General features: G+C 41.1%; 1 protein-coding gene across 1 annotated transcript; it reads left to right on the plus strand.

The window, feature by feature from the left end:
- Positions 1 to 17,022: 17,022 nt before the first annotated feature.
- On the plus strand, positions 17,023 to 44,062 carry GRPR (gastrin releasing peptide receptor). Its single transcript, XM_009565564.2, has 4 exons — positions 17,023 to 17,116; positions 17,200 to 18,008; positions 35,798 to 36,149; positions 39,683 to 44,062. The coding sequence occupies exons 2-4, from the start codon at positions 17,590 to 17,592 to the stop codon at positions 40,073 to 40,075; spliced, it is 1,164 nt and encodes a 387-aa protein (XP_009563859.1). The 5' UTR covers positions 17,023 to 17,116; positions 17,200 to 17,589; the 3' UTR covers positions 40,076 to 44,062.
- Positions 44,063 to 72,089: the final 28,027 nt, after the last annotated feature.

Raw genomic sequence — 72,089 nt, forward strand, 5'->3', positions numbered from 1 at the left:
ACTCTTATTCCTTTCTTTGAATCCTTCAGACAATACTCATTTCTGCTCTAAGCAAGCATTTCTGCTAAAGCTTACATAACTTTGTAAAGGTATGATAGTTTTCTTGCAGGGAGACAGGTGAGATGTGCCTGTCTCTCAGTCCATTGTCATCGTCTGTTTCTCTCTTCAGTGAAAGAGAAGTGAGTCACCACATACTTCACAGGGCTTTGCTCCAACAGCCATGAAATTACTGGATGACTACACAGACAAGGAGTTGCTAATCTGGCTGAGGCTGGTATTTCTATAAATCATTAGTAGGTATCAGCAATACTAGAATTAAACATTTCTGCTTCTTTGTCTGATAAGAATTGCATTTATAAGAGAAGTTACTTAACTTTCAGGGCATAACCCATTAGCAAACAGATATTTACCTCTTTATTTATAGGCTGTGATGCCTGAATATAAAAGGAAGCATCAAACCATTTTAGAAAAAAAAAAGAACAAAAATACATAAAGGAACATACATCATATCCTGCATTTCTCTCCATGCTGTATGGGCAGCACCTGTGGCAATAATCTAAAAATCTGAACTACTTAGTGTGTTGCAATAAATAATGGACTTTGGGGAGGTGAAAAGAAGGGTAGTTTTTCAAATTCCGATATCTATTACAGAAAAGGTGGTAGTACTTAATCCTTGACAGGTATCTGCAGAGAGTTTGCCAGCATGCCAATTCCTCTTGATTAGGGCCATTTGGGCCACCTCCAGTGAAAATGTTAATGACCCTATTGAACCAGCTACAGGAAGGTTAAGATGAGGGAAATTATTATTGATGAGCTGGTTGGAGCAATGGCCACTGGGTTCAGGAAATGTGCAGAGCCTACGGTGTTAACAGAGAGGATAAGTCTCAAGAATGGGAAGAAGCAGCAAAACCAGGGTAAGAAACATAAGAGTGGCCAACCACAGGTCTGTGTGCGTGCTGCTCATTCTGGGAGTGAGGTGGGAGCCCCGCCACACTAACATATGCTTATCTTTCCCATATTTCCACTTGTTCACTCCTTTAGTGTCCTGCAGATGAACAAAACAAGCTTCAGAATTATCTTTGGGTATGGTCATCACGCAGTGTATTTCTCCTAAGGCCACAGTGGTGAAATCTGGACTGTGCTGAAATCAGTGTGCATTTTACTGTTGGTTTCCGTAGGCCCAAGTTCCTGCCAGCCATGCTTGTTTCCAAAATTTGGTGATTGTTCCTAATCATTTCCTGGGGAAGAAGGTGGGGAGACACATTTTTCAGAGTTGAAGAGGTTACAGTTAAGAAGGTCTCTCCGGAAGTACTGTGCCTCCATCGCTGCTGAGCTCGGTGGCATTTAGGGGTCCCACAGCTACTGCTGAGACCCATACCTGTTCTTGGCGCTTGGTCAGGTAGACCTGGACCTTCGGGAATTCTACATTTTTATGAAATTAATGTGCTGAAGTTAACACAGTTCATATGGAAATGTGTTTGGAAGCACTGACAGATATATACTCAAACTCAAAATAAATTTTCTGCAGAAATTACTAAGAGTCTTTGAACTCCATGGACAAGTTTATATGCGATTTCTCAGAGTCGAAGACTTTTGCCCAGAGCTTTTTATTCTGAGTTAATCTATCCTCATGAAACACTGAATAAGCACTGTCAGTAACCACTCTGAGTGGAAGAACAGCTTGGGTAGTGAAGTGCCTCCACTTATTGTGTTATCCCAGATAAAAAGACCACTTCAAATTTCCTTTACACATACAGAGATCACTGTCAAAACAAGGCATTTCCATCTCTCTACTCCATTACAGAGACTTCATAACAGCATTTTCTAGCTTTCCTGTTTCTTTAGTCTTGAATTAGAGCTGTTCAGATGGGGAATGTAGGATGTCTTTCTGTATAACTTGATACTTTTTAGTCTCCATTTTAGGCAAGGTTTTCATGGGAGGGAAAAGGCTGTGCTTAGACATTGGCAGAGAGTCTTCACAGTTCAGCCTGCCAGCGTTAATGGAAAACCTCCCATTTGAATAGTGAGAGTTCAAAAAAGAGCCAGTTTACAGATACAACTGAAACTTTACAGCTGTGCTGGGTTCAGTTTATCTGAAAATTGTTTTAGATGCTGCCATGGACATGTTTTCATTTCATCCCCATCTTATTTAACGCACTTGAAATGGTCCATTTGTGTTATACGTTAGAGAGAGCAGCCTATACTGTTACTGCTGTAAAAGTGTCTTCTCAGTACCACTAAATGTTTTTCATCTAGGGAACTGAATGATTTTTAGATTTGGATGGGAAAGCCTTTTAATATTTCTAGTCTTTCTTCTCCTAGCATTTTTCCTATTAGTATGATATCAGTATTGTGTCACACCAGAAGATCAGACAGGATTAGACTAGAAGTTTAACCTCACAGAAGGTGAGTGAAGGATGCTCTTGTTCTCAGTCATTGCTTAAGTTCCTAGGAAGTATTTGCAGTTTGACAGCATAACTAGTGTGTTACAAATGTTATAATATTTCAGGATCCTCTGACGGCTTTCATCTGTGTGTCAAATGCCCCATGAGAATAGTTATTTTTCTGAGAGTGGCTATGATCTTTTACTTTCCTTGACAATATCTTTGCAAAATAAATGCATACTGAAGTTCTTGTCTTTCCTGTCAGATTTGTTACAGGGAAGCTGAGGACCCATATGGTCTTCATGTACTTCACAAAATGTTTACATTGTGTAAGATCTTGACTCCTTTTTATGAAAAGAAGTGAATAACTTAGCTCCAGCTGCATATCAGCCAATTGAATACTGGAATTTAGTATGTTTCAGCCAAAAATTTCTGCTGTTAATTTAATTTTAACTAAAGACACACAATCGTTTTGGGATGAGTATTTACAGTTGATAGTGTGCCATGCATGAGTGTGCAAAATAATTTCTTGCTTTTCTAAGGTTATCTATATTGCTAAATGCTCCTCATCTGGGAAGTGCTTTCTGACTGCATGTTCACAGGGTCTCACACTCACTGTTCAGGCCTGCCCTGCACAGGTTGGCTGGTGCACCCACGCTGTACAGCACTTGATACAGGCCTCCTCTGATCCCAACTCACAGCTTACTACTCACATACTTTGTTACGTGTTTTCTCAGTTCATATTTGGGCTGAAGTCCACCAGAATGATATTTTTCCAATGGGACACCAAAACCATGTAGGATGTGCTTTGGGATGTGGTGGCGTAAGAACATTTGTAGAATATGAAAGGGTATCAGACCCAGAGAAGTACTATTAAAGGACTGTGTTTGGTTAAAGAAGGCAAACCTTATGTAGTCTACTCGCTCATTGAGTGTTGAGAGTGGTCCCTGGTTTTGTTTGGGAGAAAACTAGTTGGCTCAGCCTTGGTGTCATGTTTTACACATCATGGACAATCAGTATCTGGGAATGAACTGGGCGCTGCCTTTAGTTTAGATCTTTTTTGTGTAGTCTACTCACCTCTGACTTTTTGAAAGTATCATGGTTTAATCCTGGCCTACAACACAGCCCCACACAGCTGCTTGCTCACTTCCCTCCAGGGAAAAAGGAGAGAGAACCGGAAGACTGAAAGTGAGAAAACCTATGGGTTGAGATAAAGACTCTTTATTAGGTAAAGCAAAAGCCACACACGCAAGCAAAGCAAAATGAGTAATTCATTTACTACTTCCCATCAGCAAGCAAGTAATCAGCCATCTCCAGGAAAGCAGGGCTCCATCATTCATAATGGTTACTTGGGAAGACAAAACACCATCACTCTGAATGCCCCCCTTTCCTCCTACTTCCCAAGCATCCTGGTTTAACCTCCCACACCAACCATGTCAGCAGCTAAACTGGGCAGCTTTTAATACCAATTCCCATCCCACCACAGGAAGAGGAAAAGGGAAACGAGAGAGAGAATTGCAGGATGGAAACTGACATTAAACATTATAAGGGAAAAACCAAATATATACAAATATACAAAACCAATTCAGACTCCATGGATGATGATACTTCACCACTGATGCTGCAGAGCAGGTGCAGGGAAGGTACCAAACTGGACTTAGTGGCAGGTAGGAGTTGGACTCAGGAACTGGATTCTGGAACATGTGAATGGGTTCAGGGGCACACAGTCAGGCAAGGTCCTCCCTGAACATCACAGAAGAAGAGGGATCAAAGAGGGATGACTCTCATGAGCTCTAAACTTTTATACTGAGTATGACATGTATGGCACGGAATACTTGTTGGTCAGGTTTGCATCACCTGTCATGTCCAGCAGATGCGACCCCCCACTTCACCACCAGCTCTGGGACAGCCTCAATTTACATAGGAATAGATGTTGCACAGTGGCCTATCTGCACGCCAGTGGTTCATTACCTTGGTGGTAACTATCAAATTTAGATGAAAAGTCAGAGACTGTGCTCTGGTTTAGTCCAAACCAGAACACCCAGCTTTATATGCTGAACAGGACATTTGGTATGGGATATTCCTTTGGAGCTGTGTCCCCTCCCAGTCTCCTTTGCACCCCCAGCCTGCTCGCTAGTGGAGTGGTGTGAGAAGCAGAAAAGGCCTTGACTCGGTGTAAGCACAACAACATCCCTGGGTTATCAACACTGTTTCCAGAACAAACACAAAACACAGCTACTAAATTTCTTGGTAAAGGTTCCTCAAAACATTTGTCAAATGCTTTTGTCTGTGCTTTTATTCAAAGTTTCACTGAAATTCCAGAGTGATATGTTCACTTTCTACTTGAACTCCTGTCTCTTCTAATATTGCAGTCTGACAGATAATAAGATTACCTCTGTGAAATGCAGAAAACGCAAGAGTTATACTTCTTGTATTGTATCAGAAGCCACTTATTTGGAATTTCTATGAATAAGATGTTTGCTGAAGCACAGTGCTATGCTGAGGAAGTGGTTCAAAACCTGATTTATTTCCCACCCTCTTGTCTGTCTGCCCAGAAAAATAATAATTTGTTTATTCAGTTAAATAAAATGGGACACTGACTTGCCAAAATCTAGAAATGAGTTTTGAGAGCTGTCAATACATGAATACATATAATGTTCTATACTGACATTGATTTAATTTTAGCTAAGGGTTTATATATCTTTTGGAAAGATTTTTTTCCCTATAGCACTCACAGTGAGGCATTACAGCCACTGCTAGCACTGTAATCTCCAGGGATCTCCTATCTCTCATTTCAAATAGATAACATACAAAGTAGGAAGCAGTGGCCAAAGAGGAGGTATAGTTTAGTGGAGTGACATAACTTAATTGAGGTCTTGGTAAAACTAATCCATAGTCATATTCTCTACAAACATTTTGTGACCTGCTTTCTCAGTGAAGTTTAGGAATTTGGATATGAATGCATTCTCTGTAGATGGAGGGGGAGCTGCACACTGTGCCTTTCTTGTTCACAAAGGGTGGCAAGCGTTCTTCTGATTCAGGGCTGGCTTTTCCAGGTACATGCATAGATCAGCATCTCAATCTTGCCTCTCTCTGCAGTTGCTATAAATGTAGAATTGAGTTATCTGAACATAGTTATGCACATTTTTGTGGTAAATCAAGACAGTGAACCACTGAGTTCAGGGAATTTATGTCATTAGAAAAACAGTGTGATATCAGAATTGGTTTTCTGCCTCATTACAAGCAAAGCTATGCTCTGAATAAGAAAAAGCTTGACCAATTTCAGACTTCCAGGTTCCCTTCTGATGCAGTATCTATTCTAGGGATCAAAGCTCAGTTATTTTAGCCTTGTGATTCTATTTCAAAGCTTTCACCTTCCCTCTATCTTCATAGTAGCTAGTCTAATTGCTTATTACAAATGATTGATTTTCTCCCTTTTTTCTTCACTAGTTCATTGTAGGTTAGATGCTCAGAGATACCACAAGACTGTTCTGAGTATCTTCCAATCCATATGTTGAAAGGTGAAGATGAAAATAAATATTAATACCTTCCCATATGAATATCTTCCAGCATGGATAAGTGCTGCAGCAGAGATACTGGTGTGAGAAGGTTCCACCCTGGCCCAGGCCCTAGGTGGTTGCTCCCAGACCTACACCAGTGCATGTTGCCTCATGGCGATGGTGCATTTTTCTTGTCCACTTTTCTTTCTCCATGCGATGGTCATGGAAACTTTCTTGCTAGTGGAGAGCAGAGGGGAATTATTTAAATCTGTGCTGTCCTCAAAGTCTTCTCTCAAGGAGCTGCTGAATTTGGTCTTATGACAGAGAAAGCAAGCACAGATGGGTAAGATCATTTTACCCCCTAGCCTGCTGGCAACTCATCACCATACTGTGGCTACTGAACACCTCATTAGGTTGAAAGTCTGGTTCAGGATAGGTATCTAAGTCTTTGAATCAAGTTCACCTGACTGCAAACCCCAAGTTTTTCCTTTGTTTTGTTCCTAACCCTTCTACTTCTTCAAATTTAAATTGCAAAAAGTCCCAAATCCCCTATAATTTCCTGCCACTCTGTGGTCTTCATTTGTCAATGGAGCCCACTGAAGCCAGTAGATATTTAGCTGCAAATTTCTTGACAGTTTTCCTGTCAGATCCACTCATCTATATAATTATGATTTGTGACAGTCATCATGTATTTGCTTCAACTGTTCATAAACTGATAACTGATAAAACATTAGTTTGTTGCAAGCTACTTTTAAATAAGATGAAAAGCAATCCAGGAGTTTGCTCTTTTCCTTTGTACTAGGCAGTTTAATTTATTTCCAAAGGACCACATCTTAGCTTTATTTATGTGAGTCTGAAGCTTCTACCTCTTCAAGAACAGAATGAGGACTGTGCAGTTTACAGCAGGGCCAAGGACAGCACAGAATACATGGTGTCCTGCAGAGGCTCTTGTATTTTTTTTTGAATTACTTTCTGACTGATATTTCCAACTCAAATTAGGGAACTCCAGATTAGCCTTCAGATTTGGGTTGGCTCAATCTGGAATCCTCCATTTTCCTGAACAGATTACAAATGTCTCATTCAGCATCAATTATAAAAAAAAATTGTTAAATTACATACCATGTCAGTCTGTTCCTGCATAGAGCTGTAATTTATGGCACTATTGTCTTTCATGGATCCAGCTGTGTTTTCCAGAGTGCAAATGTGGTTTTTTCTTGAAAAGTCAGTGGTGTGGGGCATCACAGAGGATGTTGTAAAGTTTGGTTTACAAGAGAGAGCTATGACAGTTAGCTTCTTAAATAAAACTGTCACACAGCAATGTCACAAAATGGGAAATGCAATAACTGATTCAGCTGAATTGAAACCAATTAATTTTAATTTATTGGAGAACACTGAAATGAAACATTTCAGATGCATTGCCAGTTGTCCTCATTTGGGTTGAGAAAAAGACTGAGCTATATCAGTTTATGCTGGGAATCTGGAATTTCATTCAGGGGAACTGAATGTGAAACTAAAAGCATAGTCGCTATCACAGAAATCCATATTTGTCTGAAATTGTTGTTCCCTTTCATTGCCTTTCTGTCTAGCTAGTTATACAATCTAATAATAGTGACTGCAGATACTGACTTTTGATTTTATCTTTTTTTTAATGTTCTGACTTCTTAGGCTTATGACACCCCTAGCAGTAGATGTAAACTTCACTGATGAGCAGAGCAGTGGAGCTCTTTTAAGTGTCACTGAAGTGGTGATTAAATCAAATATCAGTTCTCTCCTCTGAGCCCAAGAACCAATAGACCGCAATCTTCATCTTGGCTTGCATTCTTGGGATATTCCTGACAGCGACACATCAGTTAGCACTTTGGCAGAGCTCATACCTTGTCTTTACTGATGAAATACAAGCGTCCATCAAAAATGTAAGCCTTGGATATGTCAATATGTTAATTAACGTAACAATGTTAAGAGCATCAATAACTCCCAGTGATCAGAATTGGACTTATATTCCTAAATGCTTTAGTGAATCTGAGTCAATGATGACTATTTGTCTTTATGACTAGCTTGCAGATGACTTCAGGAGGTATGGATGGTAATATCTATGGTTTTGGTAGCACATAACTAGTTTCTTAGCATAAGACAATGTAAGTACTTACATTCAAAAGCAGTAAAAACTGAAGATTGTCGGCCAATGCTTTAACATCGTCCAGTTTTCTGCTATATTGCAAATAAGCATGTCCCAGCAGCTTCAGACACTACTGTGCGATAACTGCTGGCAAATGCAGGTTAAGGCATTTCACGCCATGCCGAGCAGTTACCATTCTTTCAAGCAATTATCGTTACAGTTTGTAAGAGACGGGAAGCCCAGGCATTAAAATGAATGATTCTTTCCCTTATTATTCTTTCATTGTTCCTTCCTCATTGTTTACTTTTAGGTCTGTGTGTGCTGAGCTAATGTTTTCAGAGAATTAATCACAGCGATTCCAAGGTTGCTTTTCTGAATACAAACATGGTGTTTAGATCCTTCCAATATGGGTATGATTAGTCAAAGTCATTTATTCCTATGAGTATTGTGGGTTTTGTAATTTTTTGTCCATTCCAGTGAGCGAAAACCAACAATTTTTCTGCCAATCTTAGCAACCAGCTTTCCTCATTAATGCCTTGAGCAAGTCAGGACCATCAACAGTCTTCGGTCCCTCACAGCTCCCTCCCTTTTCCAGGTCACTTCTGAATATTTAGGCCTGCAGAGAGTGCATCGCTGCTTTCCAGAGTGCTCTTGGTTGCCTTTTACCTTGGCAAATAGTGATCATTCCTGCACTTGGTTTCTGATTTTGCAACTGTTGAACTGTAAGTTTCTTAAAGTTTTCAGGATATCTAAGCACAAGTATCATTTGATTATCCTTATTTACAATCTCGCTGATGAGTACTGTAAACAGTATGAGGTTTGTGATCTATGAATTCCCTCTATGAATATTTTGTTGAATTTTCACCAAAATTATGTGTTTCTCCACATAGCTCTTTTTGGACATCTGTGTGGCGTTTATGCTTTTCCTTCTGCTACCCTTTGCCAGAGCAAGCCCATTTCTTGGCACAAACCCCAGCACTGCCAAATTCATAGGATGTGTTTTAAGAAACTATACCACGCTGGTGGGAGGTTTTGCTTTCCGGAAAACTTCATTTTTCCCATGCTCCTCAGACGTGCTCGTATCAATTCATCTCAAGTTAAGCAATAAGGATGCAGTCAGTCAGATAGATGCTCTGTTGATACGCGGAGTCACTAAAATGAATCCCGCAAATGGGTTGTGGGAAAAAGTGATCACAGCCCATCAAATCAAACCCAGAGTTAAATTAAACTGAGACAAAAAGGGAGCTCTGTAAAATTTCTGCCTCTTCCTCTCACTGGTGTAGGAGAATCCTCCAAACCTGTCACCTATCAGCACAGCTCAGTGCAGTGGAGCAGTTTGCTGGCATCTCATTTTCCCAATTTATCTGTGTCCTCCCTAAGAGTCTAGTGACATCCTAGTAGTCATTTCTCTGTCTCAGAGGGTGGACTTGTTTTCACGTTCTCATGTGGGATGCTTTCCACCTTCACAGCTGGCTCTCCATGCTTCCTGCATGGTTTTATTTGTGACCTTATTAAAGATGCTTTTTTGTCCTTTGTGGTTTGTTCCCTGTTCCTTGCTGGCTCATCCCTCCTGACCAACTGACAGCAAAAAATGGGTACAATTTCTAATTACACACTCGTGCAGTCTCTCCCAAGACCTTGCTCCCTGCGATGATGCATTTTCCAGATGATATTAGGGTTGCTGTCACGATCGGGAAGGAGAAGTCCCCATGATTAATACCCAGCTCCACTCTTCTCCATCAGAAAATTCGTACCCTGCAAGGAGGCAATCCAGGGAGCAACGGGAGCCACCTCTACGTACCACCACCTCTAGCAAAGGGACCTTCAGCCGGGCTCAGCCAGGAGCGCATCTCAGCCCTGTCCTCTAGTGGCTGAGCTCACGCCTGGCCCAGGGAGAGCCTTGAGAGGTGTCTACGGAGAGCTTGGAAAGGAATAGAATATGCATAAGGTTTCTGGGAGAATTTATACACATGCATGTAAGCGGGAAATACGTTCTGTCCCAGCTCTGGTCTCAATTGATGGACACCTCTCCCTCGTGCTGCCCAGCCCTGATAAAGGATACCCACTATCGGATCAGCCTGAATTAATGGCAAAGGACTTTCTCAAGCAAAACTCCTGCCCTCACCGTTCCTGTAAGGGTTTCAGTGGGGTGTTTCCTTGGAAAGCCGCTGTGACACACCACTGGAACACAGGTCTGAGCCAAAGGGGTGCAAGGCTGATGCTAGGGTTCACCCTGGGATTAATCCAGAGCACCATCTGGGACTCGGCCACATCTGCTCCCTCTTGCTTGTCGCAACTGCAGCCATCCTCAATTTTTACTTTTGAGGCAAATAATTGCTTTTATCTAGGATCTGCTCTCATGTGAGAGAAGATAGCAGGAAGCAAATCAAATACCAGATGTAGAGAAAAAACAATTTGTTCAGAGTTATCATTATTGAATGCCTCTAGTGTATGTGATTTTCTTTCTGAAACATCCCTCAAGTACAATACAAAGACGGTAAATGGTAATATTACTTTGCTGTATTTCTTCAGTACATTTCTTAGCGATTTTTGCCAGATAGCTTTGGAATAACTTGTTTAGAAAAGAAGTTTAAACAGCCTAGTTGACAATGAGTTTTACTGGTTTTTTTTTTCTTAAAATATATATTTTATGTTGTTTCATTTGTTCCCCTCTCCCAGAGCACAATTCTTATTATTAATAATAAAAATATTGCCATTTTGTCTGTTTTCCTGTTAAGTGGGGAATTGCCCTCTCCCATGATAGATAAGATGAAAAACAAAAAAAGAAAAAGTACATCCTGTACCTGTTTCCTTATAAAGGGAAATAAGAGCACTCATTCAACAATAATTTATTGCACCAGCTGCTTAAGAGTGACAATACTGTAAGGAAAAAATGCTCCAACTCCAACAGCCCACAGGAGGGCACTGGGATGTAGCAAGGAAGGGAGTGAAAGTGGAGGTGAAACCATCCGCATCACTCAGCCCAAGGAAAGAACTTCAGGGTCTAGTAGGTCTTGCGTGGATGGTGCTTCTGCATGCCAGGATCCCAAAAGGGAAGATTTAGTCTTCTTAAATCAGCACCTAGAGAAGCCTCTGAATTGATACAGCTAAGAGCTGATGCTCATAATTTGAGGTTTCAACACAGATCTTACAGCCTTTAGCATTCCTGTCCTGCCTTGCCAGAGTTAATGTCTGAATAAAGACTCTCCAAAATTCACCTACCAAGTAAAGTCTTTTAAACTGCTAATGAGGTAACCCCTAGTGGTTCCAGCAGAATTCAGGGCTCTCTGGCAGTAGGTCCTGAAAAAAATGTATTAGTAGAATGGATTTGTAACCTTGAGGTTGCTGTTATATGCCTGTTTTGCAGTGTATATGCTATTCTGTGCACTGCTCTCCTCGGTTTTCTCTCCAGGGAAATACTTTTACATTCCTGCTAAGGGCCAGAAATCACAGACTAGAGCCGGCTTTGCTGACAGCCAAAAGCAGAAGTCATTCACCTTCCAGGAACTTTTGACCAAAGTGTCAGACTATAAAGTGTGCTTCAGGAAGAACTAGTAAACTGAGGACAAGCATGGAGTATGCGCATTTTCCCTGCGTTTTTTAATGCTGCTGCACCAACTTCCATGCACCCAGCCTCTGGGTTTTTTTTTCCTCTTACCCTGGAAAATAATTTGTGTGGCAGAAAAGCATCTTCTCTTTTCAGCTCCAGCATAGACTTTTAATATGGCTTCCTCTCCTTCCACTGCACTGAAATTTCTTGCAAAAGTCTCATTCTTTCTTTTCAGGCTAATCTAACCTAAATGGTGCCACTACCCTCACTCTGCTTGGCCACAGTTACTTAGGATGATCTATTTGATCATACACTTAACCCAAAATCTCAGCTTCCCCTGCTTTCCTCAGCTGCCCTCTCTTCTTCTGCCCACTCTTCCTCTTCTGATGGGTATTTGATGGTTTCTTTTCCTTATCCCTTAGTCATTTGCAGAATACTGGGATGCTCTTCCCTTTGTACTCTTTGCCTCTCCAGGCTGCCCCAATTCACAAACTTATGTCTTCTGTTCACACAGGTGACTTCCAAATTTCTCTGACTTTGTTCTTTTTTTTCAGAATGGAAATCTTGTCCTGTGATGTTTCCTTGAGAATGATCAGTTGCCAGCAGGAGCTCAGCATGGTTAAAGGAGGTGTTAATGCTCTCTCTGCACAATGTGTGCAGCACCTTTCTTGATTGCTTATCACTCAAGCCCACTTTCTACTTTTTCCTCTCCCTGCACAGGCGGTCTGTATAAAGTATATGTGTTGCAGCTTTTACTATCCTTTTTATAGCTAGGGTTTCTTGTTCAGATGTCCACTGTCTTGTGCCTTGCCTGCTACAGCATTCTTCTCTCTGCTCTCAAAAAAACTGCAGTGTTGTTCCTCCAATCTGTGCAGAGATTAGCTCACACCAGCACTCTTTGTGCACCTTTTCCAAATGCCCCCTCCTTGAGTGCATTTCACACAGGGAGCTCTCTCCATTCGCAAGTCCCTTTTCATCCCTCCTCAGCCAGGCACAGACTGGTTCCTTGTTCCTACTAACTCACCACGCAATCTTTCTCACTCTCCTTCCACGTTCACATTTTCAGATGCCTTTATGCTTTTGGCTGTGTTATTCTTCACGCCGGACAGGAGATTCCTGCAAATTCAGACATCCCTTCCAGCTGTGTCAGGTTTTGATGACTGTGTCTCATGATGAGATGCTGGGAGTGAGTAGGGGATTTATGAAGTTCGACAAACTGAAGAAGTTGTCTAATTTAGAAAGAATAAGCTATTTTCAAAGATGAACTGGGAGTGCTTCACATCGTGTGGCCTGCATCTTCATATCCAGTACAAGGTATGCATCAACAAGGCTGCACAATGAAGTGCTTCATTTCTATTTTCACACATGAAAAAAACCAGCATATAGTATCTAATCAGGGGACTTTTACACTGTGATTTATATTTAGTTCCCTCCCCAAACCCTCTGGCCTCCAGTTATGCAGGTATGAGCCCAGAACACTGCTCAAAAGAAAGACAGACATTTTAATGTAATTGTCTGTAAAGTTGTGTTGTAAATCACATCCCAGGAATGGAAAATTACCTTTTTGTGACCAGTTACGGTTAACTTTGGTGACTGAAACAGACTGATGATCTAAGACGCAGAGCATAATGTGATCAGGTAGGGGTGACAGCAATAAAAATGAAAAATTTGCTTGAAGAGGTTATAGGCAGGAAGCTTTTTCACACTTCATTCCCTCTGGAAGACAAACAGTTTGCAGAAGGAGAATATTTGGTAAAATATTTGTTGCACTTCACAAACTCAGCAGGGAGTAATCCCTGGTTCACTGTCTTCTAGTCCCAGTAATACAGTTATTAGGAAACAGCAGAGGCCTGAGAACAGGGACTTCTCTGCTGACACTTGACTCTGAAAGGCGGTCTTCCCATCTTCTCTGAGGAGACATGCAAGAGGTTACTACAAAGCGAAGTCATTGTGACAAGATAGAAAATGTGACACCCTTGGCTATATAGTCAAGCTATTTGGCAGATGATCTCCATTGCTCCTCTGTGCCATGGCTGCCAGAGGTGCCTGCTGTGGGAGGCACTGCACGGGCTGTCCACCTGGACATGTGACAGCTCTTGCCTTCCAAGGTGATGACTGTGACAGCCTCAGACATCCTCAGAGTCTGCAGAGGCCACAGCGGCATGGTATCTCTCCCATCATCAGAGCACCTCCTGTGGCATCTCACAGGTGTTCAGAAACATCGCATTGCACTAGATTTTCAAAAAGCAGTCCATTTAGGCATGAAGAATAAATGATGAGTGTCTTTCAAAAGATCACTGTACACTGGGTGTTTGGGCTCTTTGAAAATTTGCTTGTAACTGTCACTGGCAGCAGCAACTCTCCGAGTGCCTTTGAAAAATAGGTCTTCGTGTACTTTTCTCGATGTAGATTGCATTGTTCAGACTCCATTTGTTTAGGCTCCCTTTCTAGGTGGTGACCTCAAGAGCAATGTAGGAGTCTAACTTTCATTACCTTTCAAATAGGTTTAACTACTTCTGAAAATTTTAAGTTTTGAGCTCTTTTACAAATCTCTTCCATTGTGCACAATTAAGGAATGAGAAGATTATCTCTTTGCAGCTGTCTTTTAGAGGCTGGATAAAGATTGAGAGCTGAAAAGAAGTATCCATTGAAAGTATCTGCGGCATCTGTCATTGTCCAAAAGAAAACCATTATAATGCAGGACCAGGCCTGGGAGACCTGCATTATTCTATTCGCAACTCTGCCAACAGCCTGTTAAGTAACTGTGCCAGTCACTTCTTTCTTTGTGTGTGCATGAAGGTTACTCTACTGGTGAAATATGGGTATTAATGCTTACTTTGCTTCGGAGAATTTGTTGCTTGAAATGAACACTACAGCAGAGATGTTTATGCTCATACAAATGCCCAGAGGTTTTGCCTGCTTGGGGAAGATAAATGCTAGAGAGACATGATGCAAAAGGTACACCATTTATAATAAACAAACTCTCTCATATGCAATTAATGACAAGACAAAAACATTTCTGGGAAACATCCTCAACATTTCTAAGTTACTTCTGAGGAACATCTGCAGGCTAGGAAATTGTGAATAAAACCTGTGTCCTTCATGTGGGTAGTAGTCATATGTCCTATCTGTCACAAATAACAAATTCATGCTAAGTTTCAAGATTCAGAAGGTCTGAGTTTGTTGAGGTTTTTTTGCTCCTTTTCTAACTTTGTCTTTTCAATTTCTCATTCTCTGTGGACAAAAGAGTTTGTCTTAGAACCTAAAGCCTGGGTCTAAACCAAAAATGAGGAAGCGGTAGCTGTAGACTTGAAATGCTTCCTAGAATTAAATATTAGCCTTGCAAAGACGAAGGCAAAGTGAATCCTTCCACAGGTCATAAGAACCCTTTCCATCATTGATGGAGACACATGGGGCATGGTGATCCGCCCACGCAGACCTTAAAAAACGAGTGATCAATGCCACCGTAATCTGGAAGATAAGAAGTGGTTCCAGAATTAGTTCTCCTTGCTTTGTTCACCTTGTGTCACAGTATGAGAGATTTGAGTGTACAACAGTTTATACTGTGACAAATGACAACTTAGTTGTTCTATTTGAAGGTTTTTGGCAAACAGACCATTTTGCTGTCTGTCTGGAAGAATAGATGTTCATTATGAGAGCTAGAACTGCTATGTCTCTGAGTGATGGGTTTACAAATCAGAGTCACCAAGTCATTTGAATGGGAAGGGACCACCGGAGCTCTCAGGTCCTGCTCAGAGCAGATCATTGCTGACTGCCGATCAGGTTGCTGGGCACAGGATACTCTCAGGCTTATAGTGAGTATGCGTTCCCACTTCTTCTTCTTTCCTTCTTTCTGCTTTATTCCAAAGCTTTGAAAGCAAAGAGGGGAAAGACTGCATCCCTTTGTTATGCAACCCTTCTGAACAGACTCCCAGATATCCTGTGGGAAGTTGTGGGAGAGGTGACCCTCCATGCAGTGTGACTGGGCTGCTTCAGTAGCTCCACAGTGCCTTTCCGAGCCTTTGGCATGTGCTGTTGTGCAGAACATGGAGCTGCCTCCAGCTGGCCTCTACCCAAACTTGACAGCATTGCCCAGAGCTGGCCCTGACCCACTGAAGTGCTTTCATCTGTGTGCCCTGATCGGACTGGGCACAGTAGCTTTCTGCATTCTCTGCTTTTGATGGTGGTGATCTCAGGTCTATTTTTAAAACCAGGATTTTTTCTGAACTGCATACCAGAAAATTTGGCTTCTCTGTTCCCTCAAGCTCTCAGCACAGCACTCTCTTGGGTGTTTTGTTTGAAAAAAAAATGTAAGGAGCCCTACTTAAAGTTAAGGGTACACATAAGTCCTCTGTTGACCCAGAGTGAACAGCAGCAATGCAGCTGAAAGCACTGATGTAGGTCACAAGAATGAGGCAGAAAAACAGCTACTGAAGTCTTTTGCTCAGAATCCCACCCTGGGACACGGATGGAGTGCTGGAAATTTTCCAGATAGTGTCCCAATATGCTTCCTTTATCTAGAAATCAGTGATCGCACTTTAATGTCTGATTTGAATAGCCTTCCCCCTCACTTTCAAGTAATTTTAGCAGTTGATAAAACATTTTATTTTTGCCTGCAAAAATAAGCAGTTGCAAGAGGACATGTAAATTACAGCTTCATTTAATCCTGTAGGCTGGTTTCCAAGTTAACTATTACTCCACAGTCCAGAATGTCTTTGTATATAGTCATAAATAGACTATTTGTTATAAAGCAGTAAGGCAACAGTAATAATTGTATTTTAATCAAGCTCTAAGATAAAGCATTTTTAAACTGTTACAAGCCAAGCAAGTTTCTTTTTGCTGCATCTAGAAATGCATTACCTATAGGTGCCAGTTGTGATGGGTACCTCATAAATAGAAATGATTGCATTGAACAGTAAACTTTATCTCTCATTATTATTACCTTCAAATTAAAACATTAAAGAAAAACATGCAGAGTTTGGGCTTCCCTGGTTAGCTGTAGGTGCATAGTGTTAATACTCATTTTCGTGCCTTAACTATTAATGTAATGTTGATTTTATCTTAATTAGTTCTATTCATTTGCCTTGGAGGACGAACTTGTTTTCATGTCATTTGTCTTTCATTGGAACAAATGAATGCCAGAGTGCAAACAGAATAGGTGTGCTCTGATCTAAGAAGGTGTGATTGCTTTTCTGATCACATAATTTGCAGTGGGAAATAAAGCAAAATAAAGTATTTATTTTATTTTATTATTCTGTATTTTTTAAATAAATGAGCAGGTGTCGGGTTTTTTGTTTGTTTTGTTTTTCATCTAAAGAGTTAACCGTGATTTTGGTGGGTTTTTTTTTCCCCTTCCAACCAGGCACTGATGCGATCGTCCAGTAGGTGGCTGGCATTCTCCGACTCTCGCCGGCGGCTCCACCGGAATTAGCGCAGTCATTTAAGCAGGCTTGCTCTCATCATGGGAAACGGGAAGAATTGACGTCCAGAAGATCCTGCCTATAGGATCAGAGCCGTAAGCGGAGCCCTGCTCTTTCCTCACTTTAAATCCAGCTAGCAAATACAGGTGCTGAGAGCCGGGAGAGGTTGGCAATGCAGCACAAGAGCAACTACCAAAAGTTCTTGCTTTTTGTAATTCTCTTTTTTCAGACCCAGTTCAACTCGGCAGACCTGAAGCTGGGAATTTAACAAGTCTCAATTTTGAAAATGCCTCCCACTTACTGGTCTTTCAATTTGATAAGTGGCCTTCCAGAGCTCAGGAATACTTAAAAGCAAGACAAAGTGGATGAGGAAAAGGCAAGTTTCAGGATTCAAACTATGCTAAAACATGTTCTCCTTTTACCTTTCGGAAACAGTACTGTTGAACGAGCTGCAGCTGCTCCTTGGTTCGTTTATTGTCAAGACGTGTCACAAAGTGATATGACTTTTAAACTCTTTTAATGGTTTAAAGCCAGCAAGCAGCAGCAAAATTAAAGCAAAAAATTTATCTGAGGATTTTCCAAGAAGAAAGCTGTCTTCTCAGAAGAGCCAAGTAGGACAATGGCATCTGGAGAGTGCCTTCTGCTGGACATAGAAACAGATAACTTTATTCTCTACAACATCTCTGTCAACCAGAGTGCAAATCTCTCCCTCCTTGGTGACGACTGGTTCTACCCAGCATTCCTCTACGCCATCCCCACCATCTATGGGATCATCATTTTGATAGGCCTTATTGGCAATATCACTTTGATTAAGATCTTCTGTACTGTGAAATCCATGAGAAATGTCCCTAACTTGTTCATCTCCAGTTTGGCTCTGGGAGACCTGCTGCTTTTAGTGACTTGCGTGCCTGTGGATGCCAGCAGGTACCTTGCTGACGAGTGGCTCTTTGGCAGAACTGGATGCAAACTTATCCCCTTCATACAGCTCACTTCTGTAGGGGTGTCAGTCTTCACTCTCACTGCTCTCTCAGCTGATAGGTAAGCTGGCTGCTGCAGCCTTGAAAAGAAGTCTGCATATGTACGACTCTGAAAAATACACGATTACGAATGCATGTTTTGAGGTAATAAGCATATTTTTAACCTAATGAGGGAAAAAGAACAACTTCAGTTAATTTCTCATGATTTTGAGCACACAGCTTGAGGAGGAGGAGGAGGCAGACTGAAGGCAGGATACTTTTTCTAGGCTAAACTAGATTTTTGTGCAATTCAGCTAACAACCTAGCTTAATTAAAAGAAGAAAAAACCTAAAACCAAAACCAAGAGCAGATCAAGCTAAAGACCAGAGAAAGAAAATACTATTAATGAAAGATGCTCTGTTAAAAAGTAGCATGTTCATATTTGCCAAAAAGATAATTGATCCATATTTTATGAAATATGAAGGCACTGGAGCTACAACTTAAAGTGCAGTTAGAATAAATTCTTTCTAGTGGCTTGCTTCCTAAAGGCTAAGTACAAGTGAGGCAATATTTCATGAAATATGTCAAAAATATTCAAATGAAGATGTCTGAAACCAGGCATCTTTGTTCACTATAGTCAATGTATTCTCTTTAATTAAACTGTTTGCCCCTTATCCAATCAAAATTGATCTCCGATGTTGGTTTGGAAACTTGGTCTTTCAATAATGTTTGGTAAAAATAACATGTAACAGTTGTGCTGTTTTAGAATATGTGAAAATGAGTTTGAATTTAACAAATTATGTGCTTATAATAAGCAAGCTCTAATTTAGGTTTCATTGAGGCTTTGGAAAACTGTCTCAGAGCATTCAGATTTAAATTAAAAAGCCATTTTCATTTCAATGTTGTTTGGAAGAATGAAGCCTACTTTCTTGGAAAGGTTTTATGTATTTATTAGGCTCCTGCCTTTTATAGAAACTCCTGTGCATCAGAGAAGCCAGACTGTTTTATTTATAATTTGGATGCTTCAGAGAGAGATTAAGGAACGCATTGTTACCATGCTAAAGTTATAAAATTTCACAGAAGTGTTACGATTTCTGATGAGAAAAATATTTTATTTTCATTTTGCTTGAGATTTTCTTTCTTGGTCACAAAGAAGTGAAACTAGGTTTGCTTTAAGTTGTCCCTTGCATGCCATTCTGTGTCTCTCCTCCTAACCTCCTACTTTAAAACATCAAACTATTTTTGTTGAGTTCTCAAGGTAGTTCATAGACATATTTTCATACATATATATATGTAGTATGTGGTCTCAATGAAAGCAGATGACTCCACAGTGTTTCAGAGACAGAATGGTTAATATGTTTATTAACTCCTCTGTGTTAGTGTAAGTATAAAAATAGCACTGTCTGCCCCCACAGTAGATGAAAAATAGCCCTATGTGTAGACAAAGGTCTTCAAACAATTTGCTCCAAAAGAGCTGGGAAAACAGGAAAAGTGCACAAATCCTCCAGCAAAGGACCAACTGCACTTTCACTCCTGAGTTTTATGTGTTCTCACATGCTTTAAAGAAAATCTTGGGAAAATAATAAGTATTTTTCCGGGAAACACATATTTCCAAAGCTGTAAGGTAAGTTGTTTTAAGGAGTTTCACAAAAATAGAAATGCATAATAAAGAAGATCATGTTAGAGAGATTTGTTGCTATCTGATCGCGTGTCACATAAAGTAAACATTGCAAATGCTTTTACTGAGTAACACATTGATAGTAGGCTTTGCCTGAAGTGAGAGAATAGAAGAGAAAACAGCAGCTACTGCAAGGTTGGGTTTTGGTGACTTTAAATTTTCAGCTTCAACTTTATCTGGATCCTGTTAACCATCATCCTAAAATGAGACTTTACCATTTTATAATGAAACTTTACCACACTTTTCAATGCCACTTGGCTACGAGGGAGACAAGCATCCATGTAGAATAAGATTGTATGTTCCTATTTCCAAGGGATACTTTTACCTCTTCTAATGCATCTATTGTCCACTGCAGAAGGAAATAATAATAACAATTTTACCTTTATTAGATCTATGGATCTTAGATGCTATGCATTGAACCACAAATAGCCCTTATCTAGTATATACTGAAGTTTCAGTTTTGGTACATTAATAGCAGTGCAAGGATAATTTTGCTACAATATAACACAGTCCATATTTTGCCAGCTCACAGCCCAATTGTCTATATTTGTTTTCTTAAAACTGTCGCACTGAACTCTAGGGCCCATCATTAATCATGTCAGAATTGTCAGGAAAGCAAAATGTACAAGGAAATCTTCCAAGCTGCGAGTTGACTGTGACCAGCCTGGTGATGCGTGTCTGGGTCTGCAGAGGGCCCAGCTGCCCTGTACCCTCCTGTGCTCCCTGGCATAGGGAGATGCTGAGCCTGGCACCTGGGACAGTTTCACAGGCAACTATTTTTGAGGTCAAACGTGCCATTGCATAAAGAATGAACAGCAGCTCAGCTCTTCAGGAGAGCACCAGCAGAAGACAGAGACATGGTGATGAGACCAGAGTAAGACAAGGAGTCCAGCAGATCAGCACAGCTCATTTCACTTGTCTTTTTCTCTCTGAGGTGAGGAACCACTCCAGGATAATCAGCAAGGTGGTGCCTAGCCCATGGAAAGAGATACCTCCAGAGGAGACAGTATAAATCACCTGATCAGGATACCTATCTCCCTCCTTGGGTATAGAGGAAGCCGTGCTGTTTAGCACGAGTTAGATGCCTGTATCTGAGATGGCAAATGTTCAGTGACATGAAACCTACATGAGATGCTCACATGGGGCATGTGAATATCCCTGTTCTGAACAATAAAAGCCATGAGAGAAAAACATAAGCTGTCTGCTATAATTAGCATCACATGGCAGTGTCTCAAAGGAAAAGGAGCCTTGTCAGTCCAGCAGAACTTTTGTCTACAATTCATCTTCTACAAAAAATAATAATAAAACCTCTCAGTTCCAATCTTCTTCCATTAAAAAAAGCAAGTGGGAACAACTGTCAGAATTACTGAGGTCAGAATTACTGTCAGAATTACTAGAGGGACCTGGCATCTCTGGGATCAGAACTCTACTGTGTAAAGAAAAACATTGGAGTATGAACATGACGATTATTTCCAAAGAGGTGACCATTGAAACACAAGATGAAAGGTAATGGGTAGATGTGATGGGCAAATACAGTACCTGAGAGAGTGGTGAAACACACATGCCGCATATTATAACAATTGTACAAATCATCTCTTTTGCTTTCGACCACTTTCTGAAAATGAGGGGCCCAGTTATAACAGATCTGTGCACAGCCCAGAATATGGGTGCAGTGCTGTACGTTCCTGAGGTACCTTTTATTCTTTCCATTTCCACTGTCCCGTGTGTTAGGCAGAGTTATTAACACTGAATCTGTCATCTGCTGTGGACTGCAAGCACTCAGATAAGTGCCAGCTTCTACTAAAGAGCACCTAAAGTTAGGACCTAGTGGTTGTCCAGGGGACTGACTGCTCACTTGCAAAGTTATCTCAAGGAGAAGCAGAGCACCAAACTACGCATCTCAGCTTTTCCTGTGGTGAGAACCTCCCAGTCTGAAAGACAGTCTGCATGAATATGTGTGCACACAAGCATGCCTACACAGACTTGATTAGGTAGGGCATAACCAAAGGATTCCCAGGTGATCTGCAGAGCAGCCAGGAGAGGGTTAAGACCCATGGTGTGCTTACAGCTACACTCCATGAGCGATAAGATGTCAGGGCTGAGTATACAAGAGCAAGGAAACAAGCAGTTCAAGCATGTTTATGTGTGTTTGTGTGTTTTAGAAAGTCTGTAAATGAGGTTGACAGGAGAAGAAAATCTGTCTGCCTGCTGTTTTGCTCTGCTCTGTTGAGGCAGTGGATTTGTTCAGTTCATTCCAGTAAAGAGCTTTTAGGTTTGCCAGTCGGCTTGCCCCCCTCCTTCTCGGTGCAAGGGGAAGGGGTATGGAGGTGCCTGTGAGAGCGGTGGCACCTGAGCCACCAGCCCTGACAGAAAAGCCAAGGCTGGCTCAGCAAGTGACAGGAAATTAAATTCTTTGCACAGTAAGAGTAAAAGCAGCCCATTTAATTGCCCTTGTCAGGAGAGATGTCTTTATTTAATTGACTGTTTCTCCCATGAGTGACAAGGTTTATACATTTGCATTTGAATTACCCAAGCTGTCAAGTAGTGATCATACTTCCCCACTGTTTTGCTGAGATGGTAAAAAATTGAAACGCCTTGGTGCTCCTGCAGTGAAAACTTCCTGAGGTAATGCTGGTTTTACAAGCACACAACAGAGTAAGTGTAAAGCATAACTGAATTTTGCAAGCAGCATCTTTATTTAAGCATGTTGAATTATTTGGATTTTAGTGGTTGAAAACTGCAGCAATGCCTGCCACTTGGAACTGCCTGCTGGCCTGTAACAGAGGGGAGGGATAGTGTAGTGAGACACATGTCATGACATTACAGGTAGGGTTAGGTGACTTACCATGGTAAGACCAGATGCAGCCAGCAGGAGATGCAGTCGTGAGGGACCTCTGAGGCCTGAAATGAGTGCTAGAGCTTTGGAAATGTTGACCTCACAGCTTGGATGCACAAACAGATGCAGTGATGCAGCAGTGTCTCCAGTTGCGCTGGGTGTCTTGGAGCAGGTCACAGTCACAACTTTTGATGTTCCTCTGAACTCAGATGACAGTTTGTTTAGCTAAGAAATAAAAAAAATTCAAATAACCCTCTCAAAAAAAAAAAACCCAAAAACACTGATGGAAGAAAAGCAAATCTAGAATTTCTAGAAAGGTGCTTTTAAAATCAAAAAAATCTTTGCTTAGTAGACTCATCTCTTCTGTGATTTAGATGTTTCCAGACCCTACAATTAATATTATGTACAAGCCAAACTGGATTTCCATTGAATTGATTTACATAGTTATATATATATATATATTTTATAATATTATCAGTTGTAAAGTATCAGGTTTATAGTGGTTATGAGTTTATTCCGGACAGTTTAATCACAGCATTCATGAAACCCATTCAGCTCACTCAAGCACTATTGTAGGGCAATTTACTTGTGCTGTAACTTACTGTGCAGCTTCCAGAAAGTTTTGAAAGGGTGACAGAGAAAGCCACTCTGAACTACCTAGGCAGCCCTTAATCCTGTCAGTGTGAGTTGGCAGAATGGTACTCCTGCATGTACATTTTGGATCCATTGATGCAATTTCAGCCAGAACATTGGTCATTCCAAGCCAAGGAAGAAAAACAGAGGGGCTTCAGATCCCAGTCCAAAGCCTTCCTTCATACTGAAACACCAGGGAGCACTTCCTCGACCCGTGCTACTGTTTGTGCCACTGCTCTTCCTATCCTGATTACACAGGGCACGTGCAGAGAGATACACATATCTCTCACAGCCTATGTACAGTTTAAGATCCTGTGTTGCTGGCTACTCTGTCAATACAATACAAACACTCTTAACACACTTGGTTTTAGCTGTCATTTCCTCAGCTCCTGCATCTGTCTACACCAAGAGAAAGAGATCAAACAGCACAAACTTTCTGAATGTCTTGATTAGCCAGAGCAGATGGCCAAAACACAATAGATGTACTTCTATAACCAAGAACGTTAGAGCTTCTATTTATATCAGTGGGACTGCTGCGCAAATCTGAGGTTAGAGTCAGTGCTAATGTGCTGGAGACTGTCAATATTTAAGCAATTAAAAGGAAGAAAAGTTGGATTACCTATTGTTTACATTTCAGTAAAACCTAAAAACCCCTATCAGTTGTCATGGTCTCACAGTACGAAGTGCTGTACACACTGCTAATACAGAGAGTGACTGGCCGCTGGAAATCTGCTGGCTGTGGGTCAAACTGAACACAGTGGGGTGGGACATCACTGCAGCAAGCCCATGGTGGTCCCATTGGCTCAGGTGCTAGTGCTTGGTGTTCAGATGTGGACAACAGTCTGGCTAAAAAGTGTAGAAGTGAGTTGAGCTGAAAAAGGAGAACCAGACACAGTCTGTCCTGTGTATTCGGTGTAACATCCAGTAGCTGATTCGCTCATAGACAGCCCTTGCAATAAACTGTTTTCCTTTTGCTTTGAAAAGAGACTCCAGTTCTACTGATGCCAAAACCGCTAGCCTTGTTTCTCATCATCTCTGCACCCACATGCCCACCTCATCACATACCATGTAAGACACCAGAGGCCATGAGATCCTTCCCGTCTGAGCTCCTGCTTGCAGCAGGCTCTTTGATTCTCCCTCACACCACCTACTGCATATAAGCAGGGGAATTCAGCTTCCAGAAGACCAGGGTAGAAACCAGGGAGAGTGTCTGGGCCCCTTGCAGTTCTGAGGCAACAAAAGACAGCGAGACTCTTGTTATGCTGTGGAGAAAGGCAGAAAGCTGGAGTTCTTGCAGGAAACTTCCCTCCTGATGGCAGGCTACTGATCAGTTTAACCAAAGTGCAGAAGACTGTGGAATGTCAAAGGGAGAATTGTTGTCCTTGCCTACCTTCCATTTATGGCCAATCTCTGCAGCTCTGTGGGAAGGCAGGAGAGAAAACATTACCATGACACCCTGAGAGAGAAAACTGTTTCTTCACACCAGCAGAGAGCCCTGAAGCATGAGATTTAGACATGGATGGTTGAACAACCTAGTTGAAGTAGGGATGCAGATACTGGACTAGCACCAGCTGCAGTTGTCATCCAGTTCAGCGGTGTAAGAATTGGATTAAAACAGATCTTTTCAGTAACACAGCATCATTCTGAGTATTGAAACTAAAAGTGCCCATATCACCCTGTCCCTTTCATGTGTGTCCAGCATCCTGTTGTCTTCACTGCTTAGAAATTATGTAATATTTCAAGTCAAAATTTGTCTGACCTCTAACCACTGCATAATGATCTAACTAATAACACTCTTGATAGGCTGAGAGAGTTGGGGTTGTTCAGCCTGGAGAAGAATTTGCTGGCTGTGAGTCAGACTGAACACGGTGGGCTGGGACACCACTGCTGCAAGCCCATGGTGGTCCCATTGGCTCAGGTGTTAGTACTTGGTGTGTAGATGTGGACATCAGTCTGGCTAAAAAGTGTAGAAGGCTCTGAGGAGACCTTATTGGGGCCTTTCTATGTATAAAGGGGTCTTAGAGACTTTTTTACGAAGGCCTGTAGTAACAGAACAAGGGACAATAGTTTTAAACTGAAAAAGGGTAGGTTTAAGGAAGAAAAGGAAGAAAATAAGGAAGAAAATAAGGAAGACAACTTTTACAATGAGGGTCGTGTTGTAGATGACCTTTAAAGGTCCCATCCAATCAAAACCATATTGTGATTCTATGATAAAGGCAGTCAAGGATAGCAGTAGATTGTCCAGCCACAACGTGCTGCCAGAAGTTCATGTGGAGATGATGGTCTCACAACATCCATGTTTACTGAAGTCAGAGAGAGGGCTTAGGCATCATGTAAGGGACAGAGCTTTATTTTAACTAGCTTGGGTACTAATCACACCAAAGCCATGACACAGTGAGAATGGTTAGGGTATCTTATTTCATCAAGTGCAGAAGAGACACTCCAATGTTTTCTCCTGGTCCCCTCTTTGCTTGAAAAATCTCGATTTTTTTGGCATAATCTGCTCACTTGGGTCCTAGATATACTATTTTACACGTGGCTGAGTTAAAATGTCTTCTGTTAGACTATGGTTGTTTATCCCAATGGTACTACAACATTTTTACAGTCTGGTCAGCCACTGTGTCATCTGCAAACTTTCCCAGCAAAGGTTTTGTAGCCTGCTGAAGGCAGCTGATACACATAATAAATAACACTGCAGCTAGAGAAGGTTCCCAGGACCCCAGCTAGAAATGGCTCCATACACTGCAACCTATTTACTGGCATGTTTAAAGACCTGCTGGGGAGGCTATGGGGCTTGAGGTCCCTACCTGCATCCAACTTTCAGACCATGACTTCTAATTTTAACCCTTGTCCTGTGGGACAGGGGGTGGTATTGCATGGGTGTGGATAGAGGATGAGTGTCACGTGTGGCCTGGTACATACGTGTGCATATGTACAAGCATGGTCACCTGTGCCAATAAGCCTATGAAAGTTATGTCTCCCTTCTATGCCAGCATGGCCCATGCCCTTTTTCAGCACCTACAGTGTTCATAGAATCATAGAATCATTAGGTTGGAAAAGACCTTTGAGATCATCAACTCCAATCATAATACTACTAAATCTACTACTAAATCATGTCCCCAAGCACCTCATGTACCTGCTTTCTAAACACCTCCAGGGATGGTGACTCAACCATATCCCTGGGCAGCCTATTCCAGTGCTTGATAACCGTTTCTGTAAAGAAATTTTTCCTAATGTCCAATCTAAACTTCCCCTGACGCAGCTTGATGCCATTCCCTCTTGTCCTATCACCTATCACTTGGGAGAAGAGACCAACACCCACCTCTCTGCAACCTTCTTTCAGGTAGTTGTAGAGAGCAATAAGGTCTCCTCTCAGCCTCCTCCTCTCTAGGCTAAACAACCCCAGTTCCCTCAGTCTCTCCTCGTAAGACTTGTTTTCCAGCCTCTTCACCAGCTTCATTGCTCTTCTCTGGACACACTCCAGAGCCTCAATGTCTTTCTTTTTAGCGAGGGTGCCAAAATTAAACGCAGTGTTCGAGGTGCAGTCTCACCAGTGCAGAGTAAGAGAGCAGAATCACTTCCCTGGACCTGCTGGTCATGCCGTTTCTTATACAAGCCAAGATACCATTGGCCTTCTTGGTCACCTGGGCACATTGCTGGCTCGTGTCCAGTCGGATGTCAACCAACACCCCCAGGTCTTTCTCTGCCAGGCAACTTTCAAGCCATTCTTCCCCAAGCCTATAGCACTGCAATGGGGTTTTGTGTCCCAGCTGCAGGACTCTGCACTTGGTCTTGTTAAACCTCATTCTGTTGGCCTCAGCCCATTGATCCAGCCTGTTCAGGTCACTCTATAGAGCCTCCCTACCCTCAAGCAGATTGACACTAACTCCCAGCCGTCCGCAAACTTCCTAAGGGTGCATCCAATCCCCTCATTCTATCCCAAAATTGTTGTGACAATTTTTTTTCTGAAGTACTAAGTATGTCAGGCATTCAACAAGACAGACATATTATTCATCATTTGCTAATAGTACTAACCTTTCCATTATACCATCTGCATTTGGTTTTGGGCAACCCAAATACTTGCAGTTTTCTTGGTTATATCTTCCAGCTTTCTGAACTTTACAACTTTGGAGCCACTTCTTGAGAATTTCTTCACTTTTTCAAGATTAGTAAAAAAACTCACAACGATTGTTCCTCAAATGTTACTAGGTGTAAAATACTCAGGCCTGGTGTTTGTGTTAGCAGATGTTAGCTCACACCTTCCTTAATACAGCTGATGAGATTTCTGCTACAACACTGCACACATGATACAGGTACCCCCTCCACATTTGGTCTCAAAGACAAATATCTAGTCACTGCTTTTCACCTTGTCTCATCATTGTTTACATCTTCACCATTTATGTGTATGCCTGACTTCCTGATTTCTTTTGTTCTTGATGTATTTTAAAATGCAGGTTTGTCTGCTACACAGTGACCTTTGATATTTTGTTGGCTCCTTTAGCTTCCATTACCAGTCACTGACATTTTTAAACTCTGATATTTGCTGTCATTTACGTTTGCTTTTTTCCCCCATCTGTTCTATATTGATTTTTTTTAATTGCTTCTTTGAGATTTTAGTATAACTCCTTATTTTCTCTTACTTAGGGCAGCTTTTTGTCCTGTAGAGTCTTTTCAGGGAAAGGTGAAGAAGACAAAGGTGTAGGCCAGAGGTCAGCTACTAATATATAGCTAGCATTGCCCCCTTTATGTTTATGTTCCCAATCAGTTGATCTGACAGCTGCTTTTAACTTTAGGAGCTCTGCTTCTCTAAACTTAAGTACCTGTCTGTCAATCTATCTATTTGCCTGCCTGTCTGTCTGTCTGTCTTTTTATTCTCCTTCCACAAAATTAAGCACATCATGGTTGCTATAGCTTGAGGACTGCTGATTTTTAGGTTATTGGTGAACCCTTCTTTCTCTGTCAGAACAAGGTATAATAGGAATTTATTGCATATCACAAGTAGGACTTTTGGGATAGAGAAACTGCCATTTTTAGAAACTCCAATTAATTTCTATAACTGGCTCTGTGAGATGCCCAACAGCCACACTACAAGTTTGGTTTACCCAAGTGATGCTGGTTTTATGTACCAAAGGTGGTGCTTTCAGGAGTAATAAGACCGAGTCTCTAGTGAGATGAGGAGTCTGTGCCTGAGGCTCCAGCTTTAGTTGTCCTGATAGAAGTTCATTCAGCAGGCATGCTAAGCCCATGGTCCCATGCTCCTGATAAGAGACAGCAAAGCCTTGGGTGGAAAGCATCAACAGGGCTTGCTCCTTTGATGCCAGATGGCCCAGGCACCAGCATCATCCCTCCCAGCTCAGTGCCATACGCACACTACAGTGCTAACCCAGCACCAGCAAGCAACTCCAACAGGACATAAGTGTGATCATGAGCACATTCTTCTGCCTGTACCAGCCACAGAGCGCAGAGGAACATATGCAGAGATTAGCTGGTGCTGAGGGCATGGGGTCTTGCCTGTGTGTGGAACTCACTCGTTTTGAAGTCGAAGGATATTTTTAAATGAATGGGTCCCACCCACCCCTCAGACAGCAAGTCTCATATCCAATTGCAAGGACTGACAAACTGAGGCTGACCCCATCAAAATCTTTCACTTGGGATCAGAGTTTCATTGAGAAAGTTGGCTCACAATCACCTACAGGGAATAAGTATCCTGGCTGAAAAGCAAGTCTTTCTAATAAGCAGATCATCATCCATGGGACACCTGCTATTTCCTGCAGTAACCTTTACATGCCTTGTTTTTCATATGTATAGTTAATTTCTGAAATATTTTATACTTTGGATGATCATGATTAGAAACAGCAGAGTCACTGTCAAATGGTTGCTATTTAATCTCTCCTTCCCCACTATGTAGTGCAGTTTAGCGGTCTCTAAAACACTCTGTCTTAATGTCAACCTTAGTCGTTGCTGGACTGAAATTCCCATTTGTCCGGGCTCTAGGATGATGTAACAGTATGCAAGTATACAGACTGAAATTTGAACACATACTCCAAAAACTGAGAACTATGTCACTTCCCTCAATGTATCCTTCTTCTTTCCATTTAATTAATAAAAAGAGAAAAAAAGTAGGCAGTACCTGCCAATGTATGTAAGACTAGACCATTAGAGACATCTTTGTGCCCGTAAGCAACTTACTAAAGATTTTAATAACAGATGTTCAGCCAAGAAACATGCATAATAATGATAATCATAACTAAGTATGTGAAAAACAGATAGACCCGGAACAGATTGTCAGAGTGTGTTGATGAGTTAGACAGTCTAGCAATTTTGTGGATTTATTGAATTAATTGTCTTCAGTGCTATAAATATTCATCACATGTATAGTGGAAACAATAAAGAAAGTTTGGAGCATTGAATTTCTCATAGATTTCTTCAGACATTTAGTAAGACCTTTGCTTTGCTTTCCAAGTGGAGCTTCTCACACAACAAGGCTCCATGTGCTTCATTTATGCAGTCTTTGCATAGCATCAATCTTTTCTCTGTTGCTTGAGGCTTTTTTGTATGGTAATTGAGAAAGTCCTTTATGTTATGTGGGCAAAACAGTAATGTGATATTAGTAGAACATAATTACAAAATTTTAATGGAAAGGTTCTATTCACGGGCCAAGACCAGATCAATGTGCAAGCATTAAGCTTACAAATGGGGACAGATGACTGGAGGTCAGAGGAACTGTGAATTGCACATCTTTTGTCCCTCTTTTGGATACACATGGGTACAGCAGAAATATGGGGATGTGCTGTTTGAGACAGTTCTTTCATCATTACAATAGGAAGTGGTGGCAATTTCAGGAGCTCATTTTCTAGATCTGGGAACAACTCACATTAGATCAACATCTCAACGTAGAGCTCGGTTTAAACAGATTCAAAATTTTGCAAGTGAATTTCTCACTTCAGAGAAATAACAGAAAACAGCAATATGGTATATCTTTCTGCCAGCTGGGGTTGGTAATGAAGCAAAGGTGGGCAAGCCTTCTGAAATTTTGTTCGAATAGTTTTTAATACACTTGTTTTTCAAACCATTATACAAATTCAGGAGCGGGGCCCAGGATCTTTTTATGTAAACAGTGTAGGACACAGTAATAGATGGTACTATTTGTAGTAAATAAGTTTCCTTGAAACGTAAGCACTTCTGCAAATTCATTTTGGAGGGGCTACGTCCCATTTCCCTGTAGGGAGGATAGGGAGGATTTTTTTTCTTATGTTTCTTGCAAGCATGAGGTTCAGCTGCAGGAAGATAGGTGTACTTGGAAGGATTGTGATAAAAAAAAGGGCAGTACTCTGTTGCAGAGCCTCTTCCAGCCATTTTCTCCTCCTACACTTCTACTGCTGAAAAAAAGTAAGCAAGGAAGAGTTATGAAAGCAACTTATGTCTCTTTTTAAGTCAAATACAATAGGTGATAGGAATGTAGTCACTGTCACATAGCTGCTGTACAATCCTTTTCATCATAATAGATCACCAGGAACGGCCACCTACCTGTGTGACCAGTTGCCTTCACTTCCATTGGGGAGGGATATTCCTTTCCCATTGCCACTATAAGACCCTCAGCTCATGGCCACAAAGATACTGTTATTACAGAGGACACTAATTATTTTGGTTGAAATTAAGATCTACCATAGTACCACATGTAAAGATACTGCAGAATGGAGAATCTCCTAGCTTTAAAAAGCCTCTCACTCTTTTTGCAGCCCAAACCTACAATATATACAATGAGGGCTTTTATATGGGCCATTTGTACTAGCTTTAATTGCTAAGAGAAAGGACAGGGGAGAGGCATTAACATAAAGCAAACATAAAAGAGGAATGTAAGCTCAGGCTGCTTTCAGCACCAGCTTTTCTGCGCAGCAAAAAGTTACCTCCCTAAGGAAACAAAACCCAGATCATAGGACACATGGAGATAAATTAATTTAAAATCCAAAGGAAACATCTGATTTTCCTCCCATGTTTAGTTGTTTAATTCAATTTTTGTGACTGTTTTTTCAGACACAATTAAGTGGATGAAGGTGACAGGAAAAAAATCTGAGGGATGCACTGAAGCTCTTGCCTTAGAAATAAGGTCCTTTCTTCCCTAGTGTGAGAGCAAAATTATCATATCTCTATGCTTAGAAGGATATAGGTGACATGGTTTTGAATGCAAAGCCTATTTATACTTCAGTTGGTGTGTATTTTCTTGACTTAACTGAGGAGCACAGAGATGGGTAAAATATTTTGCACCAGCAGAGAAGCATCTAGGAAAGTTTGCTATCCATTTGGAGCCGTATTTTGATCTATGTCTTTGGAGAGTATATCTGTCACTGTCTCATTCATGATAAAGCTACTTCTGTGTTATATTTGAGGTTGTGACTTTGGGGATAAGTATGCAGTATTAGCCAATGTTTGCATAGTCAAAGTTTTAGAGTACATTAGGTGGTGTTATCCTTAGTTACAGTGCAATTAACACAAAGCTAATGAAAGAGTTTTCCAGTTTCCCTGGCCTATTAACCTCAGTGGGAAAAGTATTTACCACAGAAAAACTTTGCGTGCATCACATTTTAGCAGTTTCTGGTCATTCCAGTAGTTTTGTTTGTGAGAAACAATTATTCAATGAATATGATAGAGATCCTAAGAGATGTGCATAAGACATTTTCCATGATTCAATAGAGAGGCACACATTCTGTGGATTCCTACCAATCCCCGATGAATTTTGGGCATTAGGTCAAGAAGTGATCATACTTCATATGTTATTGAATTCTGGCGTTCTGGGTTGAAGCAACTCTCTCACTAGACTCCTCTTGGAGGCCGGGAGGCTGACCTGGAGAAGAAAGATGGCACCAGAGTCACTGCAGCTAGTGGACACTTAATATAGCTTCATGTGTAATTTCTTTGTGTTGGCTTCTTTGAATGAGACTGAGAGACAGAGAGATCACTGGCATCCATCATGGCCAGAAGGTCATTGGCAGCTGCTGCGCACAAGGCAGGTTGCTGCTTCAAAAGCACGGTGGAAGCAGAGAAGTTCAAAGACTGAACAGTAGTAAAGGTCAGAATCTCTTTCATATTTTCTATCAGATTGGCAACCCAGTCATTTTTATCCAGGTTGTTTGACAACTGGAGAGAGATTGGAGTTGACACAAGTTCTTGACAGTACAGTTTTTCATTCAACTGAATCTTCAGGAAGCATATTTTTCTTTTTAAGTTTTGGCCTTTGTTGTAGGGCATGAATCATACCCCTGGTTTTTAATCTTTTTCAAAAATTTCTTTAAAGTGAGTCAGGAAAGGAGTTCAGCTGAGAAAAAGTGATATCAAGCAATAATTAGAGACAATGAATGTGAGAGCAAGCAGAGGTCCACGGCCATGTCTAGATCTACTGCAGACAAGCTGAGCATGCAAATGTGACATGTACTTTCAGAGCCTATATTACTGGATGGGTAGAAAAAAAACTTTCTAAGACCTTTGCATGAGGGCTCACTTGGCTGGCCATCTGGGTTTGGGGCTCCACTGAGGTATATAGGCACTTTTGTCGATGTCTTCTTCAAAGTGGATTAGATAATTCAAATGCTGGATGTTAAGTATGGGAAAGTGACGTGCCTCAGGCTCGTGCCTAAGTTTAGCCATCTAAAATTAGCTGTGAAGCTGGTCGTCTCACTGCCCAGGCTCTGTCTACAGATATCAGAAAGAGTAGCATCTCCACAGAATTTACTAACCTACTCCTCTCAGGCACCTGTTTCTGGAGGAATCACCCCTAGAGTTGCCTCTTTCCCTCCAATGACCATAGCAGACGTCTAGGCAGATGCCCTGTGCTTGGGCAGCTGTAGTTGATGAGATGCATGGCACTTCAGTGTTCTAATGCAGATATAGAGAACTGGATCCAATTCATCCAACTTCAGTTGGCCTTTGGGTGGCTGTTCCCACTCCAGCTATTTACCCTTGGACCATGCCTTTCACAGGAGACAAAGTGGAGTGCTATGACATGAACAGATGCTGGCAGAGTTAAAAGATGTTTGCTGGAGACGCAAATGGTATGGACTTGATGTCACTTATGTCCCGAGGGGTGGTCTACCTTAAAAAACTGGAAGTGTTCAGGACTGGGCTAGCTGCAGTAAGGCTGATTGCAACTGATATGAGATGCAGAGCAGGAAAACTTATATTTTCTAAACCTATTTCCTAGCTTTATTTTTTTCTGTTTTATCTTTTTTGTGCTTCAGCCTGATGGTTTGAGTCTACACTGAGCCCCTAGCAAGCAAAAGGCTTGACCATTCTCATCGTTTATATGTGCTTTACAAGGCTTTAAAAAAATATACCAAATGCCTAAAAATCAGTGCCAGAATTGCTAGCAATTTCTAATTATGTTCTTTCAAAACTATATTGTTTTGAGATGCCATCTGTAATTAAAATGTACTAATAATTTGAAATGGATTCATTTTCTGACTCTCCCTACTCTATTAATGATAACAAAAATAAACCAGAATCTCTCTCCTTACTCTTCAACTCACACGTTACTGGAAATTAATACTGGAAAATATTTGCTCAGCTGGCTATATTATGTCAGAAAATGCCCCAAACAATTATGCTAACATGTCGTGTTAATAAGCATGCAAGTTGTCCGTGCAGAAATACCTTTGAATTAACTAGATTGGTGAGTACCTTGATATATAATTAATTTCCTTTTGCATTTGTCTTCCTTAGAGTCTCCTGAAGATGTTCAGTTAGTTCTGTCAATAATCTATAACTGGTGAATTAGACTATACATTGAGCTATTTCAGCTACATTGTTTTAGTAACCTACCTAGCTTTTCCCTTTTATTACTGCAATAGTCGTAACATCATATTTGTTTAAGTGCTGTGATTTTCTTCACCTGAGATGATGATTTTGCACTGGAAAATTGTGCTTTGTAGTATGACACACTTAATACCCAGCTTCAAAGTGCAAGTTAAAGGGATGGTAAGCAAGCCTGAAAAATACTGTGTCTGGCTGCTGTAGCTGCATAGCTGGAATGAAGGGGATCTGAAGAGCTTGAAGAATAAGTCATTAAGCAGAAGACTAATGAGCAAGATGTTTGCAGTCCATTAAAGGAAAATATCATCTACATAAGACACATGAGGGACTATATGAAGAAACATTTCCAAATTATGAGATACCCAGATACAGTCCTTATAAAAACAAATATAAATAAATGTAAATGTATGTACTCATGTATACAGGTATATGTATGTATATGTATAAAATATATGCATATAAATATGTATATGTATATGTATATGAAATAAACACACATATATTGTATGCATATGCAAGGAAGGGTAGGTATGCTGAACAGAGTATTCTCCTTATAACTAGAAGTTTGAATGTGGCTTGAATAAGGCAATTACAAAGATAAAACAATGCAAGACTGATAACGTCCTGTCTGAAATGCTGATCTTTAGGATAACTCAGTCTACAGTATGTAGGGAATCAATTGCATATATGAAATGTCCCTGCTTTGGGCTGCCAGGCAGACGAACCCATCTCCAGGCTCCCTGATCTCCAGCAGGGCGTTATTCTCGCTACCTCTACTCCTGCCCTAGTGCCCAATTCGGCTGGCTAAAGGAGCTGGGATCCTTGTAGGATATTAGAAATGGACTCTGAAGGAGCCACATGGAAATGAGGGATGTACTCTGCCATACCAAAAGCGTACTGGGACAGCCTAGGACCCAGGCACCCATCAGTCCCTGGAGGGCTGACAGTAACAAAGGGACCAAATGGGCTGTGGACAGTGTGAGGTATATCTTCGAAAAAAACATCCAACAGATTTTAGTTGTTATGAGAGTGACCCTGAATAATAACTTATGAAACCTGCAGATATTCCTCCCTGATTATCTTTTTTTCCTCTACTGTGTTCTTTAAATATATTTGAGTTCTGATAACATGACATATTAATCCAGCAGATTTGAAGTTCTTCTGTTTCCTGGTCCTCTCATTACACATTTTAGCTTCAAATACGTTTACTTCTTTCATTTTCTTGGATTTTACACTACAATTTTCTGAAGCTGAAATCATGAAAGACGAAATTGCAAATAAAAATAGTGCTCTACATATCTAGAATAGCAAGCAATAATATTATTTTTCTTCAAGAAAGTCCATTAGAAGCTTTGGCTATTTTGCCTGGGTGAATCGAGTTAGGGACAACTCTTAGTTGCCAACTACATCACCAAAGAGCGGTTAAAATGGTCAATATACTCTTTGAAGCTTGAGAAAATATAAGACTCAGTTTGCAGGAGGCCAGCATACTCACAGCTGAAAATGAAATGTATGGCAAAACCTCTGTCCCGTTTCCTTCAGCACTGTTCTGTGAAGGGATGTAAACTGCTGTATGCTTTTGAAGAGAAATCTATGATTACCTTTCCTTTCTTAATGCTATTTGGACATATACATATTAATGCCAGGCAGCACTGTGCTTTGTTGGGTCGATTACAAATTAAATTAACTCAGAATCAATACACATGAAGCTGAATGGACCCATGACAGGTGGTTCTGGTTTAAAATGAGAAATCTATCAAAACCATCAAAATTTAAAGCATCAGAAAAAAAATTACAGTCTTGAGTAAAGAAGGATTTTGTTGTTTTGGTCTGTATTTTTCCTAAATGGAAGAGATAAGCAAGAATACAATGCCTGAGGTTTGAGGTCGGTAAATACTTTCTTTCTTTTTTTATCTTTTAGGTACAAAGCTATAGTAAGGCCGATGGACATCCAAGCATCCCATGCACTGATGAAGATTTGTGTGAGAGCTGCTGTAATCTGGATTGTATCCATGTTGCTTGCCATCCCTGAAGCAGTGTTTTCAGATCTACACCCTTTCCATGACAAAGGGACTAATAAAACCTTCATCAGCTGTGCTCCTTACCCACATTCTGACGGGCTGCATCCCAAGATTCACTCAATGGCATCATTTCTGATCTTTTATATCATTCCCCTATCTGTCATTTCAGTTTACTATTATTTCATTGCTAAGAATTTGATTCGGAGCGCTTACAACATTCCCGTGGAAGGAAATGTGCATGTGAGGAAACAGGTAGAGACCTGACTTTCTTCAAAAATCCACATTCCCTGTGAATCTAGGAGTAAAATGTGTACATACAGGGAGATTTACACTGGCACAGATGGCATCTGTTGTACTAGTTTTAATAGTTAGTTTACTAGGTGTGTTAAAAGAATTAAAATGCCTGACAGAAGCCATGGCACAGCGCTAAATAGTTAAAGCTTCTTCTCCTGTTTCTAAGTTCAGAGACCTTGGCAGGGTGGTTACCATGACAAACATAGGAGACCCATGCCAAAGCCTGGGAAGGTATTGACTTGGATAGGGAGAAAGAGGAAGAGTGTTTAGAGAGTGAAACTGAGGAGTGGAATAGCAGAAAAACAAAACTTCTCAAAGCTGCTGTGTCAGATGAGGGACTTTGGATAAAGCTTTGCTCTGTGAAGCAGTGCCCCTTCACACAGAGGGAAATGCTGGCTCTGTAATATGGTCCTCCATATTGAAAAGAAAATGAGATACAGCCATGGGAGGTGGAGGTTCTCCAAGGGCTCCCCAGGGCCAGGAAGGTGCATAGCTGCTCCATGTCCCCACCACAGATCAAGCTCTCATCTGCTGGTGCTGTTGCATGTTGAGAAACCAGTACAGGCTAGAGAGAGACTCGGGAGTGGAGACCAGAGGAGGATGGTGGTGGATGCAGCGTCCCCAGAAGAGAGGAGAGAGCAGGATAGTGTGAGGTCCTCCCAGATGCACTGAAGTAACATGCCTCATAGGTGGCGTGATCTTAGCAGCGTGGAATCTCAGGACATGAGGACAGTCCTGACTTCCCTCTGAAACTCTTTTGTCACTACAATTGTACTTCTAAAAATGCCTCTTTTTCTAGGTTCTCCGGAGGGGAGTGGTGTTTGACAGAACAACCTGTCCACCTGTAATTTGCCCTCTAATAAGCCAGACTGGTCCATCATCTTCTGGTCCAATAGCTGGTAGCTTCGGGTTTCACCATAAGACAGTTTTTGATTTATATAAGCAGGCTATTTTCTCTAAATAATGCAATCTTCTAACCTTCCCTTTGTAGCCTTGAAAGCAGAGTTACTTCTGTTACTGTCAGTTATAAGTTGAGGTTTTTATAAAACTGCTAACTATGCCACCACAGAGGTCACAGTTGGGCTAGCTCAGCTAGGACCCGTGTAGTTCAATGAGTTTCATGTTTTAGTGGAAAATGTGTAGCTGAAAATGTGAAAGTCCTGAACCAAGTGACAGGATTTAGCCAGAATTTGGCCAGCCTAACTCCAGCCTGTCAACTGGAGACTGTTTCCTCTTCACTGCTCATGTTCTAAGTGACTGGAGAAAAAAGTAGTCATCTCTAGGGGGGAAATCCAAATCCTGCATGAGTAACTGAGTATTTCAGGTCAGGGCTTAAATTTTAATGTATATGAGCCTTAGGATGTCCAAGTAAGAAAGCAACAGCAGAGTAACTCATTTCTAAACAACTTCTTTACCTTGACGTATTGACCTTATTTACCTTACCTCTTCCTTTCGACCTAAGCTGAACTGGCACAAGCCATTCTTCATCTGCACAAATGTCCATATAATTGCACCTAGCTGACATCTCCACCTTAGGCTGACCTAACGCAATCATCTCATGTAGCCTTCAGGTGCTAAGGTGAAACAGTATGTCTGGAGAGCTGCACTTTCTGCCTGTTAAATGATGTGTGATCCCTGAAACCCTTATCCTTTTGTGCTTCTGAATGTGTGTAAATCTTTCCCCTGCAGGCCATTCTTTCTGCTGATTCTATGACTGTTTTGATTAGGGACAATAAAGTGAGTAGTAAAAGCATCCCTTTCCCCCTTTGCTCTTGCAGAGAGAGCTCTAAAGAAAGCAAAAGGCCAAGCTGCAGTTTAGCACCATCAGTCCATCATTCCCATCCTGTAGTGCATTCAGGGCTATAGGTTTCCATCTGAGATAACTGATATCGATTTCTTTATTGTGTTGCTTCCTTTCTTTTTAGTGCAGATGTGGCCTCAATAGCCCTATATCAAATTACATGTGCATTTAAAAAGAATACATGGCTTAGCCGAGGAGAGCCTTTTCTCAAAGGATTTAATTTTCAGCTGGCTCTCTGGAGACATTATTATCTGGTATATGCCAATCCTTCCTGCACTCAATAGCTGATTTTTGGTCAGTTCCATTAAAAGGGCACAAAATAAAGTCAAAATGGGCTTGTCAGGTCTCTCCTGCTTACACCCTGCTTGCATCTTTCCTGAGGAAAGATCAGCCTGTGTGAGCTGTTGAGATTTTCATGTACCTGCACAGATCAGAAGGGGAGTGAGGATGGGGCAGTGTCTCAGGAGCCTGGCCAGGCACCACAAACACACCAGTGTGGGAACAAGGGTAGCTGGGCTGGGGCTAGAGGCAATTTCAGTCTGCTTGGGTCCTGCTCAAACACAGGGAGCAGGCTACTACAGATTCCCTAGGAGTGCCTGGGAAGAGGTGCAAAGATTACCAGAGAAATAACATTATGAAGCCCTGAAAAATCAGCAGTGTTACACTTCCCATGCCTGCAAGCTTCTGGCTGTGCAATGTCTCCCAGGGAGCGGTGTATTTCAGCAGGTCTTTTAGGGCAACTCTGTCTGCCCTCTTCTTTTGGTTGACCTCAGTTGTGGCTCTTGTTTTTGTTAGGAAGAAAGCTCTGGTTTTCAGTGGCATTATCTTAGTATGCAGCACTGGTGGACAAAAGTCAAGGTACGGTTTACCTCAGATGCCCTCAGCCGAGCAATACCTTTAGGTTAACTCCAAGCCTGTGCACATAAGTAAAAAAAAAGGGTGGGTTTTCATGAAGGTTATACTGTGTGCTAGTTGACATTGTAAAAGCACCTTTCCCTGACAGAGCACAAATTATGCTATGAGAGGTGGTCATCCATCTATTCATCGCCTACACCTGCCTTCTCCTCATAGCCTCAACTCTTTTAGCTGAAGGGTCCACCTTGAAGCTGCTTTAGTGTTTCTCCAAGTATAGAATTTCCTCTCTTGATTTCTCCAGCTTCTTCAGCCTCTCAGTGCTACACTTGGTCCCTAAGGGCCATGAGCTGTTGGTAGCATTTTTTTATACACATGCCACATGGCCCCGAGACAGAAAGTCCTGCCTCTAGGCTCTGTGAAATAGCCCAGACCCCTACCCCATAATTATTAATAATAATAGTAATAATAGTAAGCTAATATATATAAATCACATAAGAACATATATATTACATGGGGGTAACTGATGCACATGTTGGCATTTGTTGCCTAAGCTGGAATTTTAAAAAACAGCAAGTCACTTATGTTTTATCCCTAAACAGGAAAAGAAAGAGGAATTCCTTATGTAATAAATTATTTGATTTTAGGGTAAGATCATTGAGGAGAGGCAAGGAGGGGTTTCAACTCTGCTTTTGTTCACCTGCTGTCCTGTTTGACATGCTCTGGTTATGCTGACTAACACGCGCTAGCCCCAAAGCTACAGCACTGGGAAAAAATGGTTAGTAACTGGTCTGAGCTAGGAACAGCTGATAAATTACATTTCTCTTTCTTCTTCCAGATTGAATCTCGTAAGCGTCTTGCAAGGACAGTGCTGGTCTTTGTGTGCCTCTTTGCCTTCTGCTGGCTTCCCACTCACATCATCTATTTATACCGGTCCTACCACTACTCAGAGGTGGACACCTCAGTGCTGCACTTCATTGCCAGCATCTGTGCTCGGATCCTGGCATTCACCAATTCTTGTGTCAACCCTTTTGCTCTCTATTTGCTCAGCAAGAGCTTTCGGAAACAGTTCAACAACCAGCTGTTCTGCTGCAGAGCTCGCCTCCTCATCAGGTCCCAGAGCATGGCCAGGAGCACCACACGAATGACCTCTCTCAAGAGCGCCAACCATTCCCTGGCTACCTTCAGCCTTATCAATGGCAACCATGTCTGCCATGAAGGCTGCGTCTAAAGGGCACAGTGAGGGACATCACATACCTAGTGTGGCTGCTTAGTTTTGTTCTGTAGTTACGGTGAGTAGCTCACATACGCACACGCACACACATACAAGGAGGTCTGATGTGTTCAGAGAAATCAGAGGCGCTTGACACATCCAACATTTCATCCTAGGCTGAGGTTGAAGCATCCAACACTTCATCCTGGACTGAGATGGAGCCAGAGCAGCAGATCATTGAGCACCAGCCCACAAGAGCTATCTGGGAAGCACTCTGTTGCTTCAAGTCTTGCTGCTATCAATGACAGCAAAGTGAGCACCTTAAGATCAAATCTAGTTTGGGTCTACCAATTCTTCATCACTTTCTGCTCAGTCCTGAACTCAGGCAGACTTGCGACAATGGCAAAGACCATAGCAGGTGCACAAAATTTGTCAGAACAGTTGTATTCAGCAGTCCATGGTATAATATATTTTGACACCAAAATAAACCCATTTAAATAAGATAAATACTTTTACAAAGAAGTTCACTGTAGGTCATTTACAGACTTTTCAAGTATTTATTTATGTTCTAAGTACAGTATTAATTCATAGTATAAAATATGTCAAGATTTTACTGGGGCATGTCAGTGGCCCTGTCTTAAAAGAGCAGTATCTTACACTACATCAATGTGAAAGCAGTAATGTGAATAAATGTGAGTTGGAATATGTTTACAGTTTTCAAATGTGTGAGCTTTTGCCATATTGTGAAGGAGACAGCAGGGCATTTTCCAAGCATTACTGTTTTGCTCTTCCTGTCTTCAAGGTGTGAGACGGCGACTGTTTCATCACCTAAGAGGTACCACGAAATTTTAGTTGGGTTTGGCTAAGGGCAGGAAATTACCAGAAAATGAAGCACAGCTAATTTTCATGTAGCTATTTTTCATGTAGCAGTAAAATGCTCTAGTTTTTCAGTCAAAGCTATCAACAATGCCAATCTCCAAGCCATGGGTTTTTTTAATTTCTGTCTTCACGGAAATCTTTGGGCAAGACTGGCTAACAGGTTGGAGAATGAGGTCTTCTATAAGGTTTACTCCAGAGCAGTTCCTGTTCCAGGTGTCAGCTGTTCTGAAAACAGAAGCAGTGTTCTGCAGATAACAAACTCTTGAAGTGCGTGGGCTATAGGACAGGCAATGAAGCTGCACACCTGATAAAGAAAGCTGCTGCGAAAGAAGGCCATAAATCAATCACTGTAGCAGAACATTGAGTTTTTAATGGTCCTCATCCTTTTTGATGATGATCCTTTACCTTGCCACAGCAAAAGAAAAATGACATCTAGTAACAGTTTGTGTTGATCTTGCTCTGTGAATGTAGGAAAAGGCATGCGTGCAGTGTAAAAACATTCAACTCTGGATCTGCAGCTGCTCAAGGATGCTGGCAGGAGCTTCAGCCTCCAGTGTCTGCAAAAGGGCTATCATGCCAAAGGCAGAGCTCTGACAACTCTTTAACAGATTTTGTCTTTGAGAACGGTGCCCTCTGAGTGAGGTTCGACACTCAGGTACATAAGTTCAGTATGTGGTCCCAGCACTGTGTGGATGTGCTGCTAAGGGCAGTCCTGCCCTGACCTCCACCATCCTGGGCACCACCACCTGTGTCATTCCCTCCTGCAGGCTTGAGTGCCCCCACACACCAGTTGGCCTGAAAACTAATGTGATAGGGTTATTTTACAGCTGAGTCAATTCCCTTACTTAGCTGGCTGTGTAGCTATGGCATTAATTTCAATTTACTGGGCTATCTGAGATTCTCATTTACTAAAATTTTCAGCAGGACATTCAGTGCTTTCCCTGACCTTGAACACAAAGCCACATACAGTACCAGAAGCCCCATCTGTGGCCACTTCAGGAAGTTTTGTCAGGTTTTGAGCTGTTTATGACATTTCAAAATGAGAAAAAATTATCTGGCCTAAAACATTTTTATTAAATGTTTTTTTCAGCCTTGTAAGAATTTAATTAAAGCAGGAATTATACACTTCAAGAGCAGCCACACCGTCTGCGCTATGTGATTTGTCCTCCTGTTCAGTAACAAAGCACACATTACTATTGATATACAAGAGTCTCCAACAGTTTCTGAATTTTTATTTCTGAGGGAAAGGGGAAAGCACAGCAACAATGTGAGAAAACCATAAATATGGGGAAAAGATCATTGCTATAACTTCCTCAGGGCTAAGCTGAATACGAACAGACCTTGCTTCCCTGAGGAAGATGTTCTAAACACAGGATAGTTATGAAGATACCTCACCATGGTATTAAATAAGTGTTGTTGGTGTTACTCTTTTCTTCTTAACAGAGCTAGTGACTCTGAGGACAGGAAAGATGGGTTTGGCTCTGATCTGGATAGCCCTTTCCAGAAATGCGACTGCAGGTGTCCGCATGTGGCATGGCCTCACCATTGTTAACTTGCTCAGTATTTCTTTTCTCTTTGTTTTCAGAGTAGAAAGCCAAAAATTTGAGGGGAGTTCCATGCCAAATGTAATTCTTTCATCAGAATCTAAGATGCTTACAACTTCTTTTAATTTTTATGAACTTAGATCAAGCTTTTTCAGATGAAATGTAGATTTTCCTTAACATTCTTCATTTTATTCAGATCCCTTCATCCCCCTTTAATATCTTTAAGGCAGTTAGGTGCTTTTGTTGGAAAAAGAAATATCGATTGAAAAAGGATTCCTTGCAAAAAATATTCTGAAATGTATTTCACAAACTCACACTCATTTTTTAACACCTTGTATTAAAATAATGAATAAATTCAACACAGCAGTGGAGTTCAGGGAGGATTCAAGAAAGCTTTCTGAAATATCCCAGCAAGTAATTAAAATATTGTGTGGTTGTAATTGGTTTTTGTTTTCTCACTCCTTGTCTCATTACCTTGGTTTCTAAAACACTATGTACTTTACACCCCTGCAGCAGTCTATTCCCTTATCTAGCGTTATCTTGGTGTTTGCTGGCACACCTACAACTCTGACTCTTTCAACCTGGAGCATTGTTTGCAGTGTTTGGTGTGTTTGATAAATTTTCAAAGTGCCCAAGATAAAACCTCACCCTGGCAGGCGGCTTCAAAGCCACATCTTCTGTGCTGCCCAGTCCTGCGAAGCTTTGCAGTCCTGGATGGGGAGAGCCCCTGACCATAACCCTGCAGTTGCTCTGCACCTCAGTTCTCTGCTCAGCTCTCTCCGCCAGCACCAGGAGCATTGTGGTGGCATCTCAGACCACGTTGCCTGGGAAATGCTGTGTTTCAAGGCTCTGAAAAAAACTGTCCCTGAAATGCCTGTTTTCTGGGTGGCTGAGGAATTTTCCTGTTGTCGAGACAGATATCCCAGGTTTCATGAATGAAATTCACCTAGAACCAGATAGCCCTTCGGGTTTGGTCTGCTCTGTCTCATCTGACACATGGCAGTTGTATCACGTTCAACCAGCTGCAAGCTGTGAGTGAGGGAAAAATGGTCAGAGGGTTATTAAAAATATGTCGTCGCCATTAGATGAATTGATGTAAAATGAGAAACTAATGTTAAATAGGGCCATAATGGGTAATGTCCATGCTTTCTCAAGAGAAATTAAATAGGACAAAACATTGTTCTTCATTAGGAATTTGAATTTTCTGGGATTCCTGAGTTCCTTTTTCGCCCATTGAACATGGTGGGAGATAAAGATGTTGAGTAAATCACAACTTTCAGTTTTTCTTGCTTTGGTTTACGATTATTTGGTGAGCTTTGGCTAAAAATACATTTCTTGTAAGTTTGGAAAACCACTGCAAAGAATAAAAACCTACAGAAATTTTTTAATATTGACACTAGGTAAAGAATTCGGAGTTCTTGAGCTCTGCCTTGGGGGGGGAATTTATACTGCAGTGTTTCCAAATATTGCCTTTTAGGAAATGTTTAGATATGAAACATCAAAGGTGTGTGATGCTGCTGCATGGCAAGAATAGCTGTAAGCAAGAAGAAGGGTCACATGGTGAAAAAAAAGAGTTGTATTATTGAACACACATATTTATTTTATTTTATTGAAAAACAACATAAATAAATAATACATAAGGTAACTTTTTTCTTTGTTTTGCACTAATAAACAAACAAAAATTCAAAGAGCCTTTTTTTTATGTAACAAAAAACAGGAAGTCTGTTATTGGTATTTGTAATCCTGATTCTCCCAATTAGCTAGATTAATATGGAATGAATGTTATAGTATAAACAAACCAACCAAACAAAAAAAAACCCACAGCAAAACAAGACACAGACAGAAATATTGCAGTTTTATGCAAGGTTTGGCAGACATAATACTCCATCTTGATTTTTCTGACAAAATAGAATTTTTTTTTAGAGTAGAAAACCATCTGTGTGTATCCAATTTGGAGAAAAACTGTCTTTAAGCCTTTTTGAAAGGCAAGAAGTTCAGTGTTGCTTATCTGAGCAGTAAGGAATGCCCTAAATGTTGACTGCATGGCTCATTGTTAGTGCCAGGCACCATGATGATAACAGGGTAGCTTATACTCTCCATCCTGGGAAACTACAGCAGGTCATTGGCCTGTTTATTTCACAATAAATTATTAGAGATTTCTTATATTGCCCTGTCCAAGAGGAAGAAGGCAGCAGCTCAAGGAGACAAGGAAACATTTAGATAGTGTTATTCAAAACTGAAGGGTTTTGGTGCCTTTACTGGTTTGTGCTACCGTTACTCCATTCTAATTCTCTTTATGTTTGTGGCACCATATTTATACATGATACTAACTTTTAAGCCTGAACTGAATTGATTCTTGTGTAAATAGATGTTTATTAAGGGTCGGAAAATTTATTGTTGAGTAAAATGTATTTCAGCTTGGGTAGCTACGGATATCCCTCACAAGACAGTTCAGCCAGCCTGCAGCTGGGTATCTGCAGCAGACCGTAAGCCAGACAAGCTGCTCTCGCCGCAGGCAGGCAGCAGAATGCAGGCAGACTGCCCCCCTAAATCCAGCAGCCCTGCGCCAGATGCATGCTCGGACATCTCTTCTGGGAAGACCACCTTGTCCCCAACTACTCTCTCTTCCCAAAATATCTGGCAGGGTTTTGCCCCTACTCAACCTGCCTTCAGATAGGGCTGTAAGAGGATAGGTGGGAGGAGTGCTGGGATGTGCAGGAGATGAGCACAACATCCTGCCAGACGCCAGAAAGGAGAGGCACTACTCATTTCCAAATCACGCTCCAGGCAGCATAAGTGCAGTCAATTTGGGTCCAAGTTACAGATCTCCTGTGCCTTAATTCTCCTCTGTAATAGTTCCCCTAGGAAGCCCAAAGTTTAATTGCACAGGCAACCTTGAAATGTTCAGCACCTTGAAATTCCTGGAGCCAAATGGGGATTCACACTTAACCCATGAGTCCTCATCTGGGTAGGGCATCCATGTAGATTATGTCACAAAAGGAGTAAAAAAGAGTATTCCTCCCCCTGCTTTGAAAGTCCATCATTGCTGGCTGCCTGGCTGAATATTTATGTGTCTACCATGCAGTTCTTAATCACTGCAATTTTAAAATAGTTTAAGAATAGAGACTAAATAGCACTCTATTTAGTGATAAGATTATCAATGAAGACTATATCTAAATTTATATTAAGATCACATCCAAAACTCATTTTAAAAGTGCTTAATTGCTTGATTATGGAAACAGCTACTTCAAACAATTTCTGTGATTAGTTTGACTATCTTACCATAAGTGGATACGAATTAAAGAGAACTGATCACAGAATTCTTTAGAAATAAAGGATCTAATCTATCTTAATGTAAATCAATTACACTTAATGGTAAAATGCCTGCCTCCTACTGAACATGTCTTTGTAAATGTTGCCGTGTTTTCAAGGCAAGTGAGTTCCTTAGGTCCACCCAGTACGTTGCTTTGAAGTGGATGGAACTTTGTGTCAGCACTTCCAGCTCCGGGGTCTGATGGCATCTTATTGCTGTTCATACCACCATCTCTCTGTTGTTGCTTTTTAGCTGGAGGTGGGTTTGACACCAGTCTCTGCACTGTGAGGCAGATTACTACACCTGCCCATCAAACAAGTCTTCTTATCCAAAGAGTTCAAGGATTTTTGCAAAAAAGAGTGGTGTTTCTGTCTGCATTTTATGACTGGCCTAACACCAAGACAAAGTAGGTAGAAATGGAGAGCCTACTGGCCCTGAAGTTCAGCAGCAAAGTTGATCATAGTCTGCAGGTATGGGGTGCCTCTGTCCTACCTGCAGCCCTGAAAAATCAGAGACCCAACCTCAGCAACCTTCTCTCCAATGTCCATGGAGATGGACAGGCACACCTAGTGCACATCATACCTCCTGTTTTGGACACCTCTCTTTGCATGAGATGCAGTGTCCCATCTCTCAACACCTAGACCAGCTCTAGGTCATTAGCATAGGCTAAATGCCTGACTTTTAAATGGCTGATGTCTGTCCAGCCAAGTCCTTTGAGATGACTGTAGACATCTTGCTCAAGATTTGTTAGACCATAAAACTAACAGAGCAGTGGCCTGTCTTCCCTGTCCCATGTGGTTACTGATGTAGCACTCTGAACGGAAGGAAAACTCGAAACAGAAGTGTTTATTGCCATAGAATCATTCAGGAGAATATAGTAGCAACTCCAGAAAATTCTCAGGCCAGTCTCATGCCTACAGTGCTTACAATGGCAGAGGTTGAAGGCAAAAAGCCATAGCAATGGCTAGTCATGGCCCTTGGTCTGATACACACTAATACTATATCTGCCATGGAAGCAGCAACCTGTAGAACAACATAATTCATTGACATCCAGAAGGAAACGCGATGCTCTTTGGGAAAAGCTGGGTGTGTTTCTCCCTTTAAGGATTGTGTTACATTTCAGGGAAGAGATAAGTTGTGTTGTACAATCTGAGGGATTGAGTCTACATTGAAAAAAACTCTAATTTTACAACAATGAAACATTTCTCTCACTGAGGGGTTTGGAGACTAAAGAAAAAAACATCGTGTTTCCAAGAAAGAGAGCCCTCTGAATGGTAGGAAAACACTGAACTCCAGAAGGGCATTCCCAGTTCAGTTGGTTGCTCCTGGAGGAAAAATCATTGTGTGCTTATAATTGTTATGAATGTGGCTTCAGGACCAGGTGCTGGGAGACTAGAACAAGCCAGGAGTCAATTCAGGAAGTGCAGCAATCCATTACCATGACATGCACTTAAAAAATATCTTGAAGAGACCAGACAGTACCTGCTTTTTATAAAAACTAAGACTGAGAGAATATCGTAGACTGGCTTTATCAGCAGTACACTGAGAAGACAGCTGAAGACACAACCCACATCATATACTTTTCCAAGTGCACATGTGCAAAAGCTTAGTTATGAACTACAAGGCCATACATATCTCATACAGTGTGTGTAAACTTAAGATCTCCAATGAGTATTACTTATTGCTGTGTAAAGTAATGTATGTATGCATTTAGTCATCTCTATGGAACACGAATGTCTTGAATTGCAGGGTACAGAGGCTTATTTTACTCAAAATATACTTTGCTTTGACTTTTCTAAAGGCTGTGTAATCTGATATGAAAAACACTACAAATAATCTCCCTATCAAATGAAAATATTGATGTTAATGTCTCAGCTCCCTTGAAATAACATTTAGAAGGAAATTTAGAAGGAAAAAGTCAAAAAGTGGCAGTATACACTCTCATCCAGGGTTTTTTCTTTGCCTTTGGGTGTAGTTTGTACTTTTGCACACCATGCTTTCAGAAATGCTCATGAATGGCGTCTATAGAAATTTGGACTCAAACTGAACATTCTATCAAAAGCTAAATATTTAATTACACAAAGCTTACAGCTAATAAAGCATGGCAGACAAAATACAAGGGCTATTGCTGCTTTTTAGTTAGAGAAAAGCCTCAAGGTTCATTTTTATTCACTTGCTTTTTCATTAATTTTCAAGCATTAGAAAATGTTATCTTCAGCAACCAAATAGACAAAAGCAGAGGTAGCGCCACCTAAAAACCCTCAGGAATTCTCTTTTTCTGCTGAGAATCCCCATCCCAGATCCAGTTTGCTGCTGTGGTCAACACTGGACTGACAACAGATGCTCAGACCTTAAGGACTTGGCAAAAGTTTTTTAAATGTTCTCACATTTCTGCCATTGCTGATGTACAGCAGAAATGAAGATGCAGAGGCAGTGTGAGGGGGCTGTGGATGGTGCAGGGGACAGAGGAGGTTGCAGCCTGAGACTAATGAAAAGCTGCAGTTGACGTTGCCTGTGGAAAAAAAAGGCTCAGAGCAATTGCGTTAGGATAATTGAATGTGCCTAACAATTACTGGCTGTGAAATTCAGCCACATTAGGTTGATTAAGTAAAGGAAAAATACAGAGGCCTGTTATGGAAGCTCTCCCGTCCTATATTGGCGTCAGTGGACTTTGCATGTAGCGCACTGTAAAGATACTGAGTGGCCTATACTTTAACATTCATACCATTCCAACCGTTACACAACACTTTTGGCCCTCTGAGTATCAATTGCAGCTTGAAGTAGATGGTGTTTTGTTGAGCACTATTGCACTTGCTGTCATCAATCCATTCCTCCAGGCCTTTAACATCTATTCCTTCCATCCTCATTACAAACAACATTATGATCTGGATGTGGACATTAGGCATGCAAGAATGCTGCAGGGAGCAGAATGTCATGCTACCAAATGCTGTTTGTTTGAGTCTTTCATACTTCAGCTTCTTCCGCTTGGCATTGCGGGATTCGGATTTATATTGCTGCTCAGACTTTATTAAATATTTAAAACTTAAACGGTATAGATAACTGACAAAAGACTGTTTATCAAGAGAGTCATCTTTACACATTTACTCTATCCACCATATAAAGGCTTTTTTTTCGGTGCTGTTGGTTACAGTTCTGTTATATATTGTTAAATGAAACTGCTTTTTATAATGCAATTTTGTGCAAGTGATCAGTGTATTATAATAATAAACACCACAAAATAAGCAGTATACTGCATTTGAGTAGGTATTTTCAGACTCAAAACTCAAACCTTTCACTGTGAATTTGATATGAAAAGGCACGAAGTCCAATAGTCTCCCATTCAATTTTCTGGTGGTGTTTTTAATGTAGCACACTTTTTTTTTTAACAAATTAGAAAGCCCCTGGTACTCCTTGGAAAATCTGTAGTATGGAAAAAAAGTGTTGCAAGATTTCTCATAGCACTGTATGTGCTGAAGTGCTCCGAGATTGCAAATTCTACGTGTCTGCAGTCCGGTTTCTCTCTCAGCAGACAGAAAAGGCTAGTATGAATTGTGCTGACACATCATTAAATCTCATTAATTGTGCACATGAAAGAGTAAAGAAATAATTAAGTATCTTTGCTAGCTTTTATGCCTGGGGTTTTTAATAAAATCCAAATGCCTACTGATACTTTCAAAAATCCTAGAGTATAAGAAATTATCTGAACAGCTTTAAAACGTAAATGGGACATTCATTTGGTATTAATGCCAGATCATTTCTTCTAAAATGATACTAAATTGGCTACTAAATAACCTTATGAAAGTTTTGTACCTTTGTATGATAGCATAAATTAGCAGTTCCTGAACAGCTATGTCATACAATACGTAGAAAGAATTGCCTTATGATGCCTTACATTACTTGCCAGTAGCAGAACTGCTGCCTCTGCCCACTTTTCTGTGCTTCTCTTTGTTTCTGCTGCATAGTGTCTGGTGTTAACACTGATTACCAGTTCACGTATATTTCCATTTGCATAGAAGATCTTGCAGACACTCTACTAGGAAAATATATTTCTGATATTTCCTACCACAGACTTAGGGTTTTATTAAGATACTCATTAAGAAAATGCTTCAAACCTCTACCTAGTAGCCACTCAGATTATTGGGTTTTTATTAAGTTTCCTGTCACAGGTTTAAAGGAGACCCTTACCAGCCGATTGAGATAATGAAGCTTCTTTTCACATATTATATTAGTGAGGATTACATATTATATTAGTGAGTGATTCACATATTATATTGGGAGGATTAGTTGTGCTGTCATTCAGAGCTGGCCAAATGTGTCTAAGGATATTCTTACCGTGAGTTACAATACTCTAGAGTCCTTCAGGTCACTTAATCAATTCTGTTTAATTAATATGATTTAGAACTGATCTTTACATTTTCCCCACCCCCTTTTAATGTAAAGCGCAGTTCTACGAATTACTCTGTAATCTCAACTGCCTGCTGGAGCAGAAAATATTGGTATTAAATTTAGGCAGATTGTTTTTCTTTATTATCTTTTTTAATTTATTAGTAGTAACTGTTCCTGAATTTGTTAAAACACCAGGAGAGACTCCTATAAACTTGAGACTGCAGCTTTCCCATAAGGGAGCAAATCCGATAAGTCACTGTATGGTCAAATGAACAGATATATGTCTTAGAAAGTACTATAAAATTCGAATTAGGACCAAGGATGTATAAATACATTCTCCTGCACTGAAAAAAGAAATACAGTATATGGTGTTGGGGAAAACAAGCAAAAGCTTTCTGACAGAAAAATGTGCTATTCCTGCCATCTTGCCAACCCTAGATAGCTTCCCACATGGCGTTCTGCAAAGTCTGTGTGGTACATAGAGCTTTTCCAGGAACAAAGTTGAGCTTATACAGGAAGGACCAACTGAAACATTGCAGCAACTCTCGGTTGTGGTGTGTCAGCAGCTGAGAAATTTGAGGTGAAACATTTCTGATGTTGAAGATAAAATGTACCCTACGGAAAGAAAATTACTCCTATTTGTCCAATCTAACTTCATTTAATGCAGCCTGTTAACAAGCCTCTTTGAGTCCAAGGCTGTAGCGGCAGATCAGTCTTAGAAAGTCTCTTGAACTTTAACCCCTGAACCCTAACAATGCACATACGCCTTCTTTCAGCTCCACATAAGGGAGCACATAGGCAACTCTATAAATCATATGTCCACCTGCAGAAACCTGTGCCACTCTGCTTCTCACACAGCAGGTCTTCTTTTACTGCCAACAGTGGGAGCTGAACCAATACTCACTAATCTTGTCAGGCAGTATAATGTACATAATTACTTAAATGTGTTATCTTTTCTTTGCTCTCTGTAGTAGGACCTTGCTGCTTTATGTATACTGCATACATGCAAGCACATATGAATCGCGAGCGTCAAAACTGGTCAGCCACCAATCAGTGATCGGGAGGTGAGATCAGAGGACTAGCTTTGAGCACATTGGATGTACAAGCACAGATGTGATGGAAAGCCTCTGTAAAACTGTTCCTGTAAAACAGTTCCTGTCAGCTCTTTCCAGCAGCATTGTCTTAGCAGATTTCTTCTAGATGCCATGTGAAAATAATACTTCAAAGAAAACTCTAGAGAAGAATTAGTGGAGTTTTCTTAAGCAAAGCAAGGTGATTTTTGAGACAAGTAGAACAAGTTGCTGTGCCTGGGGAAATGGGCAGGGAGGCAACTGAAAAATAAAAGTTATAAAGAAATCCAAGAGTAAGTCTGAAATTTGCAAAAGTGACTGGCCATGCAGACAATCATTACTTTCAGTGAAAAAAAACAGGGTTATCCTATGCTCTTTTTCAGAGTCAAAACATCAAGACACTTCTCTAAGAATTGCATCCCTTGGCATTACCTCCAGTGTGGGCACTGCAGAGAGCTAGAGTTGTGCCATACGTGGCCTAGTCTGAACCCTGTTTGTTGAAAAGAAGGAATCACACTGAATTCGCTCCTGTTAAGCATATAAATCCTTTTCATTATATTATTTGAATGTGCATAACTGTTATGCTGATTTCTATGCGTACAGGATCCCATGTTCAGCTTTCCATCTGAACATAACTGTTGTACAGAGGATGTTGTATGGCCGGACCCAAAGAGTATTGGTAAATGGAGTTAACTCCAGGTGGAGGCCAGTCACAAGTGATGTCCCCCAGGGCTCAGTGCTGGGTCCAGCCCTGTCCAATGTCTTTATCAATGACCTGGATGAGGGGATCAAATGCACTCTAAGTAAGTTTGGGGATGACGCTAAGCTGGGAGGAAGCGTCGATCTGCGGGAAGGTAGGGAGGCTCTGCAAAGGTGTCTGAACAGGCTGGACCGCTGGGCTGAGACCAATGATATGAGGTTTAACAAGACCAAATGCAGAGTCCTACACTTGGGACACAACAACCCTATGCAGTGCTGCAGACTAGGGGAAGAGTGGCTAGAAAGCTGCACAGAGAAGGACCTGAGGGTGTTGGTTGACAGCCGACTGAACATGAGCCAGCAGTGTGCTCAAGTGGCCAAGAAAGCCAATGGAATCTTGGCTTGTATAAGAAACGGTGTGACCAGCAGGTCCAGGGAGGATCTTCTCCCTCTCTACTCAGCACTGGTGAGACCACACCTTGAGTACTGTGTTCAGTTCTGGGCCCCTCACCACAAGAAGGATGTTGAGGCTCTGGAGCGTGTCCAGAGAAGAACAATGAAGCTGGTGAGGGGGCTGGAGAACAAGTCTTACAACGAGCGGCTGAGAGAGCTGGGGTTGTTTAGCCTGGAGAAGAGGAGGCTGAGGAGAGACCTTATTGCTCTCTACAACTACCTAAAAGGAGGTTGTAGGAAGGAGGGTGCTGGTGTCTTCTCCCACATGACAGGGGACAGGACAGGGGGAATGGCCTCAAGTTCCACCAGGGGACGTTCAGGCTGGAGATCAGAAAAAAAATTTTCACAGAAGGGGTCATTGGGCACTGGCAGAGGCTGCCCAGGGAGGTGGTTGCATCACCATCCCTGGAGGTATTTAAAAGACAGGTGGATGAGATGCTCAGGGACATGGTTTAGTCTTTGATAGGAATGATTGGACTCAGTGATTCTAGAGGTCTTTTCCACCCTAGTGATTCTATGATTCTATGATTCTATGTTAAGGTGCGTCTCAGCATAATTTTTAAACAAAAATAAAAGCAAATTTCTAAAGACAAAAATATTATTCTTTGGTTTTAGATTTTGATGATTAAAATGTGTGCAGTACAGACAAAATACAAATACCAGAAAAATACTTATTCTGTGCTTTCACAGGCTTTGCTACTGTATGAGCTACATCTCCACAGTTATCAGGAGACGTTTTGGCTTCATACCAACATGAAAGAAAAGTTAATATTAATTTTCATGCTTCTAAATGATGAGTTATAGGAAACCCTGACAGCCCCTTTATAAAGCAGTCTTTTTGATTAAGCACCTGTCAGTCAGTTTAAACTGCAGTTCCAATGACAAAGTTCATCTTCTCCCTGTGTGCTGCAATGATTATGAGCTGGATGCACAGCACCACCTCTAACTTCCTTTGGGGATGGATGGTATGTCAGCTTCAAGGATACTATGAGAACCTATTAGACTCTTCATAAAGAAAGATAAGGGCTGGGGATCAGCATTTATGCTTGATGGGGTACAGGTCTCTCAGCTGTCACAAGCTTGTTACAACTCTGTATTCCTAGCCTTTTCTGGTGTCTCACTGCAACATTGTATTTTGCACAAAGCTGAGATTTTCAGAACACTTCCATATAACTGTGGTAATCATTTTGTCTCACAATGCCTCTACTCTGCCTACAGCTGATGTTGTCATGTGTGCCTTCTGGCAGCCTGATGTAGGCATAGATCCTAGCTAGTACTGTCATATTCCAATGTTTTCCCAAAGAAGCTCCGAGATCCGATTCTGTCGGTGCCTACAGAAATGCCTAGGAGCCTTTCCACAGGGAGCTGCAAATGCACCAGCAGTCAGGTATGGACATCATGACACAAGCCCTTTTGCAAGCTCTTTGGCCGATGGACCTGGCTGTAAATATAAGGTGTCTTGCTCTTCTCACCCTGAGATCAGCAATCTCATGCTTAACCACAGAGTCAAAGCATGCATGTGTCAGAGCACTGCAAGCTCACACTCCAGGTTACCTTCCAGTAACTTGCTTGCATGGTAGATTTCACAGAGAAAACATTAAACAGCAGTCATGCTGAGAGATTCAAGGGCACTTTTCAGTGGGGACATGCTTGTATTTAAGATTTATAGCACCCTGCATAAAATCATGAATTACTGCTTATGCCATGGAAATTTCAATTTCCGTGATAAGCCAACTTTCTTCAAACCTTGTTAAGAGATGCCTTATTATACCTCTTCAAGTAGATCACAAAGCCTGAATTTCCTACTAGATTAATTAAGTAACACTTTGAAAGCGCCCTTCTAAGACCTTTGTGAGAGCCCAAGATGACAAATAAATTTCATCACGACGCTTGCTCTGGTACCACCTTCCAAAATGCCCAAGCCTTTCAGGGTATCTTGTCACTCATGTGCCTTGAGTGAAATGGCTTATTGATATTCTGCATCTGTCCTTCCTGTCTTTACAAAATCTTTTATTGAATGTCTCTAGGTACAAATTCTGGTACTATTTCTAAACAGTCTTTTGGAACCTGTTAATCTTTTGTATTCTTCAGTAGTTATGCAAATCTCTCTGCATTCTTGAAGGCTTATTTTAATGTCATCAGAATTTGATTTAAATACATTTTTTAATCTGCACTTTAATAGAAAATTATTATTATTATCAGTAGGAAAGTAGGGTATCATCCAGTACTAATATGGAGGAAACTAGGACATGAGAAACAGCAGTGAGCAGAAGTCCTTCGTATAACTGCAAGATAAATATTTGCTGTATTGATATCTCTGGGCATGCTGGAAAGAATTGAGAAAAAAGATCTGTTGTGCAATGGTTTTGTCTACCAGATCTTGCTGTCATTTAAAGATACCTGCAACAGATAGAGTAGACCAAACTTGCCTCTGTTGTGCCAAGCCACAAATATATATTACTTTTATCCCCCTAGTGGACGTTTGTGTTCGTGGATTCAGACAGGAAGAAATGGAGCTTCATACATCGTATGTTTGATCTGTGCCAACTGAACTAGAAAAGACAAAGTAAGAGTCTCTAGTGCTCTCTTGACTTTGGAGGTGTAATTTTTCCTCACTAGAAGCTAGAAGGAGGACTAAAAAACATTCTTTTGTTTACTTTGTTTTTTTATGTTTTGGACTGAACCTCTTTGGGTAGTCTATCAGAGACATTCAACATTATATCTCTCTGTCTTGGAAAAGTTCCCCAGAAAAAAACCCCATCCAGTCTGCAATGCATGACACCAGCTTCTATAGCTGTGCACACCCCATTCATGCTCCACTTCAGCTGCCCTTTGGGTCAGCTGGCCTCATAGGCCCCCTTCAGAGGGAATTTATTGTGATAGTTGGATCTGAAGGATTTTGCAGCTAACAAAAAAATACCTCTGTGTCTTAGTGACCAATAGTTCATGCTCTGATTCCTTGAAAGGTCTAGTAAGAAGTTTTGCTACTTTGCAAGTGATGTGCAGTGAGTGCTATTCTCAGAGCTAAGTCAGCCTTTCACAAAAATTTCATTACTCTGGTTCACGAGGCCAAAAGACTTAGGAAATGGAAGACTTAGAGAGTTGTGGCAGAAGGAGCGATGAATGGGCAGGAAATGAAAAGGGCTTCTTCCCTGCAGCACTTTCCACTGCACTGACTCAGGAGGAGCTGGCCAAGAAGAGGCTTGAATTGTTCTTACATCTCCATTCCCAGGGAAAGGCATAAACTATCCACTGCAGCAACTCATCTGGGATATATGGCCAGAGCCCTCAGAGCTGGGTGGTCAAAGGGAGTAGAGTCTGTCATACTGACATAATCATTTGTATAGGCATGGTCAGCATGTACCTGCTGCTCTTCCTTGCTGCCCTGGGAATTTCTTTTTTCTGCTGCTTTCATGGTTACAAGGAAATATTATGGTCTGCGTGTACTAAGTATTTTGTGATCAATACGCAAGTTGCACCACAGTTGTACATAATTTACTGTCCATATAAATGATAGCCAGTGGTCTTATGTACATTTGTAAGATGTATAAAGATTTTATGTAACATTCTGGTTGTTTGATTATTCCAGCTGTTTATAGATGATCCCTAAGCCAATTAAATTATGAGAGTTGTAAAGATAATATATTCTAGAGAATATATTAGACTGGTGACATGGTTTTCCATGCTGTTCACAGTGGATGAGTGAAGGGGAGAGAGCAAACCTGACTACAATGATAACAGGAACACACAATTTTATATAATGAGCTGTAAATTATGGAGAACTAGAGGGGAATGGTGCTGAGTACTCAGGAGACTGGGCACAGGGAAGTGTCAAGGGGTGCAGTCCTATTAAAGCAGTTTGCTGCCTGCAAATAATAGGTTGGCTGATTGATATGGTTTAAGACCATTAAATGAAGCTTCCTTAGTTCCATTTTGCCTTTGTAGCATTTACCTCATTCTCCCTATATAAGCAAATATATCAAATAAACTATTTTACCTTCTTCTATATTTCCCCACTACAAGATAGGACTCAGAAGTTCCAATTAGCATAGTATTGTTGGGGCTGTCCCACACATCTGGGGCAAACATTTGCAGTAGACTTTATTGATGCAATAATCATGTAACAAGTCACATTCACTATCATGATTAAAGATTTTCAACTCCTATCCTCTGTCACAGTCACAGACTGACTCTACTGTGAAGTCTAGAAAATGAGATAAACTCAGACAGATGCATTAAGGGATGCAGGTGTTGTGGTCTGAGTTAAATTGCAGTCAGTTTTCTTTCTCTGACTCAGTCTTGTCTAAGTAAATTTATTTTCTGAAAGCTAACTGCATGTTTTTTCAGACAGTCTCTCTCTAAAAGTGATAACATGGGGCATTGGTATGCAGAAGGGCCAATGCTAATACTAGAGTAGCTTAGAGTAATCAAGTCCATCCTTGAGCTGGTGAAAAAAGGTTGCACCTGCAGGGAGGGGCAGACAGAACATGTGACCCCAAACTGACCCACAGTGTATTTTTTTCAGGGTAATTTTATTATTATTATTACTATTACTATTATTGCTATTATTGTTATCATTTCACCAAAACTGTAGCTTTGGTTTCCAACTCACAAGTCTTTTTTCTCTCACTCTCCTTTCCCCTTTCCCAGAAGGTGAAGAAGGGAGGGATTTGGGAGCCAAAGTGTACAGTTTTAGCTGCTGAAAATAGATGTGTCGGGGATAAACTGTGGCACAAAGTAACTTCTCCTCTACCATGGGCATGAGCCAGTGCTGCCTCGGAGAGCTGAATAGAGAGATTTTGCCAAACTCCTTTCTGAACTGTTATTTTCTGTGTCCAGCAGTAAGTCCTACCTTGTGATTTACTCCTTGGATAGCTTTGCTCTGTGAAGGTTTTCTGTTTGATCCACCCTTCAACCTGTTCCACTTTAAAATGCCATCCCACTCTCCTGGAAGAAAGGGAGGTGTCTGTTTGTTGGGAAACAGGGCTTATCTCACTACACCAAACAGGTGGAACATCAGCTCCCTTCCCAAATCCCTTTGGGAGCCTCTGTTGGCTCTGGTTTGTCAAGGAAGAGGGATCCATCCACTAGGAGTGCCTTCAGCAGGTTTCTTATCCCAGGGAAACACCACACATTAACTTAACTGCTTTCCTCTTTCTTTTCCTACCCAGGACACCAATCAGTTTAATACCTTCCTTCCTGGCGTGAGCCCAAGTACATCTGGTCTGTGGAAGGAGATGTGTACTCCATCTCCCCTGAATGATGCAATGATGCGAGTGCTGAATATGAAGGATTTGGTGGATGACTAATGATGACAGATAATGTGAACTCCCAAAGTTTCTCAGGAGGAGTTACAAAAAGTACAGGCTTGGCACAGTGCAGTGTCCATGACAGAGCTCCATCAGCAACAAGCAGACCTCAGAGACCATGCAGTGATCCTCATTGTCTCCAGTTCCCTCCATTCCTTTTCTATTCACAGGAGGGACCAGCCTATTGTTGCATCCTAGTTGTCTGACTCTATGTCAGGCAACTAGGATGCAACAATAAGCTGGTCCCTTACACTAGCTGTCACTCACACTAGCTGGAGAACGGTGATGGGGACAGGGTACAGAACCCTGCTACTTTTTTGTTCCCTGATTCTTGGCTCTGTTGTGACCTTTTGTCCTGCACCATATAACGAGGTGGGCTGAAAGCTACAGGCATCTTTATAAATGTACAATAATTTCTGATCTGCAAATACCACAGAACAAGTGAAAGAGATAGGAGGAACAAAACCATGAATACCAACCTCCTCCAGACAGCTCAAAGAGAATGAGAAATTAATGCTCTCATGGCTAGATACTCCCACCGAGAGCATCCTCTTCTCTGTGCTGGGAGTGTCCCAGAAGCCTAATGAAGCATGTCACTTTCCAGTGCTGCAACTGGGACTGTATACTGCCATTGTGCCTAGAAAAAAATGTAATTGCTGAAGCCTGGCCTCAACCACTGATAAAAAGAAAGAAATTGCATATGTGTATGCCTCAAAGCAGACATTAAAACTGAGATATGGTTGAAGTACACCAGCCCCCCTGATTAAATGCAAAGCTACTGTATACAGTGCAAGAGACCTGGGAAAGAGGAAAAGCTGCTGACTGCAAATTAGCTATTTAAGAGATCATCAACAGGTCCTTTCTGAAAGGTTCAGTATTATGCAGCCTTTTGCTGTGTTTGGGAGAAAGGCTAGTGATGGGGATGAAGAAATTCACATCTGCGCTATGCAGACAGTGCAGCAAGCAAAGGCACAATGTAAAAGCACAACTGATTTTGCAACACTTGTTTGAAAATATTAGGGGAAAACATGACTTAGAGACTTCTTATTCTGTGACATTACATGTGGAAACTATACTATGAAAATGAAAAATATGTCTCTGTATCAGATGATGAGAAATCTAAATACGATATGGTATGAAGGACTAGTACTGCCCATTGAGTGATAAATGAAATCCTGTCCTTATACAGAGCAGAGTAGTTTATTAAGCAAAAATAGCAGCGGTCAATGAAGTAAAAGAGAGAATCTTTAGAAACATTCAGTGATATACTCTGAAGATATTCTTCCATCTGAGTCCCCAGAGAACCACTAAAGAACAAAAAAAATTCATGGGTAAAGGCAGAGGCTCTCTACTGCTCACCTATTAAGATTTTTTTTTCTCATTACATGTTCTTAAAGCATGAAGTTAACCAACAGACTTCAAGCTTTGTAGCTCTTTGAAAGGATCCGTGCTGTTAGGATCATGTTATCCCACAGATTCATAATTCATCTGGAAAAATGAAGTAGTGAAATTTCCTGATGTTTCTCTATTATTCAAGGCAATAAAACAGAATTCAACTGTGAAGAGTTGCAGATGGCTCACAATACTGAATGATTGGGGGGAAAAGAGTCAGATGAGATACTGATAAATATAAAATATTGCACAGGGGTAAAACCATTCTTATCTCTGCATAACAGTGATGGGCTCTAAATTAGCTATCAGCATGCAGGGAAAAAAGATCTTTGGGTTATTGTTGACAATTCCATTAAAATCTCATTGCTATGTTCAGAATTGATAAAAAAAAATATAAAACATTAGGCATTCTTAAGAAAGGAACAAAGAACAAACAGAATAATATTCCTTTGCCACTGTATGCACGTATAGCATGCCCATATAGCGAATTTTAAGTGCTGTTCTGATTCGTTCTTCCTCCAAGAGGACAGAAGTAAAAAATACAAAAAGGCAAGAGCAGTAAAAGGTATGGAACAACTTTCATAGGAGGAAAGATTAAAGAGCTCAAACTGTTCTCATGTTTGAAAGAAAAATCTCAGAGAGTTACTAAATCAAATGCCTTTGCACAGCCTAAGTCTATTGTATCAATGCAGTTATCTTTATTCATTAAATCTATCATCCTATCTAAGAATTAAATCATATTTGTTTGCAAGGTTATGCACATTCATGTATACATAGTCATGATGACATGTAGGAGTGAATTAGAACTCACGTTCACTATTTCTCACAACAAAATATGTAAAGGTCAACGGATTAAAATCTCAGGTAGCATGTTTAAAACTTTAAAGAGATGGTGATAAGGGTTGTAAAGTGAATAATTAAACCCTAGGTTAATCATCATATGATCTTGTGGCTTTTTGAAATTTAGGTTGATTCAGAAATTGATTCCATGAGCTGATAGGAAGGAAGCCCATCTATGGCTTCATGTATGCATTACTTTTATACCATTCCTCTAAACCTCTACCAGCCCCAATCATGACTAAGACACTAGATTACCTGGCACTTTCTTAAATCAAATATGGGTTGTATGATGTTTATTTTTAAAAAATGTGCTTTTGAAAAATGAAGGCAAAGCTCCCTTGTCTTACTGAAGACAATGTGATCAAACCCTCCCAGCATGTCTCGTGGCTTTTCTCCACTGTATTCCCAGGATGTTTCTCTCTTGTGGGATCCTGGAGGACTAGACAACATTCTCCAAAGCATCCCATACATCAGAGATGCAAAGCTTTGAGAAAAGCAACAGCCAGCCTCCTCTCAGGGTCTGTGTCTGTAGACAAGAGCAAATCTAGATCCGAGTGTCTTCCTTCCTGGCAACACCAGAGGAAAAGACCCACATGTCACGTAAGATATCCTTAAGGAAATAGCAGAACAGCTATGCCATTCAGATTAAAAATCTTGTCACCTACAGGTGTTCTAGACAAGGAACAGACCCATGCAGGTGCTCCTCAAAAAACTGCATCTCCATGTCACACTGTTATTTGAAAACTCTTTGGCACATTATTGAGGTGGATTTCCCCTCTCTCTTAGGTCACCCTTCTGAGCTTTCTTATAGCAGACACTTCATGGGGAGCTAGCGTTTTCTCACCAGGACCCTGAAGCAAAGAGCCCACAACAGCAAGGGGAACCCCACAGCACCCATTCCCCTGAAACAGCATTTTGCCCTACAAAAAGCTGAAGGGCTCTCTGTTCCTCTCTGATAGACTCCAAATCAATTATTAGAACTGCCTTTTGGACTACTGACTCAATGTAATACAAGACAGCTCACTCAGAAGGAAAAATACCAAAAAAATTCATCATATTCAGACTAGGTTTGAAGGCCTATTGTTGGATCCACAACACATAGTAGATGTTTCAATATGTAATCTCACTAGGGATACCTGGCTGACTCCGTGTTCTGTTATGTGGATCATCTTTGAAGTTAGACTCTGTCTGTTATATTATTGGTCACCCTTTGGGGCCATTTTGTTTTGTCCTTCCAACTGTGGGATGGTCTGACCCCTTCTGAAATCTATCTAATTGACTTGACATCAGTATTACAAGTCTCTATAACTAATTTGTCATAACTGTGTCTGTTGTTACACTGCTCATAAGCCTGCTTCACTAATGCTAAGTTTGTAACAACCTGTAGTGGTACATACACCTATTGGGTTGTTGCTGTTGGTTATTTATTGCTATATTATCAATTGTGTTGTACTATTAGTCTATACTATATAACTGATTATTGATAGTAACTTGTAATAATTTGATATATATATTCACTTTGTTAATAATACATATACATGCTATTGGTGGGTTTGTGTGGCATTTGTGGTAACCTATAATAAAGTAGAGAAATTTAGAGGGTAAAGCCTCCATGTCCTTGTGCATTAAAGAAGCCTTCAAACCCATAGTCATGATTTCTAGATACCTGCAGTCTGGGTAACCATTTCAGTCATGTCAACCAGTCCCTGGATCAGTTTGGCCTGTGCCAGCTAGGTCTCTCCTAGAGAGCTGCAGAGCATTAACTGATGACTTAGAGGAGTCCAAGTAGCTGTCTGCCTACAGCCGGTGTTAGAGGGTAAATCAGTTTAGCAGCATGGATGCAATCACATTGCTCTTCTGACACTCTCCAATTGGTCTCCATCTACCAGCAGTCCTGGTTACCCTTGACTGGGGAGCAGCAAATGTTATGCCCATTTACAAGAAGGGTCAGACTAAGGATCCAGGAAACTACAGGCCTGTCCGTCTGACCTCAGTGCTGGGGAAGGTCATGGAACGGGTCATCCTGAGTGCTATCATACCGCACACACAAGACAGCCAGGTGACCAGGCACAGACAACATGGGTTTATGAAAGGCAGGTCCTGCCAAACTGACCTGATGTCTTTTTATGACAAGGTGACCTGCTTAATGGACGAGGGAAAGGCTGTTGATATAGTGTACCTGGACTTCAGTAAAGCCTTTGACGCCCTTTCTCACAGTATTTCACTTGAGAAATTGGCTTCCACTGGCCTGGACAGGAGCACTCTCTACTTGGTAAAAAATTGGTTGGATGGCCAGGTCCAAAGAGTGGTGGTAAATGGAGTTAAAACCAATTGGAGGCTGGTCACAAGTGGTGTCACCAGGGCTCAGTGCTGGGCCCAGTTCTGTTGAATATCTTTATCAACGACCTGGATGAGGGGATCGAATGTACCCTTAGCAACTTTGCAGATGACACTAAGCTGGGAGGAAATGTCAGTCTGCTGGAGGTTCGGGAGGCTCTACAGAGGGGTCTGAACAGGCTGGACCAATGGGCTGAGACCAATGCCATGAGGTTTAACAAGGCCAAGTGCAGAGTCCTGCACTTGGGACACAACAACTCTATGCAGTGCAACAGACTGGGAGAAGAATGGCTCAAAAGCTGCCTGGCAGAGAAGGACCTGGGGGTGTTGTTGACAGCCGACTGAACATGAGCCAGCAGTGTGCCCAGGTGGCCAAGAAGGCCAATGGCATCTTGGTCTGTAGCAGAAACAGTGTGGCCAGCAGGTCCAGGGAGGTTATTCTCCCCCTGTACTTGGCATTGGTGAGGCTGCACCTCAAATCCTGTGTTCAGTTTTGGCACCTCACTATAAGAAAGACATTGAGGTCCTGGAGTGCTTCTTCAGAAGGACAACAAAGCTGGTGAAGGGGCTGGAGAACAAGTCTTATGAGAGGTGGCTGAGGGAACTGGGGTTGTTGGAGGAAAGGATGCTGAGGGGTGACCTTATCACCGTCTACAACTACCTGAAAGGAGGATGTGGCAAGGTGGGTGCTGGTCTCTCCTCCCAAGTAATAGGCTATAGGACAATAGGAAATGTCCTCAAGTTGCATCTGGGGAGGTTCAGATTAGACATCAGGAAAAATTTCTTTAACAAAGGGGTTATCAATCACTGGAACAGGCTGCCCAGAGAGGTGGTTGAGTCACCGTTCCTGGAGGTATTTAAAAGACAGGTAGATGAAGTGCTCAAGGATATGGTCTAGTAGTGGACAGGTACGGCTGGACTCGATGATCTCAAAGGTCTTTTCCTACCAAGTTATTCTATGATTCTGTGATCTTTATTGAACCATACTACCCAAAACTGGACAGGGTATTCCCTCTAAATCCTTACTGATACATTAAGTGTTTTGCCAACTCCACGTGTGCTTATGTACCATCATATGTGGTTTATCTTTTTTGTAAAGGTACAACATTGTTTGGTTCTACTTGTGATCCATTGCAGTCCTGCAGTTCCTTGTTTAAAGGACGGCAACCTGTCTACTTCTTAAATGCATTATGCCCAGGCAGTTGAGTGTTCGTCTCTTAGGGTATTCCTTTGCAGTTGTCCTTGCTGAACATTTTCATGCATTTTCTCTAATTTGCCAAGATAACTTTGAACCCCAAACCTGTTTCTGACCTAGATTTGAGTCACCTGTAAATATATAAGCAGGATCACTGATGAAATCACTGAGGAGAATCAGGGCAGAAAGACCTTTGAAGAGCCCTTTCTGCCTCTTTAAATTTTGCCATTGGACTAGTTCTGTTTTGTACAGACCATCTAGCGGTTTCATCCAGATTGTATTTTGTTTGCTGGTTTCTAAGAATGTCATGTAAGATCAAATCAAAATATTTCCCAAAGTGAAGTTCTATAGATTAGTTCCACATTAGCTTTTCTAGTGCAGAGGAGAATTGGACTATTTTTATACAGTTTGTTCCTTACAAATCCCCACTGACTCCTTAACTCTTTGTTTATCTTTCAGGTACTTTCTAAATACTTAATCATTTGATTTAAACTATTTCTTAAGTTCAGTAGTGTGCAATTCTCCACATCTTTTTTTTCCCATTTTTATTGGGAGAGTCACTAGCATTGACCTGAAGAAATGAGACAGCTCCTTTAAGAAAAGGAGGGAAGCAAAACTGTTTTTATGGAAACCATATACTAGACCAGCTCATCAGGTCTAGTATAAATGATGAAAATGCTCACCATTCATGGTGGCTTCTCTCTACAGGGTTGTCACCCACATTAGTATCCTTACCATGCTGCCCTGTCTGAGTATGTCTGTGCTTGCAACTGTGGGGTTAAGGCCAGCTCTGATCATGGTCACAGCTGTCAAGTTGTACAACTTCAGCAAAAATGCCATGTGGGCTTCCTGCACGTGGTCACATCTCTCTACCTCAGCTGCTCAGCAGGCCTCTCAAGGCTGGCCTTCTGGCCTTGCTCTCCTGCACCAACTGATATTCAAGCAAAGTCATTCATTTGGGCTCTGCAAGATGCCTGAGACCCAGTCCATGCGGATTCTCGTGGAATGTAACCTCAAAGGAGAGGCTTTTGTGGGACATGTGCCATAACTGACCAGGGATTTTCAAGTTCTTTTGGGTGTGAATAACATCCTGTTTCCCAACAGAACACCTAAATAAAATTTAATAAAACGTTAGAACTCTTGACTTATCAAAGGAAATGTTTACTTAAAAGTGGGAACAGACAAGAGGTCTGGGAATGTCCAGAGCTCTTGTTTTGAAAAAAAAAAAAAAGAGATATGCAGACTTATTGAAAGGGTCTGAGCTCTAAAAAAATAAATATTTGAGTGAAAGCAGGGTCTTTTCCCAGAAAATGTTCTGTAATAATACATATAAATAAACACTGTTCATTAATAATTCAATTACAGGATTTTCTTGGCAACTTTCACATAGAATGTACACAAAATTTTGTCAACTCAGTGCTCTGTACTTCATCTTAAGAAAGGAGGAAAAGTTGTTCTTCTACCTATCTTTGCCATCTTTGGGTGAAATACTTTTTAAATTATTACTAAGCTATTTTTCCAAAATTCCTGAGGTCTTATAAATGAATTTGGACCACCTTGGGCAGCACTGTGCAGAGTAAACTGTCTAATTATGGATGGGAGAGAATAATATATTTTCTCCATCCATGGACTACTTTTTCACAGCCCCACCTACATAAAGTTAAAATACCAGAAAAGTTATTGCAAGAATTTGATTTAAAAAAAATAAATTATATAAACATAGTTAGTGTTCCTCAGAACAATTTTCTGGATAACAAAATTCTTGTCAATATGATTTCATTCTTCAATAAGATGACAAATTTAATGATTAAAGATAACTGCATTGATATAATAGACTTAGGCTGTGTAAAGGCATTTGATTTAGTAACTCACAATATTCTGATTAAAAATGTAGAATTATACGAGAGAAAAAAGCACAGGCAGGAGAGAAAAATTCACAGACTGGAGAGAAAAATTAGCTTTTTGACAGCCTTCAGCTTCTGTCAGTAGAGATGTCATTGAAAGGCGTGAATATCTTCTTCATTGATCTGCCTTGGTTACTCAACATCTTCATCAGTGCTCTGCAAGCAGGTGTATAGTTGCTGCTGATAAATCATAGGCATGACACGGGTTAGCACAGAGGACAACAAACACTAAGGACTGGGGAGAATGGAGTACATGGGTCTTTCAGTAAATTTCCACACTGAGGAAAGTGCATTTGGGTGTAGTTAAGTCCAAGTTGTACTTCAAGGCAGGATGAAAGACAAGCATTCCTGATGAAGAGGGATCTGTGCCTAGAAAACCAGAGTGTCTGAAAGGTTTGTCAGTCTTTCAGAACAGAAGCAAAATTCTTTGGCAAAAAACAGTGAACAAAAAAGTAGGTGGCATTTAACTACCCAAATCTGCAAGCAGTGTAAAACTGCAGTACTTGCTAACTTCAATGTATGGCTTAGGCTTTCCAAAATTCAGGCCATAAGTTACTGTGCAATGAACTGAACTTGCCAAGACAAACAATTACATGCATGTGTCTGACCTAATCACAGGGGCACAATGTATTTTTAACTGAGATTGATAGAAGATTACGTTGATTGGAAACAAAACCTTAACTTTCTTTGTTAGTAGGAAATGCAGACACATAGTGCTGAAGGAAACAGCATTACCTATTTCAGAGCAGCCTGTGTAGTTTTGCTAAAGTTAATGGCATTAGTTATGCTGACAGAAGATGTGCCACTACAGAAACGTGTTCTGAACGCATGGGCACTGTGGTTCTGATCAACACCCCATCCACCTGTGAACTCACATGAGAGTGGAAAGTGTCTCTGAGTTGCACCACCTCAGAGTGGTTGTCCTCCGGCTCCCAGATGTGAAAGTTTTCTCACAAGGTTATTCCCACAACCCTGTTGTGAACATCTCTCACGAGTGAGACAAACACAGGATGGCTGCGTTAACCAGAGACAGGATTTCCAAAGTGGCTGTTTATAGGGATGTGTAGAAACCCACACATGACAGTGAGACTGGATAGGAGACATGAGGCAAATGAAATAATTCACTGGAGGATATATGAAATTATGTTTCATGTGAAAAACTCTGCTATATGCTTTGATTCCTTTTCCTTTGGCTAATCTTTTACATGCAAATCACAACTACTCCATGCCACATATAAAACATGCCATGGATTTTCTGATTCTGGCCTAACAAGTACTTTTCATTTCATTGAAGAGTCTGTTCTTTTTGGCAAGTAAGAAATACAGTGGACAAATAAATATATATCCTTCATCTTTTAGATTCTGGCTTGGTTTTGGGGTTTGTTTTTTTTCATGCCTTACCTTGGTGTGGGTTCCTGCTTCTTGTTTTAAATTCTACAGCAGGCAACATCCTAAAGCTGCAGATACTAAACTCCATGCTACAATTTTATGAATCATTTCCTGTGAGTGGGGAGGAAAGATCTGAGGAGTTAATAAATTTGAATTAGCTAACACAGTAGAGGCTAGATGTGGGCTAGCTTTTTGGTTGGTATCAGGTGTCCAGTCTGTATTTGCTGATTGCATTAGAAATCAGCACTGGCCTCTAGTTAAGGAGAGCATTCTTCCTTTGTGTAAAAAGTTATAAATGGAAGCTGAAGGAGGCATTCTGATTTCCACTGTGAGCACTAATAAAAATGTGGAAATAGAGATGCCTTGGTTTGCCTTTTTTTTATTCTGATGATCCTGTGATAAAATACAGAGAAAAGGATTTTTAATGCATGTGAGAATTTCAGCACGAACATTACAAGAGTGTAAGAAAACATTTCGGAGTTCTGAAGCTTCAGTGTTCACTAGTCCTTTGAATGATATCTGCTATAGCTCTCCCTTCTAACTTTCTTTTTCATTAAGAAATGCCTAACTGAAGTGTTTTTTTGAGATTTAGAAAAGCAAACCCCTGTATTAGAAGTTATATAACATCCTATTTTTTCTTCTTTTTTTAACGTCTTCCCAAATTAAGCTTTCAAATGCAGGATTAGCCTCACCAGTAATTAGGACAAAAGTCATAAATATTTACTCTTCCATTCTTTATTCTTCCTGGAAGATTATTTTTAAAAAGAATACTTTTAAAAAAAATATCACTTTGAGTAATACCATCACTTATGTCGCCTTTAGTTCAGTCCAAATGGAGTCATTTTACCATCCATTTCTATTATCTCTTTGCTGCAGCATGCTTAATCTTTGTGTGTAAGATATCTTCAGGAAGGGGATTCTATTTGCATGTAAATAAAGAGTTTGGAAGGGGAGATGGATGGCAAAATATTCCTTCTTCAGCATACCTGACAGGCAAAAATCCAAGACGTTAGTGTGTCCATTAATTTTCCGGAATATCATCAATAAATGAACCTTTCTAAATAGCCACTTCTGAAAAACTGGGTGTATATTTATAGTATTTGGATAGCAAAGGATTTCTGGCCACATGAATACCCCTGCAAATCTGATCTGTGAAAGCAACCTCATTTCTGATGTGACAAGTTTACTTCTACCTTTGTGGGCTGTTAGAAGTAAAGGCATCCCTTATTAAAAAATCATGAATGTGGATTAGCCTTCTCAAATTAAAGAACATGGTCAGAATATTGTGTGCATAATAAAACATGTGCACTTTTTTGACTATATCTCACTGTAGACAACATGAACCTCTTAATTTCCTGTGTAAAATAATTTGATGGAAGTGTTGACAACTATGGGGTTGTCATCACACATTCCAAAGTTACCATGAAAATGGCAGACAGGTGCCATAAATGATGTGCAGGAGAAGCAAAATTCAGAAGAGAAACAATTCGTCCAGTAGTTCTCTACAGGTGCATTGGAAGTCAGACTGAGTTTCCATGTTATCCTTGTCAGTCCCTAGGAATCAAGAAAAAAAAATAAAATAGAGTAAAAAAGCACAGCAGAACATGCGTACAGCACCTGCTCCTGCCTGAGAAAAAATGAGAGGGATAATAGACCTATGGCATGAGCTCCCTCAGGTTTGCATTCTGTATCCATCAAAAATGCAGCTTTGAGTCTGAATGCACTGAGGCCCGAAGAACAGCTAGTCCTCTGTATTTTAGTACACTGTCTCCTAGAAATGCAAGAGCAGACCATTAAGAATAATAATGATACCAACAGGCGGAGTGTGAGACTATTATTCCTCTCCACTGGCCCTGCAAATTTTTTCTGCGCATTTTTTGTTGAAACAATTCCCTCAAAATCCCACTGGAGCCCTCACAACAAAATAACAGTAATCCATTTTATTCCATCCTGATACAGTTGTTTAGCTGTTTAACTACTTTGAGAGGGAAAAGGAGCTTAAAAATATCAAGGAGTTTGGAAATGGTTACAGTAATGTTGTAAAATTTCACGACAGCTTGTTGGACTTCCATTTGAAAATGTTTACCTTTCCCTTCCTTTCTTAGGGCATTAAAAGCAGATGAGTGGGTTAGAGCCCTGAAGTAAACTGTGTTCAGCTGGAATCACTACAACAATCCAAGAGGTGGTTAAATAGGCCAAGCTGGAAAGTAACGTTTATATTTGTTACTAATTGATTTACTTCAAAACTTACTGTCCGCTAATAAAGTATACAACACATTGAGGCTAGAATCCCCAAGTGATAGATATTTGATAAATATTTCTCACTCTTCAGCCCACAGTTGCATCTTCCAAGAACACAGCCCCGAGCACAGAAGCACAGAAGCAAAATTCAACATCTCCACAATAAATCTTGATCTAATAAAATGGTCTGTTTAATAAGATGTACTGATACAATTGAATTAACTTCTTTGCATGCCTCTGTTTTCACTTTTGAAAGCATGTGTTAACAGCCTAAATTATTTTCTGTCTTTCACTCTTCCCAAAAGACGCTTGAAAACAAGTCTAACAGGACTGTTGAAATTGCAACCTTTCTCCTCCAAGCACCTGCAGGACTCTGAGTGCTCATCTATTCCCAGTGCTTACACACCCTCTAAGCTGCACCATACCTGAAATGGGAAAGTATCAAGCCTTGCCAAAGTCTTGAATCTCAGGAGGATTCACTTATTACAGCATTTGTTGGTCACCAACTGGTTTTAGCAAATATAACCTCTCCAAATTGTGTGGGAAAAGCCATCCGTTTTCTGTGTTTAAGATCTGTCAGAAACCCTGGCCAGTTCTTGCATCTTGATTAGCCATGGCTGGTTCAGAAGGATGGTGATAGCCCAGAAGTGGTAATTTCAAGGACAGCACAGGAGGATCATACTGCACTGCTCTCTGAATATTATCCAAGAAATCAGTATTCATGAAGGTCTTTCATTGTTCATAAGCTATGACAGTAAAATGGAAAATCATCAAAGGTAGTTTGAAGTCTAATAACATTCAGGAGAGCCAACTTCATTCTGCTGTCTGAAATGCAATCCAGTTGGAAACAAAGGAGAAAGTAATAACAGACGGTAGAGCAAAAGCTGCTTTTAAGTATACCACCAACGCAAACAAAGCCTGAGGTAGAGTCATAGAATGTTTTGGCTTGGAAGGGACCTTAAAGATCATCTAGTCCCAAACCCCCTGCCCTGGGCACGTACATCTCCCACTAGACCAGGCTGCCCAAGGCACCATCCAACCTGGCCTTGAAAACTTCAGGGAGGGGTATCCACAGCTTCCCCGAGCAACCTGTACCAGTGCCTCACCACCCTCATTGTGAAGATTTTTTTCCTAATGTCTAACCCAAACCTTCCCCACTTCCAATTTAAAGCCATTCCTCCTTGTCCTATCACAAAGGTTCCTCCCCAATCTCTTCTACACCCCCTTAAGGTATTGGAAAGCCACTATAAGGTCTCCTTATAGCCTACTCTTCTCCAGACTGAACAACCCCAACTCTTTCAGCTTGTCCTCGTATGGGAGGTACTCCAACCCTCCGATCATCTTTGTAGTCCTCCTCTGGACCCTTGCAACGGTTCCATATCCATTATACATTGAGGATTCCAGAACTGGACACAATAATCCAGATGAGGTCTCACAAGAGAGGAATACAGGGGCAGAATCACCTCCCTTGCCCCGCTGACCACATTTCTTTTGATACAGCCCAGGACACAGTTGGCCTTCTGGGCTGCGAGCACATGTTGCCAGCTCATGTTGAGCTTCTCATTAATCAGCACCTCTAAGTCCTTCTCTGCAGGGCTGGTCTCAATCACATCATCCCTCATCGTGTATTGAAACTGCAGATTGCCCTAACCCAGATGCAGGACCTTGCACTTGACCTTGTTGAACCTCAAAAGGTTCACACAGACCTACCTCTCCAGGTCCCTCTGGATGACAACCTGTCCTTCTCGTGTGACAACTACACCACTCAGCTTGGTGCCATCTTCAAACTTGCTGAGGGTGCACTTAATCTTGCTGTCTGTATCAATGATGAAGATACTAAACAGCACTGGTCTCACTACAGACCCCTGAGGGACACCAATTGACACAGGTCTCCATATGGATCTCGAGCTGTTGACCGTTATTCTCTGAATGTGACCACCCAACCAATTCCTTATCCACTGAACAGTCCACCCATAAAATCCACATCTCTCCAATTTAGAGAGAAGGATGTTGTGGGGGACCATGTCAAAGGTTTTACAGAAGTCTGGATAGATTACATCCATTGCTTTTCCTGTGTGCAGTGATGTGGTGACTCCATCATAGAAAGCCATTAGGTTGGTCAAGCAGGACTTGTCCTTGGTGAAGCCATGCTGGCTGCCACTAATCACCTCCCCGTCTTCCATGTGCTTTAGCATAGCTTCTAGGAGGATCTGTTCCACAATTTTCCCAGGGCTAGAGGTGAGGCTGACAGGTCAGTAGTTCCCAGGGTCATCTTTTCTACCCTTTTTAAAAATGGTCTCAATATTACCCCTCTTCCAGTCACCAGGATCGCCTCCCGACTGCCATGACTTTTCAAATGTTATGGAGAGTGACTTGGCAACTACATCGGCCAATTCCCTCAGGACTCCTGCATCTCATCAGGCCCCATAGACTTAAATATGTTCAGGTTCCTCAGGTGGTCTTGAACCTGATCTTCCCCTACAGTGGGAGGCCTTTACCCCCCCTGTTCCCCTTCTTGTAGTTCATTGACCCAGGAGGGGTGAGGAGAGTAGTTGCCAGTGAAGACTGAGGCAAAACTTTTGTTATCTCAGTCTTTACCTCATCTCTTGATACGAGGTTACCATTTTCATCCATCAGTTGGGAACGTTTTCCTGATTGACATACCTGCAGAAACCCTTCTTGTTAGTCTCTGCTTCCCTCGCGAAGTTCATCTCCAGCTGCGCCTTGGCCTTCCTGACCCCATCCCTACACAACCAGGCAGTGTCCCTGTACTCTTCACAGGTTCCCTGTCCCTGCTTGCACTGTCTTTGCAGTTCCCTCTTGCTTTTCAGCTTGACCAGCAGGTCTTGACTCAGCCACACTGGTCTCTTCCTTTCCCTGCCCAATTTCCAACTTCTGAAGACTGAGCTTTATGGAAAGCATACTTAAATATTTGCCAGGTCTGTTCTGCTCCCTTGTCCCTGAGGACCATATCCCAGCGGGTCCTACTGACTAACTCCTTGAAGAGCTGGAAGTCTACTTTCCTGAAATTTAGGGTCCTGACTGTCTCTTATCCCTTGGGACCTTGAACTCCTCATGTCT

This window comes from Cuculus canorus, chromosome 1 (genome assembly GCF_017976375.1).
Source record: "Cuculus canorus isolate bCucCan1 chromosome 1, bCucCan1.pri, whole genome shotgun sequence".
NCBI lineage: Eukaryota > Metazoa > Chordata > Aves > Cuculiformes > Cuculidae > Cuculus > Cuculus canorus.

What these genes read in the sequence shown, in the direction of transcription:
- GRPR (XM_009565564.2), top strand. Translation starts at nt 17,590, where the DNA reads ATGGCATCTGGAGAGTGCCTTCTGCTGGACATAGAAACAGATAACTTT. An exon ending in ACTGCTCTCTCAGCTGATAG is followed by an intron (nt 18,009 to 35,797) that starts GTAAGCTGGCTG and finishes TTTATCTTTTAG; the next exon opens with GTACAAAGCTATAGTAAGGC. An exon ending in ATGTGCATGTGAGGAAACAG is followed by an intron (nt 36,150 to 39,682) that starts GTAGAGACCTGA and finishes TTCTTCTTCCAG; the next exon opens with ATTGAATCTCGTAAGCGTCT.